Source organism: Macaca thibetana, chromosome X (assembly GCF_024542745.1).
Source record: "Macaca thibetana thibetana isolate TM-01 chromosome X, ASM2454274v1, whole genome shotgun sequence".
Taxonomy (NCBI): Eukaryota; Metazoa; Chordata; class Mammalia; order Primates; family Cercopithecidae; genus Macaca; species Macaca thibetana.
Window position 1 is genome coordinate 135,435,838 of NC_065598.1, and position 72,089 is coordinate 135,507,926.

Here is a 72,089-nt window from a genome sequence, read left to right on the forward strand (position 1 = left end):
CCCTGAGATGATAGTGGTTTCAGCATAGCTCTGTTCGTCTTTTTCCTTGATTCCTCCATTAAATTGTCTGCCTCCTTCTATTAAACTACACGAATTTCTGGCTGATTGCTCAATTATTTTTCAATAATTTTGGGGTTATACATTGCTTCGCAGTTTGATCCACTTACATTTAAGCAGGGGTAGCTTTATGTCGTGATTCTTTGAAGTTTGTTCTAACCCCAAGAAGACCCCTCTTAGCTGGGCCTTTCCCTGGTTCTCTCTGATAAACAAGATGGTCTGTGGTTAAGCTTTTTGCTCTAATAGAGCTATCGGCCTCTTAATTGCTCACCATTAAAATCTCCATCATTTTCCAGAGCATCCTTACGCTTGAACTGCAACATACTCCTTCAAACAAAGTCAGTTTCTTTGAGAGAACTTCAGCTACATCTGTTCTTATGGACTGACTCTCCCCCTGGGCAAAATCTGTGAGTCACTGCTTTGAGCATTGAGAATCTCTTGCCTTGCTGGGTTGCTTCTCCCAGTATGAAGCCTCTGCTCTACAAACTAGCTGGAGGGAGAGTCGTCAAGGCCCTAGTATTCGTATGAAACCTCTGCTCTACAAACTAGCTGGAGTGAGAGTCGTCAAGGCCCTAGTATTCTTGGCCTGTTGTACCTGGCCTATAGACACAAGCCTAGTATATATACAAGGTCTGGGTGGAGGTAGGGAACACCCTACCTCTCAGCTGCACTCATCAGGAATTCAGCCTCTATCATTTGGAGTTGGAGAGAATGAGAAATGCTGGCAGCCAGATCCTCCTCGTGGGATGCCATATTTCTTGACTGGGATATGAGGGGAGAAAAAGGGCCATCTTCTTGACCACACCCACCCAGAGTGGAACTTCCACTAAGCTGAGCTTAGTGAGGGGCAGGTAAAAGGGAGCCACTCATAACTGAAATATCACAGACTCTTGCTGCTCTTGCTGAGATTTAGTAGGTTTTCTTAAATAAATGTTTTACTTAATGGATGCCCTTAAGGTAATTTTAGAGACTTTGAATGACTGATTTTTTTAAGAACAATTTTCACCAGTTATGATGGTTTCATTGAGAAGTATGTCCACAGTGCTATTCACACTGCCATTCTAGAAGTGAAACTCTTTGTCACTTTTTAACCCATTATTTGTTTGTGTTTATGTAAACAAACTATTGACTTCTGAAATATATATGGAGTATGGGTTGGGAAATAAGACCAAAAGGATATCTTGCTCTTCAGCTGGAAAAGTTTAAAAAAAAAAAGAGAGATGAAGAGAATAATGGAGAAAGCACATGAGCTACATGGCTTTTTCATGGTAAATGGAAAATACAAAGTGTGATCTCATAGATGACCAGGTTCCAAGCTACATGATCCTCTTTATGCACAGAAGCATAAAGAATAAATGGATTCTAAAGTAATTTGGAATAATTTTGCACATTTAAAACTATAACCTTGCCAGAGATACTAGCGATGTAATTTTCACAAATGTAGTAAAAATCAATCAAGTCCAATCACTTGAACAGGACACTTGTAGTCCATTCTAACTCAACCTGTGCCCAAAGAGGAAAACACGTAGAAGGAAAAGTATGGCCTTGTTACTTACTGACTTATGATTATTGTCGAGTTATTCAATGACTTTCTGCCTCAGTTACCTCATTTATTTGTTGTCTGCATCAACTGAGAGAAATTACATGAAAATGCTGAGGAGTATTATATAAGAAATAAGGCCTTTAAAGCTAGGGCAAGTTTCACATATCTTGAAATGACCTTATTTTATGAAGATGGAATACTTCTTCCTAAGAGGCGAAAATAAAGGAAAGCTGCTTTTTGCCTGTGAACTGAGTTTAACTCTATGGAAAAACTTCAAGACATAACAAGGAATGTGATAATAGTACTTTCAATCGAAGCTTGGTTAATAAGTCAAAACTAAGATGTATTTCTTCTAAAACTCAACCAAAAGTCAATGCTGCATGGTTTAGCAGTGAAGTACATGGGCTCAAGCCTGACTGCTTGGGCTTGGCTACTGGTTCAGCCACTTTCTAGCCAAGAGACCTTGGGCAAATTACGTAACCTCTACACACCCCAGTACAATGAGTTTAATACCTTATGGGTTGCTGTGAGGCTTTAATGAATTAAAAGATGTAAAGATGTATGAGCAGTGCCTGGCACAGAGTAAGGAAGTGTGAGTGATGATGATGATGATGATGACAGTTGGGAGATTTGTCCTTGTTGGAAGTTGTTATCCTGCCCCAAATGAATCCTGTCAGATTTCCTAAAAATCTGATGTCTTTCCTCCGAGAGGCATTACAGAAAGACAGTGGAGGAGATGTCTCCAATGCAAAGTCATGGATCATCAAGATGGCCAATGTGAGAAAAGTCAAATCCATTGTTCTGGGCATCAAGTTCCTAGAAATGTTGGAACTGACAGCATGTCTGATTCAGTGATGCCATTCAAGACATTTAGCCAAGGGTGATGCTCTAGGATGAAATTAAGAAGAAAATGACAAATAAACTATGGCAACTAATCAATACATAGCCCAGTATGAAGCTAATAGTCCATTTCAAGAGCAGGAGCTGGCCTTTGCAGAGCTCACCTTTTTTTGTGGTCAGAATTGAGTCTTGTTATAATCACATTGAGAATTGCAGAGATTAGTGCCCTGAAATCATCAACATTGCACTATGAATATTTCTTTTCCCTTGATTCCCTTACTAGTTAGAAAATCATATATATACAGTTATTGCAGTGATCCTATTTTAATAATGTAGTGTAATGAGATTCATTTGAAATTATACTGAAACTTTAAAATTGGGGAAGAGAGATAGATGACATTACTAGGGCTACATATGGATTCCAGATTAAATAAAAGCAGAAGTATATATCTTTTATCTTCAGATTCATCTATCTTATAATAATTGTTACTTTAGTTCCAATGTGCTTCTTAAGTCCAGCACCTTAGCCTAGTCTTCTTTTACAACCCTTAACATCCTCTTGGCATAAAGTCCTGACATTTCCATCTTTTACTTTAAAACTGATTTAGTGCTGTCATTAATCTCCCGAAAGGATTGAGATCTGTGAGCTACCCAGAATGAGTGATTGTAGGTCAGTCCACTGGTCACATCAACAGGCAAACAGGGGGTTTTGAGCGCAGAACTGGGGGATCGAGGCAGTAGTTCAGGGTCTGCCAAACCACAGGCCAAATCTAGGCCATTGCCTGGTTTTATAAATAAAGTTTTATTGAAACACAGCCATGCCCATTTGTTACCTATTTCCCATGATTGCTTTCACACTACAAAGGCAGCGTTGAGTAGTTGCAAAAGAGACCATGTGGCCTACAAAGCCTAAAATATTTGTTATCTACTCCCCTCATAGGAATATTTGGCCAACCCACGCACTAGATGGTTGTCTGTAATCTAAAATGTTCTAACATATTTAAAGTTGCTGAATCTAAAATAAGCTCAGCTATATTTGTTGCCTTGATTTGTTTGCTTATAGTCAACTTTAAGCAGATGTGGCATAAACTAATGATTACGCATTTCTTGAAAGCAGCCGAAGGTGCTTGCTTCCCTGTGAGCCTTTGCTAATGCAGTCCCCTCTGCCGGGAATGTACAACCCCATCCCACCCTCTCTCTTTTTTTCCTGTCTATCTCCTGTCAGTTTTCAGAATTCTATCTAAGTCAAGCCCTGTTTGTGAAGCCTTCCCTCACCCCAGACCCCAGGCAAAAGGAACCATTCTCTCCTCCAGTTTCCAGAGCTCATATTAAAGTCCTCTGCCATGGCGGGCTCACATGGAATTGTTGGTCCATCTACTCCACTATGAACTCTGCAGGGGCAGTAGCAATGTCATATTTATTTCCATAACCCACCCTTATAAGACTCAGTCATTTGTTAAATCTGGGCTCGTCTTTTCCCTAAGTGATTTCCCTAAGTTTGTTCCCACATTGCATACCTCATTACTTGTCTCTTGGCTTCTAGTCTTACCCTCTTTAGTCTGCAGTGAAAGTGAACTTCTCACAGGATAAATCAGGTCATTTCACTCCTCTGCTCAAAACCCTACACTAGCTTATACTTGGAATAAAATCAAAAGGCCTACTATAGCCTGCAGAGCCCTGCACGACCTGATTCCTTGACTGTCTGTCCACCATCGTATACCCCTTACTGCTCTTTCTCATGCAAGCTGGATTCCAGGGACACTGACTTCTTTGCAGTTCCTCAAACGCTCCAAGCATGCTTCTGCCTCAGGATCTTTGCACTCACTATTCCATCTTCTTGGAATACTCTTCCCCAGGTAGTTACATAGCGTGCCCCCTTACTTCATTCAACTTACTGCTCTGATATCACCTCCTCAAAGAGGCCTTCATTCTTGGAAGAAACAAAATAGCCCTTTTTGTCACTGTCTGTTCTCTTAAATTTATATTGTTTCATAGCCCTTATTACTTCCCATTAAATTTATTTGTTTACCTGCCTTCCTGAGCAGAATACAAACTCTATGAAGTTAAGAACACTGCCTTGTTTGCTGTCCTCTCTCTCTCTAGTGTTTGAAACAGGGCCTGGCATCTAGTAGATGCCCAGTTATCATCTGTTGAATACAAATGAATGGAAGTCTGTTGATTCTGGCATGAGCACCACACTGTTTTCATCATTTAAGTGTTATAATGTGTACTAATATTACTTTGTAATGAATATGAAAGTCTGTTTAGAAAGGCATGGGTTTTAAGAGGAGACAGATATTGGTTCAAATTCTGGCTCTATCAAGAGGTAGTTGCATGGCCTCAGTCAAGTTGTTTGACCTCTCTGGGCCTTAATTTCCTTGGAGTTAATCAGGGGATAATCATCCCCTCCCCACAGGGTTATTATAAGGAATAAATGAGGTAATACATGTATTATGAAATTGTTTTTAGAGATAGCGTCTCGCTCTGTTGTCCAGGCTGGAGCACAGTGATGGCTCACTGCAGCCTCAAATTCCTGGGCTCAAGCATTCCTCCTACCTCAGCCTCCTGAGTAGCTGAGACTGCGGGTATCTTCCAACATGCCCAGCTAATTTATTTTATTTTATTTTTTTGTAGAGATGGGGTCTCACTTTCTGGTTCAGGCTGTTCTCAAACTCCTGGCTTCCAACAATCCTCCTGCCTCAACCTCCCAAAGTGCTGGGATTACAGTGATGAGCCACCATGCCCAGCCATATTGTGAAATGTTTTTTTGGCAAATTATAACATATTATAAATAGTATAACCTCATTTTTTAAACTATGTGTTTGTGTTTTTTAAAATGTCTGCAAGGGTATAGCCCAAAATGTTGACAATGGTCATCGATGGTAAGCTTGGGAGTGATTTTTATTATCTTCTTTACACTTCTGTAATTTTTTATTTGTTTCTCTTTTTACAAATAAGTACATTGCTTGAATTGTCAGTGGCAAGAAGCCACTTTCATTTTGAGAAAATAAAATGCAAATAAGACTATACCCTTTCCACCACACTGTGTTAGCCATCTACTATGGCACTCAGGCAGTGATAAAATCTTACTAAGTAGGTTGGCAGGGGAGGGTGGCCAGGAAAAGAGGGCCAGCAATAACTAAGAATAGAATTGGGGTATAACTCAGTTCATTATCTTTTCTACACCATTCTCCTTTCTCAGTCAGGTTGGTAAGAGGGGCAGTGAGCCTCAGTCTCCTTGTCAGTATCCATACCTCAGAATAGTGTGGAGATCAAATAAGATAATTTTCCCATAGCCAAGCGAGCGTATGGGGGTTAAGAGCACAGCTCTGGAGTAGTTAGCATGAGTTCGGATCCTAAATTCCTCATTACTAACCTTACACTTTTTGAACCTGTTTCCACATCTCCAAAATAGGAGGAATAATTTGGACCTGGCAAATTTCCTGTGAGGACTCAAGGAGCACATGGCCTGCTGAAATCCATGAACTACCAGACTGCCTCTATTCACCTGATGTCCTGCTTTTCACCCAGCCTCTTCACCACAGCCTTTACGATGGAGAATAGAGGAGGAGGAGGGGCACAGAGCCTCTTCTAACTCCAGCCACATTTTCCTGGGTCTTGTTTCTAAGCAGTGGAAAGCCAGGAAGGAGAGTTAAGAAAGGTACAGATGAGTCATCATCAATTCCCTTTGTGCTGCTAGAACAAGTGTGGGAGAGAAGCCATGTACCTGTCTGCCCACTGACACTCAGACAACCATTGTACAATAAGAAGCACTTGGCTGCCTGAAGAATGGAAAGTAAACATGGCAAGGCCAAGATGTCCAAGATGTCCAAGATGAGTCAACTGGGCAATGGTGGCAGGAGAGCAACAATGAACAGTCCTAGTGTTTTGCACAGCCTGGTATGCATCTGGCCCCAGAGCCTATTAGGATGAGTACTGTGTCCCCCCAAACACCAGCCCTCCAACCCAATGGATGCCTAGAACTATTCATCAAGATGAGGTGGGTTTTATTATTGTGGATATTGTTAGCCAAAAAACACAAAAGATGCAGAGGAGGAAGGATTACTATGTTCCTCTTTTGTGATATTCAATGGTTTGAGTCATGATGAGGAGGTCATCAGGGTGAGAGTGGGTATCTCCCACCCCTTTCCTTTCTTTTGTAACAGAATATTGGATTGAACCCTGCGGTATGCTGGGCCCCAGGGATGCAGAGATGACACACTGCATGCTCTGCCTTGGAGAAGAAGTCAAGTGGTGAAACCAGGCAAGTGCCATGCCATTAGAGTGCCCTGTGGTCAGGATGTACTCCAAAAGGATCTGAGACTAACTATCAGTGTGTGAGCAGCTTTACTTCCTACTGGAGGCACAAGCTGGTTCCTAAAGGACGACAAGGCACTTGCCCAGGGCAAAGGCCTTGAAATAGGTGGCCAGCAAGTGACAACTGGGTCATGGCAACCCAAATGTGTCCAGATGCCAGGAGAGGCTTAGTCAAATGCAAGTCAGCATGCCAATTGAGTGTCCTCTTTGACGCTTAGAGCAGTTGAGCAGTTAGGGTAAATCTTCTTAACTTGGGGCATGCAAGGCCCTACAGATCCCCTCTCCCCGCATTTGGCTTCAGTTACCCTTTCCAACCTCATTGCCATTATTGGCTGCTATCGTACCCTTTACCCACTTCACTAAACACACCCTGTATTTTCCTGCCTTTGTGCCTTTCCAGGTACGGTCTGATCACCCAGAGTCCTCTTCTCCATATCTGCCTCTGGCAGAGTCCAGTCAATCAATTAAGGTCAAATTCCTCCTCCAATAAACCCATCCCTTGGGGCATATCCACCATCTCTACCCACATGCCACTAGAAAGAATCAATCTCTCCTTCCCTTTTGTGCCCAGGACACTTAGTACCTCTGTTAAGAACTTGACAAAGCCTGCCTTGTATAGCCAAATGGTTAAGAATACAAGCTGTAGTTTCAAGAGAGCAGACTTAGAAACACCACCTGTGTGACCTCGGGTAAATTTACTAACCATTCGAACCCTCAGTGTCATGATCTGTATAATGAGAATAATAATAGTGTCTACTTACTAGAGTTATTTTTAAGATTATATGAGATAATGCATCTAAAGCATAGTGCCTGACACATAATAAGCATTCAATAAATTGTAGCTCATTTTGTTATATGGCCCTGTTGTCCCCACCTTAAATTGTGAGTCACTAGAGATCAGAGACTATTGTTAATAGTATTGTATTGTTACTGACTCTCTTTTCAGTTTAGTGACTAGTATACAGTAGGTGCTTGATAAAGATTGATAAGATCCTCTTGAATCATTGCCTTGAAGATACTGGGGTAATTCTGGAGTGCTTCAAAGTTTGGGTTTATGATCTAGGATGTACCATAACCCTAAAAGCATAAGACCCATATAGCCTTCTGAATAGCCTTCTGAATTGGGGGAAGCCCTTGAGAGTTGAGCTGGTATGGGCATATATTTGATAGGGCTTTTTTTCTCAGGCCATCTCAGACCAGTGAAATACTTGGGGTATGCTATGGTCTGAATATTTGTGTCTCCCTGTCTCCCCAAATTCATAGGTTGATATCCTAACCCCCAAGATGATGGTATTAGGAAATGGAGTCTTTGGGAAATGATTGGGTTATAAGGGTAGAACCCTCATGAATGAGATTAGTGGCTTTATAAAGCAGGACCAAGATAGATTCCTTGCTCCTTCTGCCATGTGAGGTTAGTGTGAAAAGACAGCTATCTATGGTTAGAAATTGGACCCTCACCAGACACTAAATCTGCTGCCTTATTGATCTTCGACTTTCCAGCCTCCAGAACTGTGAGCAATAAATTTCTGTTGTTTATAAGCTACCCAGTCTATGGTATTTTATTTATCAGCCTGAAGGGACTGAGACAGGGTATGCAAGTCTATGATTCTCTAGAGCAGTCATGTGAAGTACCTATGAGAAGGTTTTAAAGGAACACTCTAGACACCTAGGAAAGGAAAAGAGCCACCGAGATCTGCTGGAAGCAGTTGAAGGAACCACTGGGGAGAGAGCAGTAGAGGAAGAGCAGCCCCATCCTTCTGCCAAGAAGGTGATCTTGTTGAGTTAGGTCGGGGCTGGTGGTGTTATTTTAAATACAAACTGAGTCTCTCATTGGTCTGTACTGGGCAAAACAGAGACAAACAGGGGAGGGAACCGCCACTGCCATGTGTTGTGTCTAGTCACATTATTATTATTATTATTATTATTAGAGATGGAGCTTCTCTCTTTTTGCCCCAGCTGGAGTTCAGTGGTGTGATCTTGGCTCACTGTAACCTCCGCCTCCCGGGTTCAAGTGATTCTCCTGACTCAGCCTCCCGAGTAGCTGGGATTATGGGCACATGCCATTATGCCCATCTAATTTTGTATTTTTGGTAGAGACAGGGTTTCACCATATTGGCCAGGATGGTCTCAAACTCCTGACCTCAGGTGATCCACCCGCCTCAGCCTCCCAAAGTGCTGGGATTTCAGGCATGATGATGATGATGATGATGATGATGATGATATACTTTTTGAGACAGAGTCTCGCTCTGTTGCCAGACTGGAGTACAGTGGTGCGATTTCGGCCCACTGCAGCCTCCGCCTCCCTGGTTCAAGCAATACTCCTGCCTCAGCCTCCTGAGTAGCTGGGACTACAGGCACGCACCACCACACCCAGCTAACTTTTGTATTTTTAGTTGAGACAGGGTTTCACCGTATTGGCCAGGATGGTCTCGATCTCTTGACCTCGTGATCCACAACACACCTTGGCCTCCCAAAGTGCTGGGATTACAGGTGTGAGCCACCGCACCCAGCCTCATTATTTTTTATTAGACTTGAACTACCCTGGCATAGACTTTATGTACTGTTCTTAGCTCTGATGCCATTTTACTTCCCCATCCTGGTTTTATCTCTGACTCTGCTTTGCCGTCTGGTTATTTTCTGCCTTCTGTTGAAGGTGACATATTTCTTCAAACCACCACAAATCGATTTGGGAATAAGGTAAGGTATAAATAAATCATCTTTTTAAAAAACATACATTCTCATTTGATACTCAAAACAATCCTGTGACAGATATGCTGATTCTCTGAGAGTATGAGATTTGTGCAAAATCAAAAAGCTTGTAAATATCTTCTAGCTCCAAGTTTGGTACACTTTCCACCAACAAACGACCAACCTGTTGAGCCCTGACTATATGCCAGACACTGGATGAGGGGTTGAAGATTGAGAATTGACTTGGTGCCAAGCACATTATCTCAGTTCTGTAAGGACGGTGTTGCCATCAATCCTGAATTACAGGTGAGGAATTTGAGGCTAACCACAGTTAGGTAACTTGATGTGATCATACAGAAGTGCAAGTAACAGGTTCTGTCCCAGCTAGTGCTCCTTTGGCTCCCACCTAACAAAGGTAGAGAGCTCACTGATGAGAGTCTTAGTTAGAGGCTACATCCTGCCATTCACTCAGTCTGCTGGTTTTCTAGTCCCATAGGTCTGTAATCAAAACACTAAGAAGTACTAACATTTCTGGACCACCCACCAGGTGTCAGGCATCATGCTAAATACTTAACTTTCATTATCTTGTAATCCTCTGAGGCAGGTACTATTGTATTCCCTTTTCTCACTTCATTCCCTTTCCCTATGTACTCTCATCCACAGCCACAACTACAGTTAGTACCTATGCTCAAATGAATAACAAACGTTTATATCTAGACCAGACTTTTCTGAACATTTCACACCACTATTTCTAATTGCTTACTTAATTTTTGTTCTTGAATTTATTTGTTCATTTATTCAACAAATATTCACTGATCACCTACCATATAAAAAGCATGATTCTAGATGTTGAAGATTACAGCGGTATAAAAATAGATAAGAATCCCTTTCCCATGGAGCTTACATTCTGGTGGGGGAATCACAGTAAGGAAGAAAATAAAAAAAGGAAAATATCTAGATAATATGAAGAACTAAGGTGAAAAATAAAGCAGAGAAGAGGATATGAAACGTTGGAGTGGTGTTGAAATTGTAGATAGGATAGAGAGAGAAGGCCTCGCTGATGTTGTAGTATTTGAATAAGGGAGGCGGAAGAGGTGAGAGAGGTAAGGGAAACCTCTAAAACACCTCAAACTAAATAGGACCAAAACCCAACCCATGATTTTCTCCGCAAAACTTAATCCTTTTTCAGTGATCTCAGTCTCAAGAAATGATCCCACCATCTGAGTTAGTTGAAGCAGAAACCTAGGAGCCATCCTCACTGTAAGCTCTTTCTCCCTTCTTCATACCCCTGCCAACATATCCAATCCATCAACAAGTTTTGTTGATTCTAGCCCTTAACTATTTCTCTTGAGATAACACACTTTTCTCCCATCTCCATTATTACCACTGTGATCCAAGCCCATGTCATCTTTCACAGCAGCCAGAGTTAACCTTTTCCAAACCAAAATCTGATAATGTTATCACCTCACTTAAGACTTAAAATGGCATCACATTGCTCTTACTGGTAGAATGAAGACCAAACTCTGTTTCATGACCTGTACATGATCTGACTCTAACCTCCTTCCCCAGTCTCCTTTCATACCAGTATTGCCCCCACTTCAAATACACGTACCCACCCCCCACCCCACACATACTCTAGTCAAACTAGCTTTATTTTAGAATCTTAAATCAGTCATGTTCTTGCCAATATACACCCTGTTTACATGCTGTTCCCTCTTTCTGGAACACCCTTCTTCACTTGTCTCAAGCCTGTCACTCTCACCTAGTTATCACCCTGTTCAGAGAGCAGCCTTCCCTGACCTTCCTGACTTGGTCATGTTCTCCTGTTACAGGGTGTCATGACCCTATGGATGTCCCCTTCCACACTTTCACAGATGAAATTTTACATCAAGTTTTGTGACTATTTGTTTAATGTCTACGTTCCCCACTGAACTGTAACTCCATGAGGACAGGAATCTATATGCTTATGATTGAAACCGCAGTGTATAGAATAGTGCTTGGCACTTAGGTAGGTGCTCAACAAATAGTTGTTGAATGAATGAATGAAACAAATGAATGGGCCACAATTTCACAGATAAAACTGTGACTCAGAGAGGTAAAACACATTGCTCAAGGCCATATAATTGGTTAGTGGCAGAGCAGAGACTTGAAATCTGTTGATTTCATTTCCCATGTTCTTTCTCTCGCCTTTTACATTTTATACTTTTAATTTCAGAAGTTTCATGTGAATACAGTCATGCTGTAAAAATCCCCCAGGCTTTGTCCTTCCTAAGAAATACCACTGTTAACATTTTGGTATCTATGTTTCCAAGGCTCATTCTCTGTTATAAAATACATGTATGTATATATATACACACACTCATGGATAAACACATTTTATTGACTTTTGTATTTTAATATTAATGGGATCATACTAGTGCATTATTCTGACAGAATAATCTTTTATTAACATAACATTGTGCTTTTAGAGATCTTTTGTCCGTCCGTAAACCTGACACCCTCCTTTGCATACATGAAGAGATACTGAAACAATTAAATAAATGATACATAAAATGCATGTGTCATTGAATAATTAGTTTGTTATCAAAAGAGAGTCAGGTAACAACATTTTGGTGTAGTTCCTTTATTGTTTGTCACTGTGCTACATTTTAGAGATCCACAGATGAGGAAGACAGTTCTTATCTGTTTTCTGCCAGCATAGGAGGAATGAGACAGCATGGTGTACTTCAGGCAACAGCAGTAGCTCTGTATTACCATAGCCTATAGTGCAAGGACAAATGTGAGAGACAAGGCTATGGAGATAGGCGGGGGGTAGATTATGTAGAGCTTTATTTATAATGCTAAGCACTGTGGCCCTTATCCTGATGGCACAGGGTACCATATAAGGATCACTGGTTAGGAGTGCTTTAGCTGCAAGTAGCAGAAAATCTATTAATAATATATACTTTTTCTTAAATGTAATAAGAAGTCTAAAGACAGGCAGTTGCTGGTTTAGCTTCAGAGGCTCAACAACGCTCTTGGAGCCCAGGCTCTATCCTTATATTCATCATCCTGATTAAGTTGGCTTTTCACCCCCATGCTTATTGCTTCATAGTGACCAGATGGCCACCATGGCTCCAGGCATCATGTTCATGTTCAAAGAAGTTAAAAGAGGAAAAGAAGTTATCTGCTCTCAAGAAAGCAAAAGTTTCCCCAGGACCCTCTAGCAGACTGAAGCTTATAAGTCATTGGCTAGAATAGTGTTGCATGGATGCCTCTAACTCCAAGAAAGCCTTGGAATATTGGCATTTAGATTTTCTATCTTCTATAACGAGGGCACACACAAGACTTGGGAATGGGTGTTGTGAAACTCAGTCAAAATGATTTGCGTATGGCAGGATTTTACTTGGGGAATTGGCAGGATCTAACCTACCATGCACCTCTGCCCCTGTGATACCATTATAGTTCTTGGAAAATGTCATTGGCAATCAATCTCATATGTATAACCTGACAATGTTTGCTAAGAGAATGATGCAAGCCTCCTGGTCACATAGAGGGAATGAATGATGTTAAAGTGTGATATTGCCAATGTCACCTGGAGAAAGAGTCTGTCCATCAATCTCCAAATTGTTGCTGTTGTCTTAAGGCTGTGTTGGAAAGCCCCTACGATTATGACACAGTTATGAGAAGTCCATTCAGAAAGGATCATGGTTTGAACTGGTTGAGCTCATAGGAGTGTATCTGCTGCCAGCTTCATCTTTTGGCAGTCTCACCTGGCATTTTTATGTATGCCCTATCTGGGAGATTTAACCTACTGCCAGGAAATGCCACTAGCCACCAAAAATGGAGGAATATACTGGGGTCACAATCTCCATCTAGGCCTCAGGAAAGACAAAGTATTCATTATTTAACCTGTAGATGATACCTTCCTAAACTACAAATATAAAAACAAATGTGGTCCAAAATGTATTAAGAAGAAAGAGGAGGAGGAGGTGGACAATAACAACAATGACAGCAAGAACAAGGGCAAGACATTAACAACGGGAGTTCAGCCTCTGCCAAGATCTTCTTGACCTCAGCACTGAGGTGGTAGGAGACAGCTACTTCTTCCCACTCTTTCCTTATGTCTTCTGTCAATTCAAAGAAGCCCAGGTAGTCATGAATCTGGACCTCCTCAGAGCTTCAGAGCATAAATCCTAGACTGAGTCCACAAGGGCAGTACCCGAAAAATGACTCTTTATATGTGATTGGGGTAATTAGAATAATTGACAATGTCTCTTGACCTCTGTGAATAACTTAATTATATAATCATATACTCTTTGCCTGGCTACCCAAGAACAAACTAGGATGACCCCATATCTGTCCAACCAAGGTATTCAAAGTCCTAGACTCTTTTCATCCCCAACTTCTACCTCTCTATATTAAGGACACATAGAGATTTTTTTAGTTGCCCTTGCATCAAAATCCAGAGGACAGGAAGGTAGTAGAGGCCATTTTTGTATTGAGATATTAACTGCCTTTAAAACTATGGGGTTTTGTAAAGGACAAGCCCATCTCAGCCCTCTCCCCTATCCTCACATCTACCCCATTCATGTGTGACCAACAATTTGGACTTCTCAAAGTGATCTGTCCTATTTATATTAACCAGCATTACTCTTTAGTTTGGATGAACTGCCAAACCTTATGACTACCTGGAGGCTCTTGCTCACTATTTAGATAATGGCTTTCAAACAAAAGACTTTCTGGAAGAAGTCTAAGTATCTATAATCTAAATAAGTGCCCCTGATTATTCTCATATGTAGTCATTGGAAACTACTGGCCTAGAGGTCATTAAGAAAAACCAAAAGATATCCTGTGGTACAAGGAAAGCTTCTTCCAGAAGGGATGACTCGCCAAGAAAACATCCAGGCATGAGACCAACTTGGTTCGGTGCCCACTTCTCTATCTACTCATTCATTCATGCAGCTGATCATCTAGCTAAAAACTATGATTTAAAGAGTAGTTTAGGATAAGATTGAGTTCTGATGCAGGCTCATGAAGGAACTAACATATCTTAAGGAGGGGCATGACATCATCAGATTCATTAAGTCACTCTCATTTCTTCTACTTCCCCAAGTTCAAGCTTTTTCCTGTGTTTTCTCAGGGTCTTCAAGATGGTAAAACCTGTGTCATCTTCCCTTAACTAAATGCATGTATAATATCGATGGATTTTCAAATATTTATTGAGCATTTACTATATGTGAGGTATTTTGCCTGTTTCCAGAGATGTAGCAATGAACATGCTAGGCAAGAATGTTGATCTCATAGAGCCTTCCCTATTCTTTGCTACCTACTCTGTGTTGCAAGCTTGAGGAAGGATCCTACATCCACAGCAGAAGTTCAGGAGTAGAAGTCAGCTCTGGTACTGGGTACAGTCAATTTGCAGGTGATCAGAGAAGAGGGGTACTTCTAGAAACCAACCTCTGACATCACATGTTCTAGGACGATTTTTTTAAAGATGATGTGGTTAGCATAGCAGAGACTACTTGTTCCCCAATATTTCTTCACTTCCTCTTCCATAATAACAGAATCTTGAGCAGGTCACATGGCCACTCAGAATGGAGATTGTATTTCCAGTCTCCATTGCAGAGTCAGTTTTAGCCATAAGACTAAGTTTTAGCCAGTGGGGTGTGAGCAGTAGTGGTGTGTGTGGTATCTGAGTTGTTACCTCTAATGGAAAAGACATTCCTTATCCTTCCCTTTTTCCCCTCCTCACTGGCTGGGTGTCATGGTGAGTTATCTTTGACCACACAGGTAGAGTAAGATTTTATGGATGGCAGAGTAGGATAGTAGAAGGAACTTGGGTTCCTGAATACTTCACTGAGCAGTGTTGCTGTACTGGTCCTGCACTACCTACCTCCTGATGGTTACATGAGAGAGAAAGCAACATTCATGTAGTTTAAGCCACTCTTATCTTGGGTTTCTGTTACAGCAACAGAACCTATGTCCTAACTAATACTGTGTTCAATGAGAAATTCATTAATTACCAGAATGAGAATAAATTTAACAGGTTCATATAGGCAAAACCCATATAATACTGGATTGAGGAATGTGGAAAAAGTGTGGAAGTAGAGATAGTAATTGTAGGCAACTCTTTCAAGGTCATCTGTAAAAAGACGGACACTAAGGCAGTAGCTATAGTGGATGTTGGGTGAAGAGAAGGCTATGGTTTTGGCGGTATGGTGATAAAAGAAATATGATCATGTTTCTAATATTATTGGAAGGCTCCAATAGAGAACAAGAAGTTGAAATACAGAAGAGGTGGTGAACACAGTGGCTCACGCCTGTAATCCCAGTACTTTGGGAGGCCAAGGTGGACAGATCACTTGAGGTCAGGGGTTTGAGACCAGCCTCGCCAACATGATGAAACCCAAGCTCTACTAAAAATACGAAAGTTAGCTGGGCATGGTGGCAGGCACCTGTAATCTCAGCTACCAGTGAGGCTGAGGCAGGAGAATCACTTGAACCAGTTACAGTAGGTAGTACAGGTTACAGTAGGTAGTGCAGGTTATAGTGAGCTGAGATTGTGCCACTGCACTCCAGCTTGGGTGACAGAGGGAGACTCAGTCTCAAAAAAAAAAAAAAATACAGATGGTGAGAGGAATCGATGGAAGCAACCCCTAAGGGCTGGGCACACAGTAGCTGACACCTATAATCCCAGCAATTTGAGAGACCCAGATGGGAGGATCACTTGAGCCCAGAAGTTCTAGATCAGCCTGGGCAACATAATGAGACCCCATCTCTACAAAAAAGGAAAAAGAAAAATTAACTGGGTGTGGTGGTGCACACCTGTAATCCCGTGGGAGGCTGAGGTGGAAGGACCACTTGAGTCTATGAGGTCAAGGCTGCAGTGAGCCATGATCATGCCACTGCACTCCAGCCTGGGCAACAGAGTAAGACTCTGTGTCCATCACCACCCCCAAAAAACGAAAGAAACCCCTTAGGAGTCAGCAAGGATGAGAGCCAAAACCCAGGGTGGAAAAAGGAAAGCTGGTTCTTCCGAGAAAGAAACAACAAGGAAAAGATGACTGTAGAAACAAGGGATGGCCAGGAATCTGAGGGAATTCCTCTGTGAAGGAGGAGACAAATCCATCTGCTGAGAGCGTAGGAAGGATATGGCTGTCAGTTCAGGGGCTTGCGTTTTTGAGTAGTGAGGTTTTGAGTAGTTGGGTAGGATAAGAAGGTGACTAAAAACAAAGAGGATTTCAGGCTGGGATTGTGGGCCCAGGTGGCTTTGCACTCTAGGAGTCCACACAGTTGTACGATATTTATCTGGAAAAGATTAATTATAGAAAAAAACAAAAAGTGAAAGAGTGTAGACTATATAGGAACAGAAGGCTTAAAAACCCAAGGGGGACCTTAACATAATGTGATAACATAACAGATGTTAAAAAATGGATAAAGGGTTAGAAAGTGAAAGGAACTTCTCTCTAAAGATGAGACAAGCATTTATTCTCTCAGGCCAGGCAGAGTGCTGGGCTCTAACCAATACCATCTCATGTAATCCTCACCACAACACACGGAGCTAGGGATCACTAGCTTCATTTTTCACATATGAAATGGAGTCAGGTCAGGTCACATCAATGGTGAACTACAAAGGTAGAAGTAAGCCCGATTTTTTTCCTGATTTTAAAGTACATGCTCCAGCTACCTCCACTCTGCTGCCTTGAACAGACCTTCCCTGGATACCAGAAAATGATGATCTATTTGAGAGGCAATTTTGCAGCAGGGAAAGTTACTGGTTTTTATCTGCAATTTCTCATTAGTCTGGGTTTTGAAAGCCTACTTGAACCGTCTCTACTTGTTTGTGGGCTTTTTTCATTCGTGTGCACTCTGACCTAAGTTGCGATGGATAACTTGTTGCCAGGATATTTCCGTAAGAGCCAGAATGAAAAGTAAACAATAGCAGAACATCACATTAATCTAGCTCTTTGTGATGCCTGCATTTCTTTTTGTTAAACCCATTATTTCTGAATCTTTCTTGGGGGTGGCGCCAGGGAAGAGAGAGAGCTATTAACAATCTACTATCCTTTATTTAAAACCTCTTTATATAATATTCAACTATTACTCTACAGACATTTAACACCCAATCTATATCCCTTTTGGTTAAAATGCTGATGACTACATGACCAGATAAATTACAGTCTTAAGTAAATGTGGGTAGGCATAGCAAACTGAAAACTGACAAGGACCTTTACAACTCTAAGTTTCCAAATAATAAGAAAATTATAGGAAACAGATCTTTTTTTTCTGTTGTCCCAGGCTTATTCAAAATATTGCACCATAGAAAAAAGATTCAAACAGCTCCAAGTGGTATTTTAAAATTCACCCCAACTGTAGGATGAGTGACTTGCAGATTGGACAGACTGCCAAAGTCCAAAACCCTCAGCATTTCCTCAGTGTCCAGATCCTCTTCAATGATCTCCTGATCCAGAGTTGTGATAACTTGGGAACATAATTATCTCTCCTTTCTCTGCCCTCCTCCTGCAACTTGATGGAGATAACCCTCACCGGACCTCTCTAAATCTCTTTCATCAGATATGTGACATAGCCTGCCATCTTGTTGTGGAGCTTCTTGTTGGAAATAATGGCAATCTTCTCGTACATGGCTTTGTTCATGTGGAAGTAGTTGTCCAGGCAGGTATAGTACCTTTCAATGATGATCCAGGCTGCCTTCTTCATACTGTTGGTGTGAATGTGGTCCAGCTTGGCGGGTCCTTGCTAAAAGAGCCAAATGTTATCTTCTGAAACCGCCCATTTAGAAACATCTAGCTCTCTGACACTTTCCCACACAATCCCACAATGAACTTGTGGGGTAGGTACTGCAATTATCCCCATTGGACAGATGAGGAAACTGAAGCCCAGAGAGGTGAAGTGACTAGTGACTAATGTAAGGACACACAAACAATGAGTGGTAGAGGCATGATTTGAACTTAAGTATGTACAGTTCACATACAGGTGATCGTTTTGCTCCAGCTTTAAGAATGGGTCAGAGGCCAGACATGGTGGTTCACGTCTGTAATCCCAACACTTTGGGAGGCAGATGTGGGAGGATTTCTTGAGGCCAGGAATTCTAGACCAGTGTAGGCAACACGGCAAGACCTTGTCACTGCAGAAAATTTAAAAATTAGCCAGTCATGGTAGCATGCACCTGTAGTCCTAGCTACTTGGGAGGCTGAGGCAGGAGGATCACTTGAGCCTAGGAGTTGGAGTCCAGCCTGGGCAATATGATGAGACTCTGTCTCTACAAAAAAATTAAAAATTAGCCAGGTGTGGTGGTGTGTGCCTACAGTCCCAGCTATGCAAGAGGATTGCTTGAGCCCAGGAGATTGAGGCTGCAGTGAGCTGTGGTTATACCATTGCACCCCAGCCTGGGAGACAGAGCAAGACCCTGTTTCAAAAAGGAATAAAAAAGCATAGGTAGGCTTTCAATGTGTGGATTTTAACTTTATTTGTTTAGAGACAGGATCTCACTCCGTCACCTAGACTGAAGTATACTGGCATGATCATGGCTCACTGCAGCCTCAACCTCCTGGGCTCAAGTGACCCTCCTGCCTCAGACTCCCAAGTAGCTGGGACCACAGGCATGGCACCATGCCTGGCTAATTTTTTATTTTTTAGTAGAGATGAGGTCTCACTATGTTGCCCAGGATGGTCTCAACCTCCTGGGCTCAAGCTACACTCTCGTCTTGACCTCCCAAAGTGTTGGGATGACAGGTGTAATCCACCATGCCTGGCCTCAACATGGATTTTAGTCTTGGTAGAAGTAGACAGAAAAACTGCAAGGACGTAGTAGAATTGAACATAACTATTAATGTGCTTGACCTATTGACTGTTATAGAACCTTCAATCCGGCCGGGTGCGGTGGCTCAAGCCTGTAATCCCAGCACTTTGGGAGGCCGAGACGGGTGGATCACGAGGTCAGGAGATCGAGACCATCCTGGCTAACACGGTGAAACCCCGTCTCTACTAAGAAATACAAAAAACTAGCCGGGCGAGGTGGCGGGCGCCTGTAGTCCCAGCTACTCGGGAGGCTGAGGCCGGAGAATGGCGTGAACCCGGGAGGCGGAGCTTGCAGTGAGCTGAGATCCGGCCACTGCACTCCAGCCTGGGCTACAGAGCGAGACTCCGTCTCAAAAAAAAAAAAAAAAAAAAAAAAAAGAACCTTCAATCCAGCAGTAGAATACACATTCTTTTCGAGCACATTTAGACTATGAACCAGAATGGACCATATTCTAGATAAGAAAACAAATCTCAATATATTTGGAAGGATTCAGGTAATACAAAGTCTGTTATATGACTATAAAGGAATTAAATTAGCAATCAATAACAGAAAGATCTCCTGAAATCCCCAAATATTTATACACTAAATAACATACTTCTAAATAAACCATGAGTGTCTAAGAAGAACTCAAAAGTGAAATTGGAAAGTGATTTGAACTGACGCAAAGGAAAACAAAAAATTTGTGGGAAACTGCTAAAGCAGTGATGAAGGGGGAATTTGTACCACTAAACACCTATGCTAGTAAAGAGGAAAGATTTCAAAACAATGGTCTCAGCATCTACCCGCAGAAACTAGGGAAAAAAAGAGCAAATAAGCTCAAACTGAGCAGAAGAAAGGAATGGAAATCAATGAAATAGAAAACAGAAATGCAATTGAGAAAATCAATGAAACTAAAAGCTGTTTAAATAAAAATAATAAAATTGATAAATCTCTAGGCAGATTGATGAGGGAAAAAAAGAGAACACACAAATTATCAGTATCCGAAATGAAGAAAAACGAGATCATGAAAGATCCTACAGACATTAAAATTTTAAGCACCTACTATGAGCAAATTTATGCCAATAATTCAATAGCTTAGATGAATGGACAATTTTTTTTTTAATTTGAGATGGAGTCTCACTCTGTTGCCCAGCCTGGAGTGCAGTGGCCTGATCTCAGCTCACTGCAATCTCTGCCTCCTGGGTTCAAGCAGTTCTTCTGCCTCAGCCTCCTGAGTAGCTGGGACTATAGGAAAGTGCCACCATGCCTGGCTAATTTTTATATTTTTAGTAGAGACAGTATTTTGCCATGTTGGCCAGGCTGGTCTTGAACTCCTGACCTCAGGTGATCTGCCCACTTCAGCCTTCCAAAGTGCTGGGATTACAGGTGTGAGCCACCATGCCTGGTTGACAAATTCTTGAAAGACATAAACTACCAAAGTTCCCACAGGAAGAAATAGATAACTTGAATAGTTCTATATCTATTAATGAAATTGAGCTTCTAGATAAAAACCTACCCACAAAGACAATTCCAGGCCCAGGTGCTTTCACAGGTAAAATCTATCAGACATTTAAGAAAGAAATTATAGCAATTCTATACAAAGTCTTCTAGAAAATTGAAGAAGCACCTGTAATCCCAGCACTTTGGGAGGCCGAGATGGGCGGATCACCTGAGGTCGGGAGTTCAAGACCAGCCTGACCAAAATGGAGAAACCCGTCTCTACTAAAAATACAAAATTAGCCGGGCATGGTGGCCCATGCCTGTAATCCCAATTACTCAGGAGACTGAAGCAGGAGAATCACTTGAACCTGGGAGGCAGAAGTTGCAGTGAGCCGAGATCACACCATTGCATTCCAGGCTGGCAACAAGAGCAAAACTCTGTCTAAAAAAAGAAAAGAAAAGAAAGGAAAATTGAAGAGGAGAGGATACCTCCCAACTCAATCTATAAGGCCAGCATTACTCTGTATTAGTTTTCTAGGGCTGACATAACAAAGTACCACAAACTGGGTGGCTTACACAACAGAAGTTTATTGTATCACAGTTCTGGAAGCTAGAAGTTCATGATTAAGGCATCAGAGACGTTTGAACCAGAACAATTTTATTTTGAATAGGGGCTGGATAAAATGAAGATGAGACTTGCTGGGCTGCATTCCCAGGAGGTTAGGCATTTATAGTCACAGGATGAGATAGAAGGTCGGCACAAGATACAGGTCACAAAGACCCTGCTTATAAAATAGAATGCTGTAAAGAAGCCAGCCAAAACCCACTAACATGGTTAGGCTTTGTGCCCTCCCCCAAATCTCATCTTGAATTGTAATCCCCAGGTGTTGAGGGAGAGACCTGGTGGGAGTTGGTTGGATTATGAGGGTGGTTTTCCCCATGCCATTCTCATGATAGTGAGTTCTCACAAGATCTGATGATTTTATAAATGGCAGTTTCCCTTGGGCTTTTCTTCTCTCTTCTGCTGCCATATGAAGAAGGTCCTTGCTTCTTCCTCTGCTTCTGTCATCATTGTGAGTTTCCTGAGGCATCCATGGCTACACAGAACTGTGATTCAATTAAACCTCCTTCCTACGTAAATTGCCCAGTCTCGAGTAGCATCTTTATAGCAGTGTAAAAATGGACTAATACAATAAATTGGTACCCAAGTAGTGGGGCACTGCTATAAAGATACTTGAAAATGTGAAAGTGACCTTGGAACTGGTTAACAAGCAGAGATTGGAATGGTTTGGAGGGCTCAGAAGAAGACAGGAATATGTTGGAAAGTTTGGATCTTCCAAGAGACTTGTTAAATGGTTTTGACCAAAAATGCGGATAGTGATATGAACAATGAAGTCCAGGCTGAGGTGGTCTCAGATAGTGATGAGGAACTTCCTGGGAAATGGAGCAAAGGCCACTCTTGCTGTGCTTTATCAAGGAGACTGGTGGCATTTTGCCCCTGCCCTAGAGATCTGTGGAGCTTTAAACTTGACAGAGATGATCTGAAATTGGAACTTATGTTTAAAAAGGAAGCAGAGCATAAAAGTTTGGAAAACTTACAGCCTGGCAATGCAGTAGAAAAGAAAAACCCATTTTCCAGGGAGAAATTCAAACTGGCTGCAGATATTTGCATAAGTAACAAGGCCAAGACAATGGGGAAAATGTCTCCAGGACATGTCAGAGACCTTCATGGCAGCCCTTCCCATCACAGAACCGGAGGCCTAGGAGGGCAAGATGTTTTCATGGACCAAATCCAGGGCCCCCCTGCTGTGTGGAGCCTTGGGACTTGGTGTGCTGTGTCCCAGCCACTGCAGCCATGGCTAAAAGGAGCCAAGGTACAGTTCAGGCGGTGCAGACCCCAAGCCTTGACAGTTTCCATGTGGTGTTGGTCCTGCAGGTGTGCAAAAGTCAAGATTTGAGGTTTGGGAACCTCCACCTAGATTTCAGAGGATGTATGGAAACTACTGGATATCTAGGTGGAAGTCTGCTGCAGTGGTGGAACACTCATGGAGAACCTCTACTAGGGCAGTGCGGAAGGGAAATGTGGGGTCAGAGCCTCTACATAGAGTCCCCACTGGGGCAATGCCTACTGAAGCTGTGAGAAGAGGCCACAGTCCTCCAGACCCGAGAATGGTAGATCCACCGACAGCTTGTACTGTGTGCCTGGAAAAGCCACAGACACTCAATTTCAGCCTGTAAAACGGCCAGAAGCGGGGCTATGCCCTGCAAAGCCACAGAGGCAGAGCTGCCCAGGGCCATGGGAACCCACCTCTTGCATCAGCGTGACCCGGATTTGAAACATGGAGTCAAAGAAGATCATTTTGGAACTTTAAAATTTAATGACTGCCCCATTGAATTTCAGACATGGATGGAGCCTGTAGCCCCTTTGTTTGGGCCAATTTCCCCCATTTGGAATGGGTGTTTTACCTAATGCCTGTACCCCCATTGTATCTAGGAAGTAACTATCTTGCTTTTGATTTTACAGACTCCTAGGCAGAAAGGACTTGCTTGTCTCAGATAAGACTTTGGACTGTGGACTTTTGGGTTAATGCTGGAATGAATTAAGACTTTGGGGGACTATTGGGAAGGTGTGATTGGTTTTGAAATGTGAGGACATGAGACTTGAGAGAGGCCAGGGGTGGAACGATATAGTTCAGCTTTGTGTCCCCACTGAAATCTCATCTTGAATTGTAATCCCCAGGTGTTGAGGATGAGACCTGGTAGGAGGTGACTAGCTCGTGGGGCAGTTTCCCCCATGCTGTTTTCATGATAGTGAGGGAGTTCTCATGAGATCTGATTGTTTTATAAATGGCAGTTTCCCCTGGGCTTTTCTTCTCTCTCCTGCCACCATGTGAGGAAGATTCTTGTTTCCCCTTCCCCTTCTGCCATGATTGTGAGTTTCCTGAGGCCTCTGCAGCCATGTGGAACTGTGAGTCAGTTAAATCTCTTTCCTTTATAAATTACCCAGTCTCGGGTATTTCTTTATAGCAGTGTGAGAATGGACTAATACACCCACCAAAACCAAGATGGCAAATAAAAGTGACCTCTGATCATTCTCACTTTTCATTATACACTAATTATAATGCATTAGCCAACTAAAAGATAGTCCCACCAGTACCATGACAGTTTACAGATGCCATGGCAATGTCTGGAAGTTACCCTACATAGTCTGAAAAACCCTCAGTTCCGGGAAATCCATGCCCCTTTCCCAGAAAACTCATGAGTAACCCACCCCTTGTTTAGCACATGATCAAGAAATAACTATTCGTGTACTCAGTTGAGTAGCCTATACCGCTGCTCTGCCTATGGAGTAGCCATTCTTTTGTTTCTTTACTTTCTTAATAAACTTGCTTTCACTTTATTCTATAGATTCACCCTAAATTCTTTCTTGCATGGTCTGTTAACAAAGGTATCAGTCAGCAAGTGTGGTTCCTTCTAAGGGCTGTGAGGAAGAATCTGCTGCATGCTTCTTCCCTAGCTTCTGTGGTTTGCTGGCAATCTTTGGCTTGTAGACACATCGCCCCTAGTTCTCCTTGTATCTTCATATAATGTTCTCCTTCCCTGTGTGTGTGTGTGCGTGCGTGTGTGTGTGTCTAAATCCTCCCCCTTTTTTAAAATGAAAAGTCACATTACATTAAGGTCCCATCCTTCTCCAGTATGACCTTATAATAACGTAACTGATTATATCCACAAGGACCCTTTTTGCAAATAAGGTCACATTCTGAAGTACTAGAGGTTAGGGCTTCATTATATAAATCTAGCGTACACAATCAACGCATAATACTCTGAAACAGAAACCAGCCAATGGCATTCTAAGGAAAGAAAATTACAGTACAATATCCCTCATGAGCATGGATGCAAAAAGTGTAAAGTCATACAAAGCACTAAAAGCCTACGTTAGAAAAGATCCGATTTTCAACTAATGGAATCCAACACTATATTAAAAAATAATATATCATGACCAATTGAGATTTATTCCAGAAATGCTGGGTTGGCTTAACATTAAAACATCAATTAATATAATTAACATAATTCACTATATTAACAAGCTATGTATGTATAAGAACATATATATGTATACACACTTATAGGTGTCTGTATGTATGATCATTGCAATATATTTGGAATAAATATTTGATAAAAACTAACATCCATTCTTAATTTTAGAAACTCAGCAAACCAGGAAAAAATGGGGACTTCCCCAACCTGATAGAAGGCAGATATAGAAAACTTACAGCTAACATGATAATTAACAGTGAAAGACTAAGTCCTTTCAGACTTAGATGGCTGCTCACTATACTTCATTATAAATGAAGTTTCTGGCCAATAGTATCAGATAAGAAAAGGGGGTGGTGCAAAGAGAGGCACGTTGGCATGTCCCTCTTCCCCTCCCTCCCCAATCAGGGCCCAGCGGGGAGCTGAGCCTGCACCTACATCCAGCATCAATGAGGTGGAATGAAGCAGTGTGAAGTGAGGTTATCAGGTTTTCTGATTACTCTTTCCCCAACTGCTATCAGAGGATCCCACTGGGAAACTGAGCCTCCACACCTATCCAGCATCAATGAGGTGGAACAGGGTGTGTTGTGGCAGGGCTAGTTGGCTTTCTGATTTCCGGCCTCCCCTACCAGTGGGGAGCTGAGTTCCAATGCAGGAATGAGGCTGAATGAAGCAGTACTTTGCCTTCTTCAGGAATGTGTTAATGGGGTCAGGAGGAGAACTGAACTTGCAGCTGCAGCACTTTAATCTCTGCCTCCATCATCACATGGTATTCTCCCCTCATGTCTTTACATCTCTGTGTCTCTTCTTTACTTATAAAGATACCACTCATTGTGAATTAAGGGCCCACACTACTCCAATATGATCTCATCTTAAGTAATTACATCTGCACTAATCCTATTTTCAAATAAAGTCACATCCAAAGGCACTGGGGGCTAAGACTTCAACATATATTTTTGTAGGACACGATTCAACTTATTTCAATTATGTTTAATGGTTGGAGCAAAAATTATAATATCATCTAGTGTGGTGTTCAATATAGAGAAAATAATTATGACATTTATATTTTTAATTGAGAAGGGCAGAGACCTAAATGGAAGTACAGTTTCAATGGGTAGAAAAATATCAAAACAAGTAGACTCAATGTTATGTATTTATGTTATAGTGCCTAGCTCAACTACTAAAAGAGAACTGTACAAAGAGATATATTAGGAAACAACAAATCAAAATAGAATTCTTAAAAATGTTCAAGTAACCCACAAGAAGGCAGGCACAATGAAGAAAAGGAACAAACCAACAGAAAACAAATAATAGCATGGCAGCTTAAGCGCTAACATATCCAAAATTAAGTATAAATGATTTGAATACACCTATGAAAAGACAGTGATTGAAAGAGTGGATAAGGTAAATTACCCAACTACACACTCTCTAGAAGAAACTCACTTCAAACATAATGACAGAGGTAGATTGAAAGTAAAAGAATGAAAAAATATACCATGCACAATCTAATTTTAAAAAGCAGGAGTAGGTATATTAATATTACATAAAGTAGACTTCAGATCAAAAGAATTGCTAGGGGCAAATTGGACATTATATAAAAATGAAAGGAACAATCCACAAGAATATGTAGTTATCCTGATATGTGTATACACCAAACAACAGAGTTTCAAAATCTATGAAACGAAAACTGATAGAAATGAAAGAAGAAATACACAAATCCACAGTAACAGCAGGGGACTTCAACATACTACTCTCATCAATCAATATAACTACTAGGCAAAAAATCAGCAAGTATGTAGGAAAACTGAACAACAGAATCAACCAATATTATCTAATTGACATATATAGAAAATACAATACTCAACCCAACAGCTGCAGAGTAAATTTTTTTTTCAAGTGCCCATGGAACATTCACCAAGATGGACCACATCCTAGTCCATAGAACAAACCTCAGCATTTTTTTAAAAAAATGAACATACGAGGTATGTTCTCTGACCTCAGTGGAATCAAACTAGAAATCAACTACAGAAGGTTAACAGGAAATTATTTAAACTCTAGGAAATTAAACAGCATACTGATAATCCATGGATCAAAGAGGAAACCTCAAAGGAAATTTTTAAAATATATAGAAGTGAATGAAAATGAAAGTACAACCTATTAAGACATATGGGACACAGCTAAGCTAAAGCTGAGAGGAAAATGTGTGGTAATAAATGGTTACTTACAAATAAGAAGAGGTCTCAAATCAACAATCAAAATTCCTACCTCAAGAAACTAGAAACTGAAGAACAAAATAAACCCAAAGCCAGCAGAAGGAAAAAATAATAAAGATAAAAGCATAAATCTAGGAAATTGGAGAAAATAGAGAAAATTCATAAAATGAAAAGATGTTTCCCTGAAAAAAATCAATAAAATTGATGACCTTGTAGCAAGACTAACAAAATAAAGACAGAAAACACAAATAGCCAATATCAAGAATGAAATGAAAAATGTTACTACAGATCCTGCAGCCATGGAAAAAATAATAAGGGACTACTATAAACAACTTTACACTCATCAATTGAACAACTTGGAAGAGATGCATCAACTCCTCCAAAACCACAAACTGCCAGAATTCAGCCAAGATGAAATAGACCATATGATATTGATATTAGGATAGGCAAATATATCAATAGAACAGAATAGAGAAGTTTGCAAACTTTCTCACAAAGGGCTAGATGGTAAATATTTAGTCTCTGTTTGAACTACTCAACTCTACTGCACAAAAAGCAGCCGTAAGCAATACTTGAATGAGCATATATGTGCTCCAATAAGACTTTATGTATGAATACTGAAGTCCTAATTGTATGTTTTGTGTGTCGCGAAATATATTTCTTTTAATTTTTTGCAATCATTTAAAAATGCAAAAAACATTCTTAGCTTGAGAGTCAATAAAAACAAGCACATATTTGGTTGGAGACAAGTAGGATGATTCACATGGCCACGGAGACTTAAATGTGGCCACATTACCTTAGAGGGATTTTAGGCAAGTCATCGAAAATACTAGGTAATGGTGAAGGGTGGGAGAGAACAAAATGAACCACTGATGTGGTGGCTACGGGGAACAACTTGGAGGAAGCACCCTCTCTCTGCCATGTGGGTCAACAGAATTGAATATGTGGAGAAGAGGAGGGGGTGGCAGATCAGCTTGGGAAGGCTCTTTCTGTGGTGTTAAAGAAATCCCCTTTCTCCAATCACAGCATCCTAGCCTCCCTACCACCACCCAAACACCAGTGGAGGTGTTGGGGTTGTGTTTTGTGATGTCTAAGACACTCCAGGGCTACCATTGGCTGGAGCAGTGCCTAGATAACCAAACAAAACTTAAGAGTGTGGTTTGGCTTTGCCCCAGGGAGGGTACATGTAGGGAGGGGAAGAGCCCTGGGACAGACCACTGGGAAGCTTCAACTTGGCTGAGATTTACAAGCAAACCACAGATATTTAACACAGATAAGGACCAACCAACCACAAGAGCAGAACAATCAGCCACAAGTGCTCAAGATTAAAAGAAAGAGAGGACAACCCCCTGCCAGTGCAAGTGCAGAGACAGTTGCCAGGTCAGATGACCCCACCCGTGCTCCTTCTCTTCTTCCCCATACATTCCCGTAAGATCACTACCCTCTCCTGGCCTGGCACAAACCCCTCCTCAGCCTGCATCCCTTATGAAGCCCCTTTTCCCATCCCATCTCCAACTTCTTCCCTTAAACCATTGCCCTTCTGTGCTCACTCTGTTGCCTCCCCAGGTACACAAGACAGCCATGAGGATAGAAATTACTCCTTTATCCTTCTGCAGGCAAAAAATATCCTCTGAAACGTCTATTACCCAATCAAGGAGGCATAAGAGAGGGGGAAAATGCCAACAATAATTGTCTGTTACCACATGTTGACTAAGAAATGAAATCGGAACCAAGAGATCCCCAGAGAATGCCACCAATCCAAGTAAGCCCTGTGTGTAAGAAGGGAGGGAGGGAGGTGGAGTCCCACGGTTAGCCAGACATTGAAAATAAGGACAGGGGGAAGACTGAACATGGAAGACAAATTTCCTCCTCCACACTTCATCCCACAGGCAAATGGGAAAAGGGGCTAGGTGTTTCTGCATGTCGGGGTGAGGGAGCAGGTAGGAGTAGAAATGAGAAGGGCCCAGCTGGGTCAAGGTGTGCTGTGTAGATGATACCAATGTAACGGTGACAATCTTCCCACAAAGGCAGACAACAAAATCACTTCCAGGCCACCTTCCTCACAGTGGTATGTGTTGTACCTCACCTGATGCTGTGAGCAACTGAAGGCCTCAGAAAGACAAAAAAAAACTACCCTACAGAAAGCCACCAACAGCATCACCATGCAATAAAATAATGGCATTTGGAAGCTACGAACGCAACACCAATTGAGGCACTCACTAAGAAACTTAAGGTGGAGCAGTGGTCTTCCAAAGGCAGGGTAGTGAGGGTGCCTTTGAAAGGCCACCAAGTGCCTTTGGTGCCCCCACCCCAGTACAGGCAATAATAGGCAGCATTATCTCCCTGTTTTTAGGAAATTTTATTTTTGGAGAATTTTAATAGTAGAATAAAAGTGAGTAATGGTTGGTCTTGTTTTTATTAGTAGACATAGACAAACTATATCTAAAATCTACCTAGAAAGGTGGAGGCCATAGAATAAATAAAACAATCCTGAAGAAAGAAGAATAACATAGGAACACTGATTGTATCTAATATGAAGTCTCACTACACAGCTACAGTAATTATGACAGTGTGGCAGAGGGATGGATAACATTGATAAATACAGCACAAAAAAGAATTCATAAATAGACTCACAAAGAAGCCCAACTTATTTTTGACATCGTTGCAAAAGCAATTCAACACCATTTTGGAGTAATTGGACACCCATAGACAGTAAATAAATAGCATCTATCTAAACCTTGTACTTTAAGCAGACATTAACTCAAAATGAATCGCAGACTTAATTATAAACTGTAAAACTCTAAAACTTTTAGAAAAAAAGCCTAGACAAGATATAGGGCTTGCTGAAGACATTTTAGACGTGATATCCAAAGCATAACCCAAAAAAGGAAAATTTAATGAATAGGACCTCATCAAAACTAAAAGTTCTGCTCTGGGAAAGACGCTGTTAAAAGGATGAAAAGACAAGCTCCACAGAATAAGAAAATATTGACGAATGCTATCTGACAAAGAGCTTCTATCTAGAATATATAAAGAGCTCTCAAAATTCAACAGTAAAAATAAGAAAAATTCAATTAGAAAATAGGTATTTGTGGAGATGGTTTGAGCACGCTCAGTAGCTGCTGGTAGGAAACTAAACAATGTGAGGGAAAAGTGCTTCGTTAACTAGACATTTCCTTAGTTATCTAATGAGAAGTACCTCTGGCTGACTGCTAAGTTTTTGCTGGCCACTTACATTTCTTTAGTCCAACAGACGGGTGAGATGTCCAGAGCCATTCTGGAGTCAGTAAACATCCCTAACTAAGAAAAGGCATGCCGGGAAATCAATTGAACACAAAGGTAGGGAATTTAACACCACTCTTCAGTTCTGTTTAGACAAAAAATCTGGGTAAAATGTTTTAATTCTTTTGATTTATACTAGATAACATTATTATGATATATTGTTATATAGATTCCATTAATTGTAACATAAAGCTATGTAAATGGTAATCACAGTTTTGAAGCAAAGATTCAAATTCATTCTCTGCAGAATGCAAGTGAGTGTTTGACCCACGACTGGAGTTACGTGTGTTACTCTACTTCTCTATGTATATACCGTGGGTGCTCAAGAAGTATTCATTGTGCATATATATTTGAATTTTTAAATTTATGTGGAAATGTATTTTCATGAGTGGATGAATGTATCTCAAAACAAGTTCTGAAGACTATTTAATTTTTCCCACAGTAAAGGAAGGGGAAAGAAAGTGGTGCTTCTCACTCTTGATAAAATATCAGTACTCATTAGCAGGGTTCCCTCAGTCATCAACATGGATACATGATAGGTTTATTTTAAATTAGTTTTTAGTATTGTATGGAGGCAAGGACACTAAGCTGGCAACCAAAAGCCCCATGTCCTAGTCCATGCTCCACCACTAACTCCTGGTGTGGCTTTGCTGAAACTCCTTCTCCTTTCTGGGCTTGCATTTTCATCTGAAAGATGTGGGGTTTGGACTAGAATATGACATCGGCCCTTTCTTGAAATTCTATGAGTGTGTGTGTCTGTATCTTTTTATTTATGTACTTTGGTGGATAAAAATGCTTTTTTGGGCCAGGTGTGGTGGCTCATGCCTGTAATCCCAGCACTTTGAGAGGCCAAGGCAGGCACATCGCCTGAGTTCAGGAGTTTGAGACCAGTCTGACCAACATGGAGAAACTCCGTCTCTACTAAAAATACAAAATTAGCCTGGTGTGGTGGCGGGTGCCTGTAATCCCAGCTACTTGGGAGGCTGAGGCAGGAGAATTGTTTGAACCCGGGAGGCAGAGTTTGCAGTGAGCCAAGATCATGCCATTGCACTCCAGCCTGGGCAACAAGAGCGAAACTCCATCTGAAAAAAACAAAATGCTTTTTTGATCAGGGTGTATAACCTAAGCCATTACATTTAACAAAAAACAAAAACAAAAAAACAAACAAACAAACAAACAAACAAAAAAAACAGGCAACATGGGGAGACTCCGTCTCTACATAAAACTAGAAAATTATTATCCCAGCATGGTGGGGGTGTTCCTGTAGTCCCAGCTACTTGGGAGACTGAGGCGGGAGGATTGCTGGAGCCCAAGAGTTTGAGGCTGCAGTGAGCTGTGATTAGGCCATTGCACTACAGCCTGAGTGACAGGGTAACACCCGATCGCAACAAAAAAAAAAAAAAAAGAAAGAAAGAAAAAAGAAAAAGAAAGAAGAAGCCCTGTTTTCTGTGTGCTTAGGCACAATTGAAAGACTGAACAAATTCCATGGTCAGCGAATCACAAGAGTAGGGGATCTTGGAATCTGGCAACTACTGGTAAAGTAGTCAAAGGATGTCACTGAGAAGCAACAGTTTTAGTAAGTAGTTTTCCTGTGTACTGCAACTTGGAATGTCTTGCTAATATTTGTGACCGAAAATATTGTAGCTTGTTCAGTTTAATAGTCCCTGTGGAGATCAAATGCTGGAATTTCATGAGCTTTCAAGATCTTAAAATCATCATCCACAGCACGCAGCCATGTCTGTCCGGATCTCGATCTGGTCCTGAGTTTTATTAGAACACAACAAATGAAGCTGAGCCCAGTGGCTGTGGGACGTTAAGGCTTAGAGGCAATACTGGAGTTCTTATTCTATCCTTGCTGGATGTTCCCCAATAGCTCTCTAGGGTCTAGGTATAACTGTAAAAGAAGCTAACTTTTTCCTTTCTCCTTCCTTTTAGAATCCTTCCCTGAAAAGAACTTACGACCGGGTTCGGGGGCTCACGCCTGTAATCCCATCACTTTGGGAGGCCGAGGCGGGTGGATCACGAGATCAGGAGACGGAGACCATCTCGGCTAACACGGTGAAACCCCGTCTCTACTAAAAATACAAAGAATTAGCCGGGCGTGGTGGCGGGCGCCTGTAGTCCCAGCTATTCGGGAGGTTGAGGCAGGAGAATGGCGTGAGCCCGGGAGGCGGAGCTTGCAGTGAGCCGAGATCGCGCCACTGCACTCCAGCCTGGGCAACAAAAGCGAAAATGCGTCTTAAAAAAAATTATAAGTGGCAATCAGTTTGATTACATATATGTATGATTTTATATATGTGTGTGTATATATATGTGGCCATCAGTTTGCTTTTATATATACATAAATATATATTTATAATATATATATACACACACTCCCATATATATGATAAATGTTCAACCTTCATATATGGATAGATAGATACACACACACAAACACTCCCATATATATGATAAATATTCAAAATGTGTATTTTATAAATACATAACCCAAATTATATATACTATATGAAATTATATTATACATAAATTTATATTAATTATAAAATTGGGCCAAGCTACCTCCATAGAATAGCAGCTGGGAAGAATATGTTGGATGACAGAATCAGGACCTGACAACGAAGTGGGACTGAGTAGCTAAATTAATCAATATGAAATGTATTGTGAGTCAACATGTAATGTACCTGCTCATAGACTTCTGGGCTGGTGAACCTTGCTTTTCAGAGTGGGAAAGTGAGTCCTGCTCTGCTCTGCCCTAGTCAAACCCCACCCAGTGTTCACTTCTGGCTGCTACACTGTACTGATGGATGAAGAAATATTGCAAAATTTTCTCAGGAAGACGCAAGAAATTTGAAGAGCACCTAGAACCTTCCAAATGAGAAAAAGTTGAAGGAAGTGAGAGTGATTGGCTTGGAGATGAGCAAAATTAGTGCACAATGCTGTCCTAGGATAGAGAGGAAACTCTGTAAGTCCCCACTAGGAGGAGCGGGTGGCAGGTGCAAAACAGAATAGCAAGAGCTTTTCAAACAGGGGCCACTTTGCCCCACAAGGTAGTGATCTGTTCATCCCGGGAGGCCTCCAAGCTGAGCATCCATTTGGCTGGGACACTCAAATGTGACATGAATGAGATCCATGGCACATCATATGCCTCAACATGTGGAAATAGTAGAGCATCTCCTCTAGGAAATATGTATATAATGTAAGATTCAGTAAAAATGGATGGAAACTTTGCATGAGGCACATCTTTGATCAGAAAGGACATAGAGATGCCCTGTGACATACCTAGAGCCAAAGAAGCCAAGAAGAGTGGCTCTTACTAAAGTAGACCTGACCATCACATTTTTAAGCAAGCACAACCCTGGGCAATGTCCTCTTGAGAATGGCTTACCTCCTAGTCTGCTGTGCTCTTTTCATAGTCTAGGCCCTTCCACCCTCCCCAAATGAGCTGCAATTGAAGTGTTGACAGGCTTGAAGAAAGTGATCAAAAGTAGATTGAAACTCACTGTCGACAAGAATGTTCTTATGCATGGCTGAGTTGAGGGACATCTGAGAGTTTAGACATCAGGAATTGCTCAGAGCAAACAAGTTACAATTCCCTGGGAAACTGTCTTTCGACCTCATTTGTCCCTGACAAATGTTCATCAAAGACATGCTGTAGTTCTGTGTCTTATCCTGCAAACCATACCCCCTCCAGACACAGTAATGCTAGCTTGCTCACCAGTGGAAACATTCTTAAGATAGATGTAAGATCTTCTGATTTCTGGAAACGATTTTTCCAAATTTTCTTTAGTAATTTTCTTTCCCATTTCTCCCATCCTTTTTCATCTCAAATGTGTATTTTTAATGGATATGTCTTTACAATAAAGTCAAAAAAGAGAATGCTTTGTAAGAATGGAAAAATCAAAGTTATTGCAGACAGGGTTGATGTGCAACATTGTTTTTTTCAGACTGTGGGAAAGTTATGGAACAACTGTTGATCTAGTAAAACTTAACCTAAGGCCGGGAGCGGGGACTTGCGCCTGTAATCCCAGCACTTTAGGAGGCCGAGGTGGGCGGATCACCTGAGGTTGGGAGTTCAAGACCAGTCTGACCAACATGGAGAAAACCTGTCTCTACTAAAAATACAAAATTAGCCGGGCATGGTGGTGCATGCCTGTAATTCCAGCTACTCGGGAAGCTGAGGTAGGAGAATCACTTGAGGCCGGGCGCGGTGGCTCAAGCCTGTAATCCCAGCACTTTGGGAGGCCGAGACGGGCGGATCACGAGGTCAGGAGATCGAGACCATCCTGGCTAACACGGTGAAACCCCGTCTCTACTAAAAAAAATACAAAAAGCTAGCTGGGCGAGGTGGCAGGCGCCTGTAGTCCCAGCTACTCGGGAGGCTGAGGCAGGAGAATGGCGTAAACCCAGGAGGCGGAGCTTGCTGTGAGCTGAGATCCGGCCACTGCACTCCAGCCTGGGCGACAGAGCGAGACTCCGTCTCAAAAAAAAAAGGAGAATCACTTGAACCCGGGAGATGGAGGTTACAGTGAACCAAGATCACGCCATTGCCTGGGCAACAATAGCGAAACTCTGTCTCAGGAAAAAAAAAAAAAAGACTTAACCTAGAGCTTGTATTCTGTCTATTGTTTGTTTGCTTCTTTACTCTAGTGGTTTAAATCTGCCTTAAAGAGTCAAATAGTATAGAGTGTAACAACATATGGAACAGTGGAAAGTGGACTGAAAAGGAATGCCAGTGGTTCTTCAATCTGCAGCAATAGCACTTAATGAATGAGCCAACCATAATGCCTTTCAGACCTTATTAGGCCCTCAGGGAGCCTTCTAGGACATCTTGTCCTACCCCTTTATTTTATACCTGAGGCCCAGAGGGGAAGTTAACAAGGACTAATGAAGGGTAGACCTCAGGTTACCCAGTGGCCTATTCATTAAGTATTCTTTCCACTACACGACAGAACCCCTGAACATAAAGAAGTCACAGATTCACAGATTTGCAATAAAGCAGCCAAGGACTTTATCAAGACTTGTGGTTCAAATAATAACAGCCACTATTCATTAAGTACTTTATGTGCGTTATCTCATTTATTGGGTCACAACATGTAATAAGGAGTCTGATCTGATTTTTTGATGTTTGACTGCTGGCAGCTTTTAAGCCCCAGTCCCCTCTTCCCATTGTTCCCCACATCTGGGCAAGCTTTTAAGAAAGCTTGGGCACTACCTCCTTTAGTGCTGGCAGGATTCAAACCACATAAGCCCCTGACCATGTGTGGGAACCCATACCCTGGTCCTACCTCCTGGCCACAATAAAACCCCCTGTCCAATCTCCTTTTCTGGCTCTCTTAAGCCAGTTTTGGGCTGGCTTGGGATGCCTGCGCTGCTCTCCCTTGGAGAGCCCCAATTATATAATTAACAAACCTTTTCATACACTTTTTGTTTGTGTTTGGCATCATCAGTCTTGACACTGGACCAAATTTTGGGTAGATGGTCACAACAGAACTCAGAGGTATGTGCCATTATAATCAGCATTTTGCAGATGGGGAAGCTGAAGAATACAAAGGTCAACATAATATACAGAGGCTTCTAAAAGGCTACAAAATTATAGAAACTACCTCTGAAAGTAAATATACTGCTAAGATTTCAATTCAGATCCAAGAAAATGTAATAGTTTGTGTGTGCTATTGAAAGGTAAGCAAAGAATCTATGATAAATCTTTGACTCCTAGTTAAAGTTCTTGCCCAGGGTCACACGGTTACTGATGGGGCTGGGCTTGAAACCCAGGCACTGGACTCTGGAATCTACACTCTAAGCATCTCAAACTGATATTGGTCCAATTGCAAAGCCTGTGCTCTTTCCACAGCAGGAAAGTAAACCTGGATTGCATAAAGCTATCGAAAGGTTGTGTCTACAATAATATTAAGAGTATATGCCAGGCATTGCTAAATCTTTTATTTAATCTTTTCTACAACTCTGTAAAGTCAATACCATTATTGTCCCCATTTTACAGATAAGGAAATTGGAGGCTCAGAGAGCTTGGGAAATAATATCCAAGGTCACAGAGGTTCTTGCGAAGCCTCTGCTTACTACCTGTGTGACCTTGGATATTATTTGTCTTGAGAAATTACATGGGTTGATTTATTAGAGGTCATAGTCTAATGTTCATTTGGAATGTGGAGTTTTGGATTCTTCCAGGACCATAATAATAAAGGTAATATTTTCCCTGTATTGAGTGACAAGCCCCTTATATACATTCTCCTATTTAAACTTAGAGCAATGCTATAAAGTAAGTGCTGCTATTATTCCCATTTTGCAGAAGAGGTACTTGAGTCTAAGAGAGGTTCACAAATGAAAGCAAGCTAAGCTATGGACCTGGGTAGAAGCTGAAATTTAAAATCCCACTGGTTACACTGGCCAAGCTCTGAAAGACTTACTGGCTTCACAATTTGAGCCCTAATTCTTTCCTCTCCCCACTGAAAGTACACAATATCTAGCAAGAACCTCACCATATCTTTGGGATTTTAACACACAACCAGCTGCCCTGCCACAGCCCTCCCGCCATCAGCACCTCGTGAGCTGTTGCAGCATATTCCTCCTCAGCACCTCCTGTCAGATTCCTCATTCTTGTTGATTTTAGAGCCTGCACTGTCACTGGAATTGCCCTTGCTGCTGTAGCTATTCAGGCATCACATGCTGCAAGTCCTTGTTATCTCTAGGACAGCTCTTTTTCGTATTCAGTAGAAAAGGAAGAAGAAGGAAAGGAGAACCTTCTGCTGTCCATACATTTCCTGAAGCTTGTAGCTCTGGAAATGGAAATCCATGTACCCAGAAAGGAGAATGCTGAGCGAACCTACAGAAAACGGAGAAGAATGCAGTTACTGGAGGAGGCCCGAGAGTGGTCCTCCAGGACCATAAACTCCTGCAAACAAATTCAGCCCTCCAACAAAAACTGAAAAGTGGATGGAATTTCTTCTGATTTATTTACCCCAAATTAGAATGTGATTCTCGCCACCTTATCATGCAGGAAGTCTATGTTCACACAAGATGGAGATAATAATAGGACGCATGTTGATTCTAACAGGAACGGAGAAGCATCACCTGCAGGCTTATTTTTAAACTTCAATTTTTCCTACCTTTGGTGAATCATAGATTTTAGGGGGCAACAGGGAGCCTAAAAGCAGTGAAGGTACTTTGGTAGGAGTAGCAAGAGCACTTGAGTTGATGGAAGGAGGTCTGGCTAAGCTTGTTAGTTGTTCCAACTCAGTCACTGAAAAGCAGTGTAACCTCAAACAAATGCTTTCCTTTCTCCTCTCAAGCCCTCCAAGTCCTACCTCATTTGAACTTCAATATTCTTTGCCTTTTTTTTCTTTTGTACAGCTCTAGCTCTATTTGGTTTTATTCAAGAAAATGACAAAGTGGCATCAAGTGTCTCATCATGTATGCTAGGCACTGTGTAAGTTCCTCAAATGGAACTACATACAAAGAGCTTGGGAGGCACAAAGACAGGGATAGTCAGGGTAAGAATCTGAAAGGAGGGGCCACTGAAGCTGTGCCTCGAAGGATGAGAGGCAGAAAACAAGACCAGGCAGCCAGAGGAGCATACACTCTTCACTGCCTCTGAAATTGTCGAAGGACCTAGAAGAACCTGGTTTGTTTCAGGGAACCTGGGAATCGTGAGAAATTTGGTATTGCTCTAGAGGAAGAGTGTGTTAATATGAAACAAGACCAAGGAGCTAAGAAGTCAGGAACAGATCATGGAGGGCCTTGGATGGCTTGCCAAGGAGCTTGTATTTTGTCCTGTGGGTAGCACAGGTTGCCAACAGAGTTGGTTTTTAGCAGCAGCATCATATAATCAGATTGTTTTCATAGGAAAACTGCTCCGGTTTCAATATGAAAGATGACCTGGAGCAAGGTGACCCTGGAACCCTGGAGGCCAGTGGGATGTTAGTGCCTGCATTACATTCCAGCCAAAGATAAGGACCTTCTGGTTGAAAGGCTTTAGGTTGGTTTCTAATGATCTCTGCCTGCTGACATTCAGGCCCCTGTTTATTCCCCTCCCCTTGAGTGTGGCCTGCCCCTAATGTCTCACTCCTATAAACAGAATACAGTAAAGGTGATGGATGTCTCTTCTGAGATTAGGTTACAGAAAGGCTATGACTTCCAAAACCAGCTGCCATGTCATGAGTGGCCCTATGGAGAGGTTCAGATGGCAAGTGGCTTATATCTCTGGCCAAAACCCAGCTAGACCCAGAGGCCTGCCGATCAGCCACTTGAGTGAACTCGGAAGTAGATCTTCTGAGGCAGGCCGACAGCCACGTCAGTGACCTGGGAAATGGATCCTACCCCAATGGAACCTTGAGATAACTGCAGTCCTGGCTAACTCCTTGACTGAGTCCTTGTAAGAGATCCTGAACCAGGTGGGCCACACCAAGATTCCTGAGCCACAGAAACTGAAATTAACAAGTAGGATATCTGTTGTTTTATACTGCCAACATTTGAGATAATTTCTTACACAGCAATGGATAAGTAATATAAGCCCCAATAAAGCAGTGGCAATGATAAGCAGGTGAATTCTGAAAATGTGAACAAGCTGGGTTGGTGTGTGAGAATTAAACAGATATCTAGGCAGACATCGACGCTGTTTAATTAAAATGGAAAATAAAGTAGGAGGTGTCTCTTTGGGGAGGAATATGATACACTAGTTTGCTGGCCAAAGTTTGAGGGCCTGTGGGACACCCCTGGGAATATACTTAGGAGGCAGCTGGATTCAAAGAGCGGAGGTTTAGGAGAATCATATGGACTGGACATTTAGGAATATTAATGTAGAGGTGGCTTAGGAAGTGCAACACTGAAGTCCTGGAGATCCTCAACGTTTCATCAAACTAGTGTTATTGTATGTGTTTTTGTGTGTACTATGTGTGTATATCTTCTCCTAAGCAACTACATCGCATCCTTAAAAAAAATTTCCTTATCTTTGCAGCCATATTTGGGTTTTCATTTTACCTCACTAAGGACTCCAAATATGAGTGAGTCTCTTCACCTTTCAGATTAACGTGAGCCCTCTCCAAATTGGACAAGTTCCCTTTTTAAGAGTGCTGCATAAATCTGCTGTTGATTTCTGCTGCTTGTAATTATTAGCAACATCTCTAGAGTTCATATGTTGTTTACACACTCAGCCTAATTTATTCTTCCCAAAGAAATTGTATAATGTGGCATAGCAGGAGAGCTTGTTAGAAGAAACACAGTACATGAAGAGTCTAGAAGATGTCAAGTTGACCCAGAGATCTTTATCAGGGGTTGGTAGTGGTGAGTGTGTTTCTAGCTAACCTGCAGAATGTAAACAGAGCCTGCAGACAGACTGAAAGACAGCTCTATCAGCTCTGCTGGAAGTGTTGACAACATTATCCTACCCAGGGTGTGAGCACCGAAGTTTGTTACTATTCCAATTTTGCTGAGCTGCTTGGGGCTTTTGACATTACAGATATCCTGTTCCTGCACATAGACTCTCATAGAAGAATCTTAAAGTTAGAAAGCACCTTAGAGGTCTTCTCAGAAAAGAATGCACAGACCAATTCTGAATGTTTGGAACTATCTACTTGCAAATAATGGTATTTCAATTGCACAATGAATAAAGCAACAAATAGAATCATTTTCTATTGAGCAATGCTAGTAGATGGAATATGTTTTTATTAACTTACAAAACCACATTAAATTTGATGGGGCAATGGTTCATTTGAACAAAAGTGATGTAGATATTAATGTGATTATACATGGAAACATATAGTATCAAACTCAAGTCACATATCAAAATCCATTCTTTTCACTTTAAAAGTTTAAGAACTGGCCAGGTGCGGTGGCTCATGCCTGTAATCCCAGCACTTTGGGAGGCCGAGGCGGGCAGATCACGAGGTCAGGGGTTCGAGAACAGCCTGGCCAACATGGTGAAACCCCGTCTCTACTAAAAATACAAAAATTATCTGGGCAAGGTGGTGGGCACCTGTAATCCCAGCTACTCGGGAGGCTGAGGGACAATTTCTTTTTTTTTTTTTTTTTTTTTTTTGAGACGGAGTCTCGCTCTGTCGCCCAGGCTGGAGTGCAGTGGCGCGATCTCGGCTCACTGCAAGCTCCGCCTCCCGGGTTCACGCCATTCTCCTGCCTCAGCCTCCCGAGTAGCTGGGACTACAGGCGCCCACAACCGCGCCCGGCTAATTTTTTGTATTTTTAGTAGAGACGGGGTTTCACCGTGGTCTCGATCTCCTGACCTTGTGATCCGCCCGCCTCGGCCTCCCAAAGTGCTGGGATTACAGGCGTGAGCCACCGCGCCCGGCCTGAGGGAGAATTTCTTGAACCCGGGCGTCGGAGGTTGCAGTGAGCCGAGATTGTGCCACTGCCCTCCAGCCTGAGTGACAGAGTGAAACTCTGTCTCAAAAAAAAAAAAAAAAGTTAAGAACTTAAACTCCTTTTCTTGTGCTATCTCTGTTCATGCTACCTCTGTCTCTAGTCACCCCCAGCCAGGGTGAAGAAGAGACTCACCCTGCTTACCTACCTCTTGATCTTACTACTTCCCATGCTCATTGCTACTGGACTCAGTTAGAGATTGCTTTCTTGCCTTAACCAAAATCAAACAGTCTCTTGGCTATTCTCTCTGCCTCTAGCCTTGTACAATTTGTTCTTCACACCATAGTCAGCTTGATCTTTATAAAGCACTGACCAAAATCATTTCATGGTTTCCACTGAGTACAGAATCAAGTCACAACCCCTTAGCATGACATTCAAGGCCCACGAATGCGACCTTTTCTACCTCTCCAGCCTCATTTCCTGTGACGTCACTCTATCTGCTCCCTCCAAAGCCATGTTCTTTAACCACATAAAGTTCCCTGACTCCAAGATAGATGGCTGTGTGTTTTGCATGCTGTTCTACCAGCCCGGAATGCCCACCACCCCTTCTTTTCCTGTGAAATTTCTATGTATATTATAAGGCTCAGCTTAAATATTCTCTTCTCCAGGAAGCCCCTTCTTTGACTCTCTCATGAACCCTGGCTCTACCATGAAATGGTTCCCATTTCATTTTGTCTCAAGAATGAGGCCTGGTGACCTTCTCTCTCCAAACCTACATTGTGAGCCACATGACTTCCTTTTGTTCCTAGATCGTTGCACACTTCCTGACACATAGGTTGCCTCAAAAGTGTTTATAGAGTAAATAAATCATGGGCGTTAGCAAAGCTTTTTAACATATTTCAAAAGTCCTTGAAGGTTTCATGTTTAGATAAAAACTGAAGTTCATTAAATGTTTTGAATACTGTTTAATAAGTATTATACATTTTTTATTTTTGCTCATCGGGGATTGCCAAGATCCACGTATAAAAGCATATTTGTCATCAGTTAATAAAATGTAAGAGTAAAATAAACATGGTAATTTAAACTTCAGTTACATTTGATTGACATTTTCATAGAGAATACATACTTTAAAAAGAAACAAGCTCTTAATTACTTCTTTAAATAGGACCCTTTTGTCAATGAAAATTTTATTTAATACAGAAGTTCTCACTTTTAAAATTTTTGAGGAGAGTTGCTACCACAAAAACCCAATTTGAAATTCTAGACTTTTAGTAACTAAAAAGATTACTTTGTTTTTCTTTTGGGAATGTTTTGTCCTTTTCTATACACCCTCAAACTGAGAAAGTGTTTCTGGTGGAGGTGAAAAGAACGCATTCAGCCTTATTAAAGGCAGGTTGAGGGTAGTTGTAAAAATCATTGAACAGGGAGGGAGAATACCCAAGATCTAGTTTGCTGACTCTGGCATTAACAAGCTATGTGACCTTGTTATGCCTGTATCTCTCCGGGCCTCAGTTTCCCTGTTTGTAAAGTGAGAGTGCTGGATTAGATGATTTCTGAGGACTTTTCCTGTTCTAACAGACTAGGTTAGCAGAATGCATTTGGATTGAGGTAGCAGCTGGTTAGTACAATAGTCCCTAGCGCTGGACAGGTTTCTCTCAAACACCTCTCCTAGTATCAGCCACCAGAGCCCCAGGTGTTTTTTTAAATTCAAATAGCCACTTTATTGAATATAATTTAATACCATAAAATTCATCCATGTAAAATTTAAAATTCAATGGGTTTTAGAATATTTACAGTGGTGCAACCATCATCCCAATCAATTTTAGAACATTTTCACCATGCAAAAAAGAAACCCTATACACATTAGCAGTAACTCTCTGAAACCCTATACAAATTAGCAGTAACTCTCTATTTCCTCCCAACCCCTCCAGCCATAGGCAACCACTAATCTAATTTCTGTTTCTATAGATGTGCCTATTCTGGATATTCATACAAATTGAATCATACAATATGTAATCTTTTACAGTTGGCTTCTTTCACTTGTTAATGTTTTCAAGGTTCATCGATGTTCAGCATTTATTTTTCAAAAAACAACTTGACTGGGCATGGTGGCTCACACCTGTAATCCCAGCACGTTGAAGGCCGAGGTGGAAAGATTGCTTGAGCCCAGGAGTTCAAGACCAGCCTGGGCAACATAGTGAGACCTCATCTCTATGAAGAATAAATAAAAAACATTAGCTAGATGTGGTGGAACATACCTGTAGTCTCAGCTACTTGGGAGGCTCAGGCAGGAGAAGCACCTGAGCCCAGGAGGTTGGGAGGTTGAGGCTGCAGTGAGCAGTGACGGAGCCACTACGCTCCAGTCTGGGAGACAGAGTAAGACTCAGTCTCAAAAAATAAAATTAAGCCACGCACAGTGACTCACACCTGTAATCCTAGCACTTTGGGAGACCAAGGTGGGCAGATCACTTGAGGCCAGGAATTTGACACCAGCCTGGCCAACATGGCAAAAACCCGTATCTACTAAAAATACAAAAATCAGCTGGGCATGGTGGTGCATGCCTGTAGTCCCAGCTACCGGGGAGGCTGAGACAGGAGAATCATTTGAACCCCGGAGGTGGAGGTTACAGTGAGCCGAGATCGTGCCACTGCACTCCACCCCGAGTGACAAAAGGAGACCCTGTCTCAAAAAAATAAAGAATAAACTTTACTTTTCAGAACAGTTTTGGAATTACAGAAAAATTGGGAAGATTGTACAGAGAGTTCCCATATAACGCCATATCCCATTTCCCTTATAATTAACGTCTTACATTAGTATGGTACATATGTTATAATTAATGAACCAATACTGATATGTTATTACTATATAACTCCATACTTTATTCAGATTTCCTCAGGTTTTCCCTAAAGTCCTTTTTCTTTTCCAGGATCCTATCAGAATACCATAATACATTTACATTACAATAGTAGTCAAGTCTGCTTAGGCTACTCGTGGCTGTTTCCTAGCCTTTTGTTGTTTTTGATGACCTTGACAGTTTTGAGGATTGCTGATCAGGTGTTTTGTAGAATGTCCCTCAACTAGAATTTGTCTGACGCTTTTCTCATGATTAGACTGGGATAATTGTTTTGGGGAGGAAGACTGCAGAGGTAAAGTGCCATTCTCATCACATCATATCAAGGCTACATACTATCAACATATTTATGACTGTTGATGTTGACCTTGATAATCTGGATTTGATAGGGTTTGTTGGGTTTCCCCACTGCAGTTATCCTTTTTGCCTCTTTTCCATACAGTACTCTTTGGAAGGTACTCACTGTGAGTAGCCCACACTTAAGGCCTAGGGAGTTGTGCTCCACTACCCTGATCCAGACTATCTACATAAATTACTTGGACTTCTTCTGCACAGATTTGTCTCTTCCTCTCCTCTCATTTATTTATTGTCTTGTTTATTTATATCAGTGTGGATACACGCATTTTTAATACTTTAGGTTATAATCCGATACTGCTTTATTCATTTTGTTTCTCAAATTGTTCCAGTTTGGTCACTGGGAGCTATTTTAATCGGCTACCATGTTCCTTTGACACAGAGCATCACTGTAGTTTATTTGTCTTCTCTCTCCCTCTCCCTGTTTGTCTTTCTCTCTCTCTCTCTCTCTCTCTCTGTCTCTCTCTTTTTCCTTCCCTTACTTTCCATCACTGCAAGATGCAACAGGCTTATTTTGTATATTTCTGGCCCCAGTCCTAGAATCAGTCATTTTCCCAAAGATCCCTGGTTCCTTTTATTGAAGAATAATATTATAAACTAAGATCTGGGCACTGGGTGTATTCACTGTAACTGGGATGTCTTTGCTTCCAGGTCCTCTCAGCAGACAGAACAACGAAATATGTGTGTGTATACTAGCCCCTGTATATACTAGTACTCAATTTATTTTCATTGCAGAATACTATTCATTGTATGGATATATTGAATTTTACGTACCTATTAATCACGTAATCGACATTTAGGTTGTTTCTACTTTGGACTGTTATGAATAATGCTGTTATTAACATTAGTTTCCAGATTTTTGCGTGAAAATATGTTTTCATTTTTCTCGGATATTCCTTAGAGCGGAATTGCTGGGTCATATGGTAAATCAATGCTGAACCTTTTAAGGTACTACTGGACTTGTTTCAAAGAGTTTTGCAGTCTCACTAGCACTGAATAAAGATTCCAATTTTTCCACATCTTTGGCAACACTTGTTACTGTCTACTTTTAAATTGTTATTATAATAACCATGTTATTTGTGAGTGGTATCTCATTCTGGCTTTGATATGCATTTCCCTGATGACTAATGATGTTTAGCATCTTTTCATAGGCTTATTGTCCATCTGTATATTTTCCTTGGGAAAAAAATGTCTACTCAAGTCCTCTGCCCATTTTTAATTGAGTTGTGTTTGTATTATTTCGTTTCAAGAGGTTTTATATAGTCTAGACATAAACCCCTGATCAGATATGTGATTTGCATATATTTTTTTCAATTCTGCAGGTTGTCTTTTCACTTTCTTGATGGTGTTCTTTGAAGCAAAACATTTTTAATTTTTATGAAGTTCAGTTTATTTATTTTTGTGTGTCTGTTTATGCTTTTGGTGTCATATGGCTTTCTTTTCATTATTAATGGTGAAGACTGATTGTGCCTTCTTTTATATCAAGAACTAGCCTCAGCAATGAGAAGCATCACTCATGGTGGGAAGTACACAATCTGACCAGAGAACACTCCCTCTTTTCTGAAAGGTCAACAGAGGCTATTGAGAAAGTGATCATAATAGCTTACATAAGCCAAATGTGGTGGCATGTGCCTGTGGTCCCAGCTACTCAGGAGGCTGAGGCAGGAGGATTGCTTGAGCCCAGGAGTTTGAGGCTGCAGTGTACTATGATGGAATCTGTAAATAGTCACTGCACTCTAGCCTGGCAACGTAGCGAGATCCTGTCCCTAAAAAAAGTTTTTTTTTTCTTCAAATTTACAAAGAGAATAATAACTAACGCATACTGCACAATGTGTGCCAGGCACTGTGCTTAGCCCTCAAAGCACTGTTTTTTTGGTTGTTGTTTTTTGTGGGGTTTTTTATTTTTAATTTTTTTTTTAATTTTTTTTTTTTTTTTTTTTTTTTTTTTTTGAGATGGAGTCTCGCTCTGTCACCCGGGCTGGAGTGCAGTGGTGCCATCTCGGCTCACTGCAAGCTCCACCTCCCAGGTTCACACCATTCCCTGCCTCAGCCTCCCAAGTAGCTGAGACTACAGGACCACGCCCGGCTATTTTTTGTATTTTCAGTAGAGACGGGGTTTCACCATGTTAGCCAGGATGGTCTCAATCTCCTGACCTCGTGATCCGCCTGCCTCGGCCTCCCAAAGTGCGGGGATCACAGGCATGAGCCACCGTGCCTGGCCAAAGCACTGTTTTTTATTGAATCCTTAACCACAAACTGGACACATTGTTGTCCCCACTTGACATTTCAACAAATCGAGGCTCAGAGTAAGTGATGTCCTCAAGAGCCCACAGCTGGTAAGAAATGGAGACAAAAAATTATAAATTCAATCTTGATTTTCACTGATCCTATCGGCTTCAAGTCCCCAGGGCACCCATTCCTAAACATGCAATAAACACTCATTAATATTCTGAGAGCCTCCTATAAAACAGGCATTGTGCTGAGTATTGGTGAAGAGTAGACATGATCTTTGCCTTCATGGAACTCACAGACTAGAAAGCAGACAAGAGGCAGAATCATACAATTAATTAAAATAATCAGTGGAATCAGTGCCTGGAAAGGCACCCAGAGCTATGACAGCTTATAACAAGGAGATCTGTCCTATTCTGGAGAAGGGCACCATGAAAACCTTTCTAAAAGAAGTGGTGCTAGGGATAGGCATCATGCCTCATGCCTGTAATCTCAGAATTTTGGAAGGCTGAGGTTGGAGGATTGTTTATGGCCAAGAGTTGGAGACCATCCTGGGCCACATAGCAAGACCCTGTCTCTCCAAAAATAAGAAAAGAAAAAGTGGCTAAGTGTGGAGGTTCACACCTGTAATTTCAGCACTTTGGGAAGCTGAGGCAGGAGGATTGCTTGAGCCCAGGAGTTCGAGACCACCCTGGACAACATAGTGAGGCCTCATCTCTATAAAAAAAAAAAAAGTGGTGAGTGAGCTGGGATGTTCAGAAGGACACTGGACTATTTGAGAAACAAGCTTGGAAAAGAACATTCTAGGTAGAGGAAATAGCAAGTTCAAAAGCCCTGAGGCAAGAAACCATGCATTTTTGCCAATAGATGTAATTGTTAGGAAATCTGTGCTTGGTGTGTGGATTTGGGGGAAATCCTACAGATGCAAAAGGTAAAATATGTACTGTGCATAATAATCTTTATTTAAGACAATTACTAGACTTTAAAATGTGTTAACATGTGAAACTAACACAAACCATAATCTATTTATTCAACAAACATTTCTCAAAAGGAATCCAGGCTGAGGTTGAGTGAAGGAAGAGTAAGAGGTCCAAGGAGTTGAACCCAGAGAGGTAGGCAAGAGCTGGATCAGGCAATGCTTTTGAGAGTTGGGATATTTTTTAAAGTGCAATCAATAGGAAGCCACCAGAAAGTTCTTTAAAAAGTAACAATGAAAGGATTTATGTTGGGCAAGTGGAGTGAATGTTCTAGGGAAAATGGGTTGAAGCAGGCCAAGTAGAAGTAGTGAGAACAGGTAGAAGAAGGCCATGGCAGAGGTCCAACAAGAAATGACACTGGTGGTGTGGATGAGGATGGTGACGATGGAAAGGAGAGACACAGCATGTTGTATGTATTCCACTCAGCTGGTTGGTGCTCACCTAACCTCTCCTCTGCCTGACCTGGGAACCCACCCCTGGGCTAGCTCTCTGCCCCCTTCTCAGGAGGGCAGTGAGGGTTGATCGGGCCCCTGCATTTAAGCGCCTTCTGGTTCCTCAGTGGCCCCAGCTCCCCGCAGCCCAGGCTGTTCAGCTTGGCGCCCAAGGAGGTCTTTTTCTCCAGTGAGTGGGTCTGAAGAATGACGGAGCTGCTCACTAATCTGATCCTGCTCCTGCTTACTGAGGAGGCGAATTGGCAGGGGGTTGCTCTGGTGTGCTTGTCCTGCTTGTGTTAACTGCAGGCCCCAACCTGGAGAAAAGCTAGAGGATTACTGCTCCTGGGGCTCCCTGCCCCCTCCTCGCCCCAAAATAGCTGAAGGAAAGGCTTGAACTTTTTCTCTTTCACAAGGAGACACAATTTTGTATTTGTGATAGGGAGAGAATATATTTTAAACCTGCCTTTTCTACTGATAACAGGAATGCAATCTTATTAGAGAAAGTTGGAAAGTACAAGAAGGACGACTAACCAGTATTTATAACACTACCCTGCATTTTTGCATGTCTCTCCAGTCAAATATACTTAAACAGTCAAGGTCATATACACTGAATATAGTTCTGTGTATCTTGCTGTTTACATTTTGTGCTTTAAGCTTTTTCCCATGTCATTAAAAATTTCTCTGTAAATGATTTGCATATCTGCAAAGTAGCCTTTTTAAAACATTTTACTTAACCTTTCTCCATCTGTTGGACATTTGGTCTGTTTGGAACTTTTTTGCATAAGAAGGGCTGTGATGAACATCTTTGCTATAAATCTTTGGCTGCATTTTGGATGTGCCTCTTCAGCCCCCACCTTCACCTCCTCCTAGATTTCTAGAAGGGGGATTAATGAAGGAAGTTGTATAGTCAGAAGATAGGAAAGCAGAACTCTTCCTAGGGTAATTCCCACCAAAAAGTAGCTCTGCGCCTGTCATAGAAGCCACAAAATGGACTAGTCATTTTCCTCGGTAAGGACTTGATGCTTCCCACATCACTTTCATTCACCAAGAGGTGGCTAGTAGGTGTCTCTGTGTCAGGAATGACCTCTCTCTAGAGGCCCGCCCCGCTGGATAATGGCTTTGAGGGGCAGCTGGGGCTGTGATTTCACTGGTTTCTCTCTTGGTTTTGTGGCCGGCAGAGGAGAGAGTATCCTGCCAGCCCTGGGAGTGTGGTTCCACTGCGCCGCGGTAGAACCAGCTACGCAACCTTGAGCTCCGTCATTTCCCCTTTTGGGGCCAGTTTCCTCCTGTGTAAAACAAGGAAGAGGAGGGAGGAGGAATTAGAGTTTGACCAGATTTCATTATTGTTGCTGTTTAAGCAGCAGAACGCTTGTTATAAATTAAACCTTATCAGAACCCCAATGTATAAAACTGATTAAGGTACAGTTCCCCTGATAGACGTGAGTGGGGAGGAGTGGGGGAGGGGCCCCAGTTTGAAAACTCGGGCCTAGAAGATGAAAGTTTCATTCTAGTTCAGTTCAGTTCTCTTCCCTATTGCTGAAGGGTAGAAAAAAAAAATCTTTCATCTGTATTTAAATCCTCCTAATGTGCTGATTGATGAAATCTTTTCTCTTAAAGGCAATTTGGAAATCAGACAAAGTGAAGCACAAAGCCATGGATGTTTAGAGAGAGAGTGAGCAGTATGTGAGGCACGCTGAAAGGGTGACCCTGGCACTTCTAAGAAGGCAGCAGCACAATGGACTCTTCGAAAGAAGCAGTGTCAGAGTTTATTCCCCTGTTGGCACCGCCTCCCACAGTGGGGGCGAATTGCTTGTTTTTATCCTCCCTTTCCTGGAGTCATTTCAGACCAAATTTGAGTCCACAATTGCTAGCAATTGGAAACGCAGAGTAACCTACGGACAGGTATTTTATTGAAGGCCAAACACGGTGAAAAATATGATGGGGGGATAGATAGGACAAAAGAGTTTCCTCTCGCCCCTGGGTTTTTGGAGCACCCGGGTTGAGGGGCAAGGGGAGATCAGACTCACTGATCAGGCAGCTTGCGGGTTTGCTCCGATCACAGCAGCAAGGGTTGAAGCACCAACCAGCCAGGAGGGGCGCGAGGTCTGTGTTCCCGGGATTGGGAGAAGGGGGAGTGGTACCGAGGCAGAGATTGAACCCGAACAGGGGCCCCAGCCCGAGCTCGAGCCTGGACGCGCGGCAGGACCAGGAGGAGGACTGGGTGGAGGGCAAAGCGTATGGGTCTGTAAATCAACGCCGGCCTCCTCCCACCCCATGCTGCACGGTAGGGATTGGAGTGAGGGGGGTGAGGGGTGGCAGTGGAAATGTCTTAGGGGGCTGGTGCTGCCTTCCCAGGGAGACCCAACCTTTCTTGGAGAGGCGGAGTGGGTTTAGTCTCCAGGATCCTCAGTGATGTGTAAAAAGCGGGCACGACCCCCGAAGCCTCAGAAAGCCCCCTCCCCACCCCACCCCCCAGGCCCTCCCCGGCCCGCAGGTGAATGACTGGCTCGCACAAAGGAAGCCGGCTGGAAATGTGGAATTCGGACCAATTTACGGGAGACTCTGTCGCCTAGGGTCCCAGCAGACCTCAAGCAAAGAAACCTGTGGTCAGTAGTGGATGAGGATAAAAACAGTGCACCAGGCCAAGCTTATTGGAAAGGCTGAGTTTAGTTATTCTGGGATAGCGAGGTAACAGGATTAAAGGGATTAAGGAAATCACCTCAAACAGCTGAGGAGGGGGTAAAAAAACACTGGTTCTATTTGTTTTCTTCCTAGGCCCCAAACAGATACACTGGGGCCGTGTGGCTGGGCGCGAAACTAAAGGCCCTTCGGGGGGCACAGTGGAATGGCCAAGGGTCAGGAACTGGAGGAAAGTGGGGAGGGGGAAGGAGTAGAAAGCGGGCTCGAGACTCTGGATGAAAAGGAGCCTTCTCTGGAAAACAAATAGGTGGACTGAGTTCACACGTTAAAAACAAAACGCCTGGGAGGAGTTTCGGAGATCTTTGAAAATCTAAGGAGTACTTTTTAATACCAAATCTTCCAGCGCTGAATGTTGACTCGGCGGTTCAGCTACCAGGGTTGAAATGTATTTGTTTCCTGCTGGGGATCCCTGTAACCATTTATTTTTAATAGGATCATCGAGATTTCCGAAGGGTTTTCGTTTTGTAAATATTTCAGCTAGGCTCAAATGTCTTCCCGCCCCAGTGCACAAAGGTAAAAGTGCCCCGTTTTTGGTCGGTTTCAGCGGCCGCGCCTTTCCAGCCCCGCCTCGCGTGGCTGCGGCAGCACACTTTCAGCAGACGCTCACTGCGATCAACAAGTGCGCGGCGGCGGGCTTCTGCGCCTTAGCTCCCGTGTGCCCGCTCTCGGGAGACGCTCCTAGAAGACAAGCCGCTTTCTGCTCCGAGTTTCAGTTGAGACTATTGGAAGCTAGTGTATGGTGGATCGCCAGTAGTTAAAAGGAAACCATTTCAGATTATGCTTGCCTCCCCCCAGGTCCCATCCCGTCCCTAGGATGGGATCTCAGTTGTAAAACCGAGTGTTGGTCCCCTCCCCAACCCGCAAAAAAGTTTCAGGGCCGCAAAATTATCAGGACTCCATCATGTTGGTTATAAAATTTATTGATCTCTCATTTAGGAAGAGTAAAAGCTTGAAACACCTGAAACAAAGTAGCCCCTCCCCACTACCCAAACGAAATCTGAACACATTAGCGCGACGAAATATCAAACAGATCACGGCAGAAATCACCAACTCAACATGACTGGACAGAAGCTGTCCCGCGGCCAGGGGCGGCGAGGCGGGAGACACACGCACACCTGGCTATAAATTAACATTGGCTTTAGCTGCCGCGCCGCTTGGAGCGGTCAGCGCCCCCAAAAAACCACGAGAAAAACACGCGACACGACTGGGGGCGTAGGCGTTGCAGTTCTCCAACTAGCCTCACCCGATACTATGTTTCTCCCATTCACTCCTTGGCTAACTGCAAACTAACAAGACAACATTTTCAAATGTAACAGAATAACCCAGGAACTCAGGAGGAGGAGTGGGGGTGGGGGGGGGCTGTTTTTTCTTTGCAAATAACACAGCAATTCCCAGTCTACAAAGGTGAAAGGAGCAGCGGCGTGGGACAAGAGAGCTCTCTAGAAGTCCCATTTTCGCTGCTCCTGACTTATTTTTGCTTTTGTACAAAACCCGACAGCTACAGCAAAACTTTCAGTCCTCCCCGTCATCGGTACAAGGCAACAGTCCCAGGCAAGCAAAGCTAAACAAGGCGTCCCAGCTTGGGGGTGCGGGGCGGGAGGTGGGGGTGGGGGTGGGGAACAAGGGTGGACGAGCGCAAGCCGGTGCTCAGATGTGGGTCAGCGGCACCGTTCCGTTGACTGCAGTCCCGGCGCCCTGGTAGTGCTGGTGCACGCCGTGCAGGCGACCGCCGGGCAGCGGAGAGGCGGCGTCGGCCGCGTCCCCGCCGGGTGGCAGGTACATGCTGATCATGTCGCGCAGGTCGCCGAGGCACGCGCGCTGAGAGTGCGATGCGATGGCGGGCGGCGGCGAGCTGGGCTCAGACTTCACTACCGAGCCCATGGGGCCCAGGCTCATGGCGGCTGCGGCCGCAGCTGCGGCAGCGGCGGTGGCGGGCTGCTGCCCGTAGGCGGCGGCCGCGGCGGCTGTGGCTGAGGGCGCCATGCCCCCGTAGCCCGAGGCGGCGGCGGCCGCGGCAGCGACGTTCATGTAGCTCTGAGCGCCGGGCGGCATCATGGGGCTGTACTGCAGGCCGGCCATGTCGTAGCGGTGCATCGGCGGCAGCGCTGGCGGGGGCGGCGGGCTGCTCATGCTCGGGGGCTGCGCGTAGCCCAGCTGCTCCTGCACCAGCGAGTACGCGCCGTTGGCCCAGCCGTTCACGTGCGTGTACGTGTCCAGGCGCTGGCCCACGCCCACCGGACTGCTAGCGGCAGCGGCTGCGGCCGCAGCGGCGGCGGCGGCGGCGGCGGCACCGGGGGGCAGCAGGCCACTGGGCAGGGAGTACTTATCTTTCTTGAGCAGCGTCTTGGTCTTGCGGCGCGGTCGGTACTTGTAGTCCGGATACTCCTTCATGTGCACGGCGCGAAGTCTCTTGGCCTCGTCGATGAATGGTCGCTTCTCGGCGTCGGTCAGTAGTTTCCAGTCGGCGCCCAAGCGCTTGCTGATCTCAGAATTGTGCATCTTGGGGTTCTCCAGGGCCATTTTGCGCCGCTGCCCGCGGGACCATACCATGAAGGCGTTCATGGGCCTCTTCACACGGTCCTGGTCTGTGCCCCCGCCACCGCCGCTCGAACCACCGCTGCTGCCGCCGCCTGCGTTCGCCCCGCCGGCTGCGTTCGCACTACTCTTGCCTGCGCCTCCCGGGGCTGCGGGGCCGCCGGTGCCCGCCGCTTGTGTGGATGTCCCTACGGGGTTCTTGAGTTCAGTCTCCAGAAGGCTGTACATTGCCGGGGCGGGAAGAAGGTGCGCCAGCGTGGCGGGAGGAGAAGGCGCTCCCGGGGCTGGAGCGGCCACGGTGAAAAGGCCCTGGGATTCCGTCGGAGCGGAGCTTGGGGGCCTGTGGGCCAGCGAGTCCGGCGGGAAGGGTAGGCTTATCAAAATGCTCCGCGCCAAGACAGCAGGAACCCGCGGGCTTCTCGCACCTGATGCGTTGTCTCGAGCAGGTCGCATTCACAGTCTGGCTGGGCTCTAGCCGGGCCCCTTATATACCTGCTCGGATCCCCCGGGGTTGGCGTTTGGTCCGCCCCTCGCCACCCGGAGGACCCGTGATTGACAGGTTCGCAGTGATGCGCCCTGGCCAATCATTACCGAGCCCCCGTTCGGCCTGGCTGGAAAAAAAAAAGTTCGGGGAGCCCTTTCGTTCACCCCACTCCCCTCTTTGGCCTAGTGACGTGGTAAGAGTTACTTAGGAGGCGGGAGTCCACGAGACCCACTCAGAGGCCACCAATTAGGGTTTCAAAAAGTTTGAAAGAACGAAACCTGAGGAGGTGACGGGGGCGGGGGGAGGGGGCACGCGAGCAGATTGGGGGGAGGGGGCAGAGGGGCGCCTTCGGAATTTAGAAAACAACTTTGCAACCCTGTCAAGGCCGACCGGCGCCCCATCCCCTGGCCAGCCTGCAAAGCTTCCCGTTGTCTGCACGGAGGTTTTCTGGCCGCATCTGCTGCCAGCGCTAGGAACACAGGGCACCACCAGCTACCCAGGCCGGCTTAGGGACTCCAGGCTCATTGGAAGTGCTCCTGGCTGCGTCTCCAAGAAGCTCTCCCTGAAACTGGCCGCTGGTTGTCCAGACCTTTCTCTAGGAGGGCCAGTGCGTCCAGGACGGAGCGTGGGTCAGGGGCCCGGGCATGGGAGACAGGCTTCAGGACTGCAGGGTGCACTCGGCTGTGAGGCTCTTGGGGGTTTGCGGGAGGGCGGGCAAGCAGTCAGTCGCCCGTCTCCTGAGCCTGGCGGAGGCGCTCGCACAAGGTGGTGTGGAGAGTATGTGTGGGACGTAGGGGGTGAACTGGCCTCCGCTCTCTCGCTCCTGGCCCCCGCTTAGCGGCCCCTTTTTGTCTCTGCTCTCTGGCCATTTCGGTTTTTCCAGTCCGATGCCCCTGAGGGGGAGGGTCGGGCCCCTTGGAAAATCCGTTTTCATGGCAACACGGAGCCTCTCAGAGTGAAAGAAAAGTTTCTTGGGGGGGGGAGCGACGTTGGCCGGAGCGGAGCCGAGGCCGTTCTCCGGGCGAACCGCCGGGCCCCCTCCACTGCCCCCGCACCTGCCGGGACCGCTGAGCGCTACTCTGGGCGCGCAGCCGCGCCGCCTCCCCCGGGAGCAGGCTCTGCTAACGGATTCCGTCCATCTCTTTTATTGTTTTAGAGACTTCCTGAGATTCGGAGCGGGACATTCACTTGCTTGTTGGGTTATCTGCCAAAGACAAGCGGCGCGGGAACTCTGGCTGCGGGGAGAGGAAACTCCGATAATCGCCACCGCCAGCTGAAGCGAGTGGCACAGCGTTTGAAACTCTCCGAGCAGCCCGAGGTAGCGAGTGGGAATGAGAAGCCATCCCGGCAGATTTGGCAGAAACTAAAATAAGGTGTCCATATGGTGTGGGGTCTCGCTCCCCCACCATCCCCAGTCGCGTGGAAAGGTGGGGAACTAAACGGAAAGCATAATCTTAAGTGGTTGGGGGTACGCGGGGGAATTCCAGGTTTCTAGCTTCTTAGCGTTAATGAGACCACGCGATCTCCGGACTTCTGCACGCTGGGCTCATCCGCCTTTCTCTCCCCCACGAATTAAAACGTACGCCTCCTCGGCTTGTTAGTGGGGTCGGGGGGAAGTGGAGGCGCAGAGCAGGCCAGCCCCCTCTCGGCCAGGCGGACCGCAGGCAAAAGAATCCCGGCTCTGAGCTGGCATCATCTCCCGGAAGTGTGGGATCTGGAAACTTGCCCCTTAAGTTTGTGTTCCACCTGATCTGAGTATTCCGCAGCCAAGGGCTGCGATCAACTGGATGGGCATACGGATTTAGGGTTTTAAATTTAAGTAAACTCTCTGGAAGGTTTCTGTATGTGGATATAGTTTGTGTGTGTGTGTGCGCGCGCCCGCGCGCGCGCTTAGCGAACATGGGCTGAAAAGTACGTCTCAGAAAACATAATGATTAGGCAATCCCTACCTGCACCTGTTTTCTTGGCGAAGTGGCCGACAAGGTCAAACTTTCTTAGGCAAATCCATCCTCTCCTACAGAAGCCAATGTGCAATATCCCTGCCCTCCTGCGGTCTTCCCCGCATGCCCTCTCTGGGCTTTTCTGGGCCCCGGAGGCTGTTGCTAAGTGAAGCGAGTTTTAGGAAACTACCCAACCGACGCGCGGCCTGGCGTCCAGTAGCTTGACAGATGTCAGGTTTCTTTCCAAGTTTTAGGACCCAAGTAAACGTTGCGGTGACAGCGCCTGGGCTGCATATTTCCCAAGGCAGGGGATACGGTGCTGGGCCGATACCCTCCCCGCAGCAAATTAACAGGGGAAACTAGTCACTGCTCCCAGCTGTCTGACATTTGATCACACTTAGCACGAGGCTTACGTGAGCTCATTTTTGCCCTACATCCTCCTGCCAGATTTACAGCAGTCTTTTGCCAGGACCAGGCACACTCTCCCAATTCTCCCGACTTCTCGCTGAGGCCAGCTCCCTCTCGGGGGGTAGATACATAAAATCTCCGTATCTGGTGGTTCTGGGGTGATCTGCACATTCTCAAGTAAGAGCCACGCCAGATTTCCTTGGAAACTCTTGGGAGGACGCTTTCTAAATACAAACTATTATTTCAATAGACAAGCAAGGTTACCATTGCGGGCGTGGGGAGATGAGGGAAGGCTGGAAATAAATCAGTTCTTAGCCCACCTGCAGCGCAGGCTTAGGCACCAGCCCAGCGGCGCAACCTTCGCTGAGGATCGGGAGAGGTTGTTGCGACAGGTACCACAGTGCAGGAGGCCTCGGTTCCGGCCGGGGCTGCGGGAAGGCAAGGCAGCTGGCGGAGCCCCAACTCCAGTGTCTCCAACGCGCACCCTGCACCCAGCGAGGAAAGCAGAGGAACGCAGCGGGAACCAGGACCGATCCTTCAACCTCTTCAGGAGAAGAGAGCGCGCTCAGCAGCTCTCTTGCCCTCTCCTGCCTCCAAGTGCCCTTGGGCCGCTCACAGAGCTCCGGATCTGGGGCTGGGAACCCTACCAAGGCCCCCTCCCCATTCCCCCGCCCTCCCTAGAGAGCTCCCGCTCCCTCCGACTGGATCCAGCCCTGGGGCTCCCAGAACCCAGGGCGCGACAATAGCGCCGTTTGTTGGCTTCCGTTGGAAACTTCACCCAGCGTAGCCTCTTGTCGTTTCGCCCTCCGGGGCTTGGAGGTCGCCCCAACCTTCGAAAGAGACCAAGCGGCTTTGCGGCGGAGCAGATGTGATGCCTATGCTTAGAGGGCGGGTTATAGCAAAACTCCGGGACCAAGAGTCTAGCGTGACTGGGCCAGTGGGCTTTGGGTACATAGGGCACCCTGCTCTGCCTTCTTCCTGTTTCTAGGTTTGGCCGACATCAGGTGTGTCCCAAGTGCCTTATATCTGCAAAGAACACTCAGCAATTGTGCCTTAGAGCTACTGGTAGAAAGAGCAGGAAAGGAGCTGTCCCACGACCGCGCGGAGGTGTCTGCATCGATTCCTCTTCAGTAACTGCTCATAGGGGACCTTTTTCGAGGTCCCTGGCGTGATTGGGACCCAACTTATTAGAAGAGGTGCCCTCGACCGGGCGCGGTGGCTCACGCCTGTAATCCCAGCACTTTGGGAGGCCGAGGCGAGAGGATTACCTGAGGTCAGGAGCTCGAGACCAGACCGGCCTACATGGCGAAACCCCGTCTCTACTAAAAGTACAAAAATTAGCCTGGCGTGGTGGCGAGCGCCTGTAATCCCAGCTACTCAGGAGGCTGAGGCAGGAGAATCCCTTGAACCCGGGAGGCGGAGGTTGCAGTGAGCCGAGATTGCGCCACTGCGCTCCAGCCTGGGCGACAAGATCGAGATACTCCGTCTCAAAAAAAAAAAAAAAAGAAGAAGAAGAAAGAAGAGGTGTCGTCTGCGTGCTAGATGGTTTGGGACGGATGTGTGTCTGTGCCGTTTGGGGGATGGAGAGTTGGAGAGTGGGGTGGGGTGGGCGGTATTTGGGCTCGCCTGGGCCGGCTGAGGCCTGACAATAGGGTCAGCAAAGGTTGCCCTCCGACTGTGGCCTAGCGTTCGCCTTTCAGGTTTCTCAAGTGTAGCCAAGCCCAGCTCAGGGTCTGGCTTTTAGGAAGTGAGAACAACTTATCCTGGAGACTCTCGGAGACGCTTTGATTTTCAACAGACAACAAAACCAAAAACAAACTCGCAACAGTTTGCGTTTCTTAAAGCAGTCATTTCTATTTTTTCCCTTGAGAACACCCCTTGTCTGTTTACTCTGGCTTCTAGCCAAGATTGTGTATTTAGGCCACTGATTGAGAGCCTTGATAAAAAAAAAAAATCATAGGCTTAGGTCTATTGTAGAACCATACCTTGTAAAAAAAAAAAAAAAAAAAAAAAAAAAAAAAGGTCGGAAAGGTCACCATCATTTCAACAGGGTGGTAGAGACAGCACCTTCCAGTTCCTGATGCATTCAGTAGGAACCCCACCCCCAATCCGCCAGCCCGTAACACTGTCTCCAGCGAAAGAACTCTTTCTGACAGGTCACAGAAGGAGCTGAAGACCCTAGGCTGGTGGGTGCATGATTGTAATAACTTAGTTGATGGTCTCTAAAGAAAGGTTGCTAGGAGCTGCGAGGTGTGGGACAACAAGGTCCTCGAGGTACCATAAAGTCTCCTGCGGGCTGTGCAACTGTATTCTATCGTAGTTTGGTGTTGCTCTTTTTTGGGAGGCTGCGGGGATACTTTTTAAAAAGTTTCCGCATTCTATTCACTTGGTTAGCTGAGCTGTTCTTGGAAAATACACTGGGAGTCCCCTCGGCCCACACGTTGGCGCTCAGTTTCCTTCCACCCACAGAGCATTCAGGTGTTAATCACTAGCTCTCTTTTCTCTATGTGCGCAGCAACTACAAGGAATTTGACAACCTTTGCTTTCTGCTTTCACTAGCTGACCTCACCACCCGAACGTTGCCATTTTCCCGGAGGAAGGAAGGCTCTGCCCACGCACTGGGGTCCCATTTCCAGCGGGCTTTGCTGAGCCACCGCTGTCAGCCTCTTTGCCTCTCACCCCCCTCCCACACCCGTCTTTGCCTAAACCCACAACTCTCCTCACGCGCTCAGCTCAGCAGACTGCCAAACCCCCACCCCTGCGGAGCAACTCCAGGAACTCGGCCCCCTACGGCTAGGCCTGCCCTCCCACTGGGCCTTTTGCCCTTTCCAGTTCCTTCTGTGGCTGCAGAGGCACAGCGCTCACCTGTACAGAAGCGAGGTGACCTGCAGGAAGCCGGGGCCAATAAAGCAATCTTAAAATCGTTATCGGTATGCAATGCTGTTTGAGTTTTTCCACGTCTCCACAATTCCACTCGTGTCCACCAGGAAAGGCAGCGCTTCTTGGGAAAGGGTGCCTGGAAAATCAGTGGACCTCCAGGCACTTCCAGTATGGCCAAGCAAAGCTATCGCCCCAACCACAGGGGGCGCAGGACGGCAGGGTTGGGGGTTGGGTAGAGCTTCCTGGAGAAAATTTTAAATTCGAAGGCAGCACTCAGCAGTTCCTTTTCCCCTCCCTTTTATTTCTCTGCTTTTCTTTTTATTTATCATTTTCTTTTAAGAGAGTGGAAAGCCGTGGAATTTGGTGCGCAGAATTTCTATGTTCTCTTTTCATCTCTTCTCGGCCCTCATTTTTTTCCATTTCACTAACCTTTGTCATCCACCTACTATGTGCTGAGTTGTGCACCAAGTACGGGACGGAGACCCGGCACTTTCCCATTCCGTATCAGATAGTGGCAATGGCTTGGGAAAGTCTCAAGAGGAGTCCGGATTCGGAGAGAAATTTTCGCCTCATGCTACCCCATCCCGCTAGTCGATCTATGGAGAAATCGGGCCTCGCGAGAAGCGCAGCGTCTTGGACAAGGACCTGGAGTGAGCGGGGTCGCTCCGCCACGACCCGCAGGGGCCACACTCATTCCCCTGTGTGCGCTCGCTTTCCCACGGCAGCGTAGAGTCCAGCTAGCGGAGAGGCTGACGCGGAAGCGCCCGCGTGCCTGGAGCCCTGGCGGTCCAGCGTCCCGGCGTTGCCGTCTGAGTGGCCTAAAAGGGAGGCTCTGGGGCCGCTGCTCGCGACAGAGTGGGGACGCGGCCCAGGAACAGCTAGCGTGCCGCTTGCTGCTTGCCAGGTATGGAGGATGCCTATCCTCAGGCAGACCCGTTTCCCAGCGGGTTGGCGGCCAGACGGCGCGAGAAAACGAGATCTGTCGAGAGGTCTGGCCGTGCTGGAGTTTTGGCGTCTAGGCCGCCGTCATCCCAATTCCATTTCTCCAAAAAGCATCCCCGAGTTAGGACGTCGGGGCTTTGCTAATGTGATGTTTGTGTAATTAACACAATCTCCCCTTGTTTCTGAGCATATTTCCTCCCGCAGCACAGCTCAGCTTTCATTTGAAAAAGCAACGGGAAGAACGTCCCAATAACCCTTTCTAATGGGAAAAAACTGTCCCTTTTGTGGAATGGTTTCTTTACAAAGCCAACAACCAACCTTATTTTCTAGTTCCAATGGCTATCCCTTTATGAGTTATATTATTAAAGAAATCCGACACTAATTGTGCCGATTTAACTTGTTAATTAGTTGCAAATAAACTATTCATTAGTGGTAAAATAAAATAAAACCCATGTGTCTAGATATCATTCCACATTCACATATTGTAGTGTCTGCATAACATAGGCATACTAAATTAAGTTCCTAAAAGGTTTCTCCTCAGGATAAATAATTAAAATATATTCTACTTTAATTGACATTATAGAGGACATAAATGAGCTTTTCCTTTTAGAAAGAAATAGCCATTTCTAAATAAAGCTTGCAGTCTGGAGAATGGAGGCTTCAGCCAAATGAATAGTCATTACTACCTTTTCAACGACGTGGGCCTTTTGATCAGAAAAGAAATTAGCTCTAAAAAACAGACAATGGAAGCCTGCCCTGCAATAGGAAGAAAATTAGACGGCCAAGGCTCTTCACAACACCTATTTCTATAAACCATAGAGCTCCTTGCTTTTCAATTACAGCTGTTCATTTCATATAAGGAAAGGGGAAAAACAGGCCTCTAATGTAAACTCGCTTTCACCATAAAGCCTTGTTCCTGGCTCACAGCCAGGCTGCCTACTTACTATTGTTTTTAGTCCTGTCATCAATTAGCTAATACTATATATTTTAAATGACTCTGGGGGTATTCACAGTCTCCCTCCCCACTTCCCCACTCAGACAAAACCCAAGCTGGAGTTTCATGAAAGGACTACCATTCGGTACACAGATACTTATATACATAAAGTTTAATGTTTTTATTGTTTCCAAAAGAAAAACCATATTGAAAACCCTGCTTTGTTTTTTTTTTCTCTATATTTCTCAGCCCATCACTGAAAGACCCAGACGAGGTGATGACAGAGGAGGGACATAAATGAGCAGCTTTCAGTATTGTTTCTAATTGTTCACAGAACTCAATCCATCTCTAGATAATTTTGCTCTGCCCTTTAGACCATAATTTGTTTTGTACGTCTTTGTGTTTTAAAAATAAAAATTTTGAAATTTGCTAACCCCATTGGTTTAGTATCATTAGATATAATTTCATTTTATAAATATTAATTCTTTACCATTTTGGTGAAATTATCTAGCCTGCAAGAAAAAAAAAATATGTTTGTATGGTGTGCTACAAAATAAAACCTTTCAATATATGTAAAGTAATAATATGAGAAAAAAATTCAGTAATAATAGCACTGAGTCTTAGCCTGTAGACATATGTTCTAGAAACATCAAAATAGAGTTATAGGCTGGGAAGGCTTTACTTCCTTTGAAAGTAAAATGCTTATCTATCTCATCTTTATAAATCACTGTATAAATCCCTTGAATAACTAAACAATAGTGCAATTCAATAGGGTTGGTTTGTGATTTTCCTGTTTAGGGTTGTGCTAATAAAATCACTTAGAATCTTTTTAAAATACAGTTAAGGATAATTAATTTGTTCACAAAACAAAGAATATTTTAACAAAACTGTAAATTCGTTTAAACAAAATAACATAATAACCATGGACAGGTCCCTGAGAGTCGTCATTCCCTTGAATAAAGTTAAACAGAGATAGGTGGCCAGTTTAGAAAGGATAGACAGAGTAGAGCCACTAGGATGACTATTCAAAGTATGTATTTCTGAAGAACAATGACAAAAAAGTTGCTACCAAAATGCTTCTTACGGGCCAGATGTGGTGGCCCACATCTGTAATCCTAGCACTTTGAGAGACTGAAATGTGAGGATTGCTTGAGGCTAGGAGCTCAAGACCAGCCTATGCAACATGGTGAGACCTCCGTCTCTACAAAAAATAAAATTTAGCCAGGCATGGTGACATGCGCATGTAGTCCCAGCTACTCACAGGCTGAGGTAGGAGGATTGCTTGAGCCCAGGAGGTCGAGGCTGCAGTGAGCCATGATCATGTTACTGCACTCCAGCCTGGGCGACAGAGCGACACTGTCTCACCAAAACAAAACAAAACAAAACAAAAATGCTTCTTATGCTCCTGTATTCAGCATGTATTTCTTGTTGAGAATGGATGCTTCCATTTGATGGCTTCTCGTCATATTTTCGATACTGGATAAATTGGTGTGTTTGCTTTTTGCTTTTGAGCATTAACTTCTTTGTTGCTGTGTTCAAATGGATGTCAGAATGGAGTTCTTAAAAGCATTTTGCCAAAGAGTATGACATTGCCATATCTGATTTCCTTAGCAACTGGAAGAAGGTGCTTTTCCTTGGCAATCAAGTCCCTTGACTCTTCCTACCCTTGGATTCCTATAATAAAGGGCGTCATCTTACCAGTATGCAAGGGTGAGACGGTTCCTCTTGTCTGTTGCTTATGATGGTGCCTGCTTTCAGAGAGAATTCTGCAGGAGCTAGAGGAAACCTGTCACCTTCTCAAAGTGAAGTTTAGTGGTAGGAGTTAGCAATCAGTAGCCTGGAGGTTGTCCAGACTGAGAGTTGTGCGAGTATTTTGGTGAGTCTGATCTTGTGTGCTGTAGCACTTGGTTTTCTTTTTGGAAAGAGGTATCAATGTGTGATGTTGTGGTCATCCGTGAAGGAGTTTGTGGGAGTCCCAAAACTGCTGTCAAAGAAAACTGAAGCTTTAACTGCAGCTTTGGAAGGGGACAGCATATGCAGCAGAACTATTTCTCAGGATGCTGATGTAAAATAGAGCCTGGGTGTTTCCTTGTTTTAAAATTAAGGAAACAAAGGGATCCTAATGCTTGAGAAGAAATCCCCCGGGGCAGAATCCTTGTACAGAAGCCTTGAATTGCGCCAGTTGATTTTTGTTAGATCTTGATGAATAAGAGCACAGGCTCAAGGGTCACATGGACGTAAGTAAGCAAGGTCATTTATTAATCGACACATTTTTATTGAAGGTCTACTATAGGCCAGATACTCTTCAAGACCTTGGGGGTACAACAGTGGACTTAACAAAGTTTTTATACCCATCGCATTTACATTCTAGGGGAAGATGGGAACAATAAACACAAACAAATGAATACAGAGAATTAGTGAGTGTCTGGAAGTAATAATTGCTGGGAAGACAAAGCAGGATATGGGTCTAGAGAGTGATGGGAGTTGATGTTTTAAATAGAATGTTCAGGAAATGCCTCTTTGGGAGGTGATGCATGTGCCAAAATCTGAAGTGAGTAAGCACTCAAATAATGCCATTCATCATCATCATCATCATCATCATCATCATCACCACCATCATCATCACCATCAATCATCATCATCACCACCATTACCATTGGCTGGCAGTGATTTGTAATCTCCAACCCAGCTCTAAAACTCTAAGATTGTAGAAGGAAGGGGCTGAATTTCCAGACCAGGGCTGGGATAAGCCGGGCACCTAGGACACACAAAATTTAGGGAAGTACCTGCTCTTAAGGCTATACAAATGCAACCCTGGATTAAATAAATTATCTTCTTATTAATGTAGTAAAGTTTTCTATGCTTTAACTGTTAGAAGAGAACAGAACTTAGGGATTGAATGTGTCAAGACACTCCGTGATCTTCCAGTGGTCAGAGACCAGGCCAGTTATTTGCTTGGGTTTTGATTAGCATGATATTTATTTATTTATTTATTTATTGTAGACACAGGATTTCACTCTTTCACCCAGGCTGCTGTGACATGATCACAGCTCACTGCAGGCCCATGGCACCATGCCCAACTGTTTAAAAACTTTTTTTTTTTTTTTTTGTTGTAGAGACAGTCTCGCTATGTTGCCCAGGCTGGTCTTGGACTCCTGGCCTCAAGTGATCCTCCCGCCTTGGCGTCTCAGAGTGCTGGGTTTACAGGCATGAACCAACATGCCCAGCCAGTTGGGGCTTTTGTACGAGCCTGGGTGTGTGCCTCCTTAAATTTTGTGTCCTAGGTGCCTGGCTTGCCTCACATTAGTCCTGGCCCTGCTCTAGACTGGCATTTAGTAGCTTCCATGAAATCTCTAAGGGTCAAGATTCAGGTCTTAGTTTAGCTCTCTCCTCTTAATACCAAATTGCTGACCATTGATTATGGTTTTTCACTTTAGAGTAGTGTGGTGTGGCAAGAAAAACAAATACAATGGTATTGGTCTGGTAAACCTGAATTTGAACTTGAATTTGAGCATTTATCATCTGTATGATTTGGGCAACTTTGCTAATCTTCCTGAACCTCAGTTTTCTCATCTGATAGGGTTGGGTAGTCAGGCCTTCTTCACTGAATTAGGGTGAGGATTCAACAAGATGATACAGCCGAAAGCACCTGGCACTCTGCTTCGTACAGAGCCAGCTTAAGGAAGAGTTATTGTCTTGTTTTTCAACTAGGCTTTCTTTTATCCCAAACGGGATTGAACATTCCTCCAGTGTGGAGAAGAGGGAACCATGTCTCACTTTCCTTATACCTCTTACAGGGCTATGCACAGATGTTTGTGGAATGAATCATGGTATTTAAGTAAGTCGCCTTTGACTGGAAGGAAAAAAAATGAATTAATTACTCCATGGTTCCCATTCTGCGTTGCCATCTCCCACATTCGACAGAGTCACTTGAGATTGTTTCTGTCAAAGCTCTCTGGAGAGCACTCACTGAGATGATGGGGGTTTTCATTTGTGACGGAGAGGCCTCTTGTGTTTAATTTTGAGATAACATAAAATACCTTTTATAATAGACACATGCCTGCTGTTAAAAATGTACAATTAATTAGTGTCATACATATTTTAAATCCTTTATTTTTCTGCTTAAAATGTAGGGTTTAATTTTTTTACTTTCAGGGATCAGTAGAAATATGTTCTTTCTATAGATTACTTCAGGAATCCTGCTGAATTAGGAAAGAAGTCTTGTTCAAATTTTATAGCTTTTATATTTTCTATGAGGCCTCAGAAGTAGGCACAGCTGAACAAGTGGAATGAAAAAAAAAAAAAAAACAAAAGTAATATTAATCACCGGCACAGAGTAAAGTCTTATCATTCCTCACGGTGGCTTCTGAAAAGATTTAGAGAATTGCAAAAATTAGCTGGGCACAGTGGCTCACACCTGTAATCCCAGCACTTTGGGAGGCCAAGGTGGGTGGAATGCTTGAGCCCAGGAGTTCACGACCAGCCTGGGCAACATGGCAAAACCCTGTCTCTCCAAAAAAAAAAAAAAAAAATTCAAAAATTAGCCAGGCGTGGTAGCACGAGCCCCCCAGTTACTTGGGAGGCTGAGGTGAGAGGATCACTTGAAACCAAGAGGCAGGCAGAGGTTGCAACAAGCTGTCTTCCTGCCATGACACTCCAGCCAGGATGAGAGAAGAAGGCCCTGCTTCAAAAATAAGAAATAAAAGAGAATTATAAAAATTATTTTAAATAAATAAATTAGAGACACTTTAGTTCTTATTAAAAAGAATCCTGACGGGCTGCAGTGGCTCATGCCTGTAATCCCAGCACTTTGGGAGGCTCATATATGTCATAAACCAAGAGATGAACACTGGAAAGGTATATTGCCTGAGGTCAGAATTACCTAGTTGCAGTCCCAACCACCTGGGAGGTTGAGATGGGAGGATCCCTTGAGCTGGGGAAGTAGATAGAGGCTGCAGTGAGCTGTAATTGCACCACTGCACTCCAACCTCAGTGACAGAGCGAGACCTCATCTCAAAAGAAAACAAAAAGAAATAAATGAGATTATGTAAATAAAGTATTGAATCAGTGCCTGATACCTAGTCATAGGACTCAGTAAATGTTAGGTTATCGTCATCACAGCAACCTTGTGAGCTATGTAGCACAGGGAGGGCAAATTTATTTATATTTTAACAAATAAGGAAACAGGTTCAAAAGGATTAAGTGACTGTCTAAAAGAGTGGAGCTTGTTATTGGCAAAATCAGGCATGGAAAGGACATTTCTTGACTCTGTCCAGTTATCGTTCCATGAAATTGTAATTTGCACTTTGCCAATGACTGCATTTATTATTAAGTTGCATGTTCTGCAGTGTTATCAGTAATTATGCCCTGTTAAGAAGCGTGTCATATTTTTTCTATATTTAAGTAAAGGCAGATGTCTTAATGAGCAGTGGCAAATGGTAGAGGAAGCACAAGGAATGTCCCCCCACTTCTAGATTGTTCCCCAAGAAGTGGACTGGAGAGAGATATCCTCAGGTCTCAAGGTACACTAATTAGAAACATTAAAATTGACACAGTCAGATTCAGGATTAAATAGGTAAAGCAATACACTAGTGTGAACTTCTCAGGCCGTGCACACTAATCTGTTGTGGTGACACTTATTTCCTTTCGTTCTTGGAAGTCAAATGAATCCTGTATTTTGTTCCTTATCCCTGCCAGGTGGGGTTCACATGGAAGGTCATAGCAAAGCAGCCTGCTGATCTAAGCATCCAGTTCACTGGCCTTGACTTTTCACTTTCCAGTGTTCATCTCTTGGTTTATGACATATATATGCAAACGTGTGTTTGCTAAAGCTTCCAGGAAATTATAATGATAGTGACCATTTATTGAAACTTACTACAAGGTAACACTGTCATGACCTTTACAGGTATAACTTTGTTTAATCCTAGCAACCTGGCTAAGGTTACACATTCAGTGACAAAACTTTGAGATTTGATCTGTCTGTAAATGATGGTTCTTTCCACTGCACTGCCCTAGAAGAGCCTGATTTTCATATTGTGTGATTTTACAAAGAGACCCTTCCTCTCTCTGGATCTCACTTTCCTGACCTGTGGAGTGAGGCAATTGAGTTACACGCTTTGTAAGGACCCTTTTCCTTGTAAGGTTTTGAAGATTCCAAAAGTTCCCGTATGATGCTATTTTTAATAGCACTGAAAGCTGAAGTGATGGGTACAAAAAATAGCTAGAAAGAATGAATAAGGCCGGGCGCAGTGGCTCACGCCTGTAATCCCAGCACTTTGGGAGGCCGAGGCGGGTGGATCACGAGGTCAAGAGATCGAGACCATCCTGGCTAACACGGTGAAACTCTGTCTCTACTAAAAATACAAAAAAATTAGCCGGGGGTGGTGGTGGGCGCCTGTAGTCCTAGCTACTAGGGAGGCTGAGGCAGGAGAATGGCGTGAACCTGGGAGGCAGAGCTTACAGTGAACTGAGATTGCGCCACTGCACTCCAGCCTGGGTGACAGAGCAAGACTCTGTCTCAAAAAAAAAAAAAAAAAAAATGAATGAATAAAACCTATGATTTCATAGCATAACAGGGTGACTATAGTCAATAATAACTGTACATTTTTAAATAACTTAAAGAGTGTAATTGGATTGTTTGCAACTCAATGGATAAATGCTTGAGGTGATGGATACCCCGTTTTTCATGATATGCTTATTTCACGTTGCACGCCTGCATCAAAACATCTCATGTACCCCATAAATATATATATCTATTATGTACCCCCCAAAATAAAAAATAACAATAAACAAATAAAGCTGGAGTGGCCCTTGATTTTCTTCAGAAATGGCTGTTCTCCTAGTTGCACTGTTTAGAGCCTTCAGTTTCAGCACTTCTGACAGAAAATTGTTGTAGAGGCAGAACCAAACTAAGAAAGCTAAATTCTGATTTTGTATCCACAGGAGAAGATGCCCTAATCTGTGGCGGGATGGGGCAGGAGGAAAGCCTCTGGGACTGGAAGAGTAGAGGGATCAAAAAGTTACCTGGAGCGGTCAACCGTCTCTAGCTACCTGCTCTCATCCTGGGTGAGCTCTGTGGGAATTTCAGGAGCGGGAGGAATTCATGGGTGCTTTGGGTTTCAGAATGAGCAGAGTAGTGGATACTCATCTGCATTAGAGCTTCTTAAACCTTCTGCTGCCATCTTGGGTTTGTCTTTACATTTCCAGCCCTAAGGATGTAGGGCTAGTCTGTGGAACTCTACAGGAGAGGCATTCATTGTGTGCTAATAAGGATAGGGGTGCCACATTTGGAGATTGGATCTAGAAAGTGTTCCCACAGTAATACCCCAAATCTGAAGCATTTCTCTCCTGTGACTTCACATTAGCACTGAGAGTCAGTAGCAACCCCTGATAAAATTGGGTTCAAAGTTCCACTTACAATGTCACTTAAATTATGTGACTCTCAGTTTTCATATCTGTAAAGTGCAGCTGTCGGGGGAGAGGGTGTGCTGCCCTTACCTTGAATGTTTCAACCTCCCACTGTAGAGGATCATGCTCACATGATCTGGTTTCTATATATTTTGTTGAATAAATGCTTTTCAATTTGTTGTCTTTTGATCAATCTCCGGAGTCTTTGAATGATTTTATTTACAAATGTTTACTGGTTTAATTGATGCCGCTCCAGAAAAGAGGCTTCCTCAAGCCATTCCCAAAGTCACTGAATCTCTTTGAATGGTTTTTAGCAGGGGAGTGACATAGTCAGCTTTGTGGATTGGGATGATCTTTCTGGCTAGCTGTTGAGCGTATCTCTCAGGGTGTTATGCGACTGTTAGATAAGACGGTGGATGTGAAAATGCCTGGTATGTGGTTGATACTTAATAGATGCTCATTGTTTTGGATGTTAAATTGGTTGTTTCCTACCAGTCTAAGTGTGATCTTGGATAAATTGCTTTCTGCCCCTGGATGTCAGTTTCTTCAACTGTAAAATACAGATGATCTTCCTGGTTTTTTGTTTTTTAATTTTTTTAAGTTTATTCTTTTTTATTGTTTGTTTGTTTCTGAGACGGAGTCTCTCTCTGTTGCCAGGCTGGAGTGCAGTGGTGTGATCTCGGCCCACTGCAACCTCCGACTCCCTGGTTCAAGTGATTCTCCTGCCTCAGCCTCCCAAGTAGCTGGAATTATAGGCATGAGCCACCACACCTAGCTTGTTTTTATATTTTTGGTAGAGATGGGGTTACACCATGTTGGCCAGGATAGTCTCGATCTCCTGACCTCGTGATCTGCCCACCACGTCCTCCCAAAGTGCTTTGATTGCAGGTGTGAGCCACCGTGCCCAGCCTAGTTTATTCTTTTATTCATTTATTATGGTATTTTGTTCTCCCCTTTGTCTCAGTGACCCTCAGTCCAGATAACCTGGGTTCTCCTCCAGTCTATTTCATTAGAGATTTAATATCTCTCATCTGACATAATTTTCATCTGATTTTTGCATTTCAGTTTCATTTAAAAAATATATGGTGGTATTCTCTGAAAAGAGGCAGCTATTGTGGGTGGCCCCCAGGAATAACTCTGTAAATTACAAAGGAGACTCCATTTTAACAGGTCTTTGTAGTCCCTTTTGTCCTCCTTTTGGTAAGTTATCCCTTACTTTTGAAGGCCACAAAGCATTTGCTAAAGGAGGTCATAACGGAGGTCCAGGTAGAGATTAGACATACTATCTGACATGAAGAAAGTTTCATTATGGTAGAAAGGGAATAATCGATTGCTCAGCCATTTACAGTTGTATTAAGTCAAGACGTTGGGCTGATGTTAGTCTTGTTAAGTGCTTCTTTTTTATCAATTACTTTTTATCAGTTACTTCGACCTGGGCAGTGCTGGAGAGACAGATGCTGCTCTCCAGGAGCTCAGTCTATTAGAGGAGACATGTTGGTAACTGTAACAAAAGCCAGCCTCTCCTCAGGGTGTCTGCAAAGGTGTCCTGTGCTGCAGGAGTCGAGGGGTGGGAGGGATTCGTTTTGTCTGGGATGATTTAGAAAGGAGTTTTGGAGAAGCTGGGCTCTGAGTTATAGTTTGTGCCTTGAAAAATCACAGATGGCAAGGATCCCAGATGAGGAAGCATCTAGCACAACGGCCGATGGCAAGGCATGTTTGGGAAATGGCAAGGCAATCGCTGTGGCTAAGAGGTAGAAGGTGCTGTAATGTAAGGTGGGCTTTGGGGCTAAATTGTGGAGAACATTGAAGGCCAAGCCGGTGACTTTGGCTTTGTCTGTGCAGTGAGGTGCCAGCGAATCCTCCTCCACCACCTGGTAGAATTTACATATAGTGTGTCAACAGATTTTCAACAGGATAATGATCATTATTATAGTGACGTTCATAATCAGTTGTTCATTGTAATGAAGGAGTTTGGCCATTTTTCAGTAGTTCTGAGATATCAAGCCAAAAAACAAAATGCGTTAGTAATTGTTGTGCACGAGAGAGGCGACATGGAGAAGTTGTGGAGTACTGCCTCACAACACACAACATCACAAGGCCAGCCAAAGCCTTGGGTTGGAGTACTGGTTCTGTGGCATGCCAGCTGTATCACCAGGGTTATTCACTTATTCTCTGTTGGCCTCCATGGGCTTATCTGTTAAAGGGGCATGACCATTGCCTTCTCAGATGGTTATGTTATTGAAGTGCTATAATAGATAAAAGCTTTTGTAAATTATAAAATAACGACTGTTTTTTATGAAGAAGAAAAAGTTTAAATGAAGCTGCATTCCAGAGGAGAGGTTACTACAGGCATTTCAGTTCCTTTAGCCTAAAGCCAGAAGGGGGAGGAGTTCCCTCTCACTTTGACTTCCTACCCCACGCCTTATTTTAGTTTTTCATTTTGTATGTCTTACAGTCAGTCCAGTTCTAACATTTTTCTCCAAATCCAGCAACTTTTGAGTCTAACTTTGTGCTCCCTCTAACCAATGGGCTGTAGAGCATTCACTCATTCATTCGTTCGTTCATTCATTCATTCATTCATTCCACAAGTGTTTATTGAGTACTAACTCTTCTAGGCACTTGGAATACATCTGAGAATAAAACAAAGAGCCTTGCTCTTGTGGAGCTTACATTCCATTTTGCCTGGGGCAGGAGTGTGGGGGGTGTGGGGGGCAAGCAGTAAACAGCTAAATATCATAAAGTTACAAGTATAGTGTATGAGAAGATGGCAAGTGCTATGAAAAAAACAGAGCAGAGTAAGGGGAGTTGAGTGTGCTGGACGTTAGAGCAGTTTACAGTTTAAATGAAAGAAAAAACTTATGTGAAAGGACTTTGTAAACGGAAAAGTCCTGAACAAATATTCAAGATGAATACTTTTAGACTAGTTTGAAAACTGCCAAGGTTGTCTGCATCCTTTTATAGCATCATCTGCTTCAAGGAACTTCATTCACTCATTCAATCAATCAATCAATATTTATTGAGTGCCCGCTTGGTTGAATGAATAAATGCTGATGATAATAATGATAGCTATTATTATGAAGTGCCTACTAAAGCATTATTTATGTGTGTGATCTCATTTAATCCTTGTAACAACTCAGTAATGTAGACACATGTTCCCAAGTGAGCAGCACTCTAGAGTGTGGGCAATGAGTCTGATTAAGGAAATCGTTCTTCATTCTGAAAAGCAAATGCGGGAAGAAAATGGCTTTGATGAGGATTACTGATGTTTTTCAGGTTGTCAGGGTCAGCTGCTCAGCAAGTTCTGGCAGTGACTTCCTTTCCATTCCCTTTAGTGCCATTGCTTTATCGGTAGTCACCAGGGGACTCAAGACGTGGCTGTTTTAAAGTTCTCTTGGCTGCTGAAGTAGGCAGGTTGATGTGGTTGGTGGTCAAGTCTTAGCATACACAATTGAGGCCTCCTTGTGTTCAAATCCTCGATTTCATAAGGGGAAGTCGTGTGTCCCTTCATTAGAGAGGAACCATATCAAGAACGATGTGAGTGAGTCGATTCTAGCTACTAAGCGAATAACAAGTATGTTTCCAGGTTGGAAGCACTAAGAAAGGAGATGAGGAGGAAAGGACTTGGAAAAGGTAAAATTGGAAACCAAGAAGAAAAGCAGATGAAAGTTCCTGGTCACAGTTCCAGGCTAGGCTGAACTCCGCTCAGTTAGGAGAAGGACCTACTTCACTCTCCTTCCCCACTCCCATCACACCCCCTTTCCCTCCTGTCTTCCCTTCCCCTGCCCTACTTTCCTTCCCTCCCCTTCTCCTCCTTTTCACCTTCTAGAGCTGCAGCCCACTAAGTATGTGGCTATTACTGAGCTGGAGATCCAGCTAGAGATGACACTGCTTTCTGCTGAAGAAACTAAAAATAACCAGAGGATGGGCTATCAAACCCTGCCAGTTCTGCCCTTTTAATTTACAGCTCTTCATTCCATTTGTTTCCTTTCCATAGTCAAAGCCACTGCCTCACCATCTCTTTACTGGTTTATTCAAATAGCTTCTGAAATTCTAAGCTTTCTGCTATCCAGATGTAACCCTGCAACTTACCTGTGTGGAGTCATTCAGTGGTTCTCCACTTCCTTTAGAATAAAACTAGGCTCTTGAATGTGGCCTGCAAGGATCTTCCTGATCTGGCCTCTACCTGTCTCTTCATTCCTTCCCGATTATATGACTAGATCTTTATGTTTTAGCTCTAGTTTTACCTCCTCCAAGCAGAGTTCCCTGATCCCAGGCATGGTCGTGTTCTTGCCTGTGTAGATTTTTGTATATAATGTTGCTTTAATTACAGTGTCTTAATTGTCGTAATTGCTTTGCTCTCTCTGCACCAGATTGCCTGTTACTTGAGATCAGCTTTCCTCATTTTGTCCCCCACTTTTTTGTTTGTTCAGCCACCACATATAACTGTGGAGTGACTTACCTTCTTGTCTGTCTGGCACACATATTTTA

At 43.7% G+C, this 72,089-nt stretch overlaps 1 protein-coding gene and 1 pseudogene across 1 annotated transcript; both read right to left on the reverse strand.

Moving 5' to 3' along the window:
• Window positions 1-17,759: 17,759 nt before the first annotated feature.
• On the reverse strand, window positions 17,760-23,025 carry LOC126945910 (40S ribosomal protein S17-like; annotated as a pseudogene).
• Window positions 23,026-50,977: 27,952 nt separating this feature from the next.
• On the reverse strand, window positions 50,978-53,109 carry SOX3 (SRY-box transcription factor 3). The gene has a single exon (XM_050777703.1). The coding sequence runs from the start codon at window positions 53,057-53,059 to the stop codon at window positions 51,719-51,721; it is 1,341 nt and encodes a 446-aa protein (XP_050633660.1). The 5' UTR covers window positions 53,060-53,109; the 3' UTR covers window positions 50,978-51,718.
• Window positions 53,110-72,089: the final 18,980 nt, after the last annotated feature.

Coding starts and splice junctions, on each gene's coding strand:
- SOX3 (XM_050777703.1), bottom strand. CDS start 53,059: ATGCGACCTGCTCGAGACAACGCATCAGGTGCGAGAAGCCCGCGGGTT.